Here is a 72089-nt window from a genome sequence, read left to right as displayed (position 1 = left end):
CCAATTAGTTGATGGAACAATGGTGGACAAAGACAGCTCCTGAACCAGGTGTGTGGGGAGGCGGGGGGGTGGCCACTCGCTACAAGGAATACGGCCTGCCCATGGGAAAAAGCAACAAAGAGGCTTTAGTATGGGACCTTGTGGTATGAGGGATGAACCCAAGCGGGCCCAGCAGAAGAGGTAGCGAATAAGATAGATGTCCCTGTTGCACCCTCTCCGGCGAAGTCCTGATCCTCAAGTGTGGAGACCACATAGAGTGAACCGGCCGCTGATGTCCCATAGTGGTCAGGCTCTAGACTGCAATTGCTGTGCTTAGGCTGGATGCCACAGAAGACCAGCGTTCCATGGCCCTCTTGCTGATGCTGTCCACAGCGCTCCAACCTATAGTACCCATGAACGGTCTCCCTTCAGCTGTCGGGACTCCCGGGTCAGCAAAACCAGAAGGATGACCTACAGCAGTTTTCTGAAGTTCGATGACGCCTCTGTGAAAATCAATGATTTCCTGCGGCTCTGAGAAACAGTGCCACCTTTACTCTGTCCGAGGGGAAGATTGGGTGATGTACCTTGCCCCCACTTTTCCACTGGGAAAGTTGCAGTGGTCTACTGGGAAGTGGAACTAGAGGATGCCGGAGATTACCCAGTGGTAAAGCGCATTCTGCTGGCGTGATATGCCATCACACCAGAAACCCATTGAGCCTTGCAGTAGGGTACCCAGGATACCTATGTGGAGTTTCTGTTCTAACAATAAGTGCTGGGTGTAAGGATGCAAGGCCATCACTTTCAAAGGACTCCTGGTCATCCTTGACCTCATAAATCGAGGACCAATTTCTCCTGTAGTGTCTGTGGGAGGATTGGGATTGGGTAATGGTCAAAATCCAGCCACCGCACAGAGGACCGCAAGATGATTTCCTGGCAGCACGTACCTAGTTCTTCCCCCGAACCCCAGCAGGAGCCCCCGAAGCACGTAGCTCTCGACAGCCATAGGCACATAGGCCAGATCCGCTAAGCTGTAGAAGTTCCCTCCAGGACCTGGGGGTCCTGCCGACAAAGTTTGAGTGCAAGTGCTATCTGTGCGACTGGATAGGACATATGCAGGCTGATAGCCCCAATCCAGCCCAGGCAGCAAATCCCAACTGAGAGCCATGATCCCAAGCCCCAAGACCGATTATCTGCATCAATCCACAGGTTCAGATGGTGAACAGCACCCCGAAACAGCTTCTTTGCCACCCACCATCAATCCAGCGGGGCACCGAGTAACAGAAATCAAGCTCGAGCCCAATGATCTGTCAGAGGCATCTCTGCCCAGTGACCATAGGTGCCAGGATGGCAGCCAACTTTCTAATCACCGGGGCAACCATAACCCCAGTCCAACCTGATTTCAGGCTGTTGGCTGTCAGGAGGCTCAGGCAATTCGGGAGGATAAGCCCGAACCCATCTCTGCTGTAACTTGCGAGCCTATGCCTTAGATTTCACGGCGGAAACCAGAGAGTACCCAACATGACTGACCCCCTTCTTCATGACGGTGTGAGAATGTATAATAGCACAAAGCAGAGCCGTGCATTACGGGAAGCCTTGTGGTCAGATTTGAGTTTAGAGGGCATGAGGCAGCAAATGGCCAATACTGCCTCTCGCCCTTCACTTCCATACCCCATTTTATGCAAGAGAATATCTTTGCCTTTGCAGCAACTGCCAGACATTGAGCACTATTGCTTTGCTCTCTATGTCAACCTCAAGGTCATTAATAAACAAATTTAAAGCAGTGGTCCCAGTACCGGACCTCGATGTACTGTATTCCACTTACAACTTTAGCCCCACCTGAAAAGGTTCAATTTATGATAACTTGTTGAAGGAACAAAAGCAGAGAGTTTTCAATCCAGATAAATATAACATCATATATCTGTCATATACACATATGTTAAATGTATTAAATGTGCCTATTGGGCATGCAAGGCATTTGATTAGCACTGTAGCAGCCAAGGGTATAATAAATGTTTATATTTAAAAAAATGTGCATGTGTTCACCTAGTCAATTCTGGTATTATAAGCAACTTGGCTATCTATATAACAGCCATTACATAGATGCTTATGTTGCCAACATTGACTAGTTGTCAGGAAAACTGAGAAATTGTCCTGTGTGATTCAGTTATTACTGGACTTTATAATTTATTAAATAGCAGAGTAGTTTGGTGAAAATTACATTGACATAATAATTTCCATTCTACTAGAAGGTATTTTTACTGGCATTATCTATGGAGCTTTGCTGACATTTTCCAAATGAAAAAAGACTTTACTGAAAATCCAAAGCATTTTTGGGAGAGGAAAAATAAACACTTATGCATGTGAGAAAAAAACCACTTTAGTCCCTACTAAATCAGGGCCATTGATGTTAGAATTAAAGCCCCCTGTTTACCTAAAAAAAATATAACTGAAAGAAATGGTAATTTTTCATGTAATAAATATGTTTTTTGCATCTTTATTGCCACAAATAGCCTGGATAATATACCCACAGTATATTCATGCTCCCAAGCTGTGGGAAACAACAGCTCCACAGTTTTCTCTTCATAAATCTGGTGTTCAATTTTGCCATGAGAAATTCATTTATAAAACAACCTTTATCAAATCCCCAGCTGCAAAACTGGTGCAAAATTGGGGCACCAGATGTAGCCGGGACTATACATTTAATTTCAAAGCAATGGGGAATTTTTCTTTGATAAATCTGGTGTGGTAACTTTGTATAAGATGTGATCCAGATGTTAGCCAGGAGCTCTATAAAATGAATAGAATGGCATGGATACAAATATTATATTTGTGCCACAAAACCAAATAACAGGTTGGCCATTTTTTATGAAAATAATATATTCTTTTCTCATATAAGTCAAACAATGTATGCTTTGCTCTACATTGAACTCTGTATGAGTTCTGATGCCTTCTGCACCCCACCCCCAAAACTTCATTAAATCAGGGCTTATAACATGACAGAAACAGACTTTATGTATCCTGAGTTAACTTGATGTCGTCACAAATAATTATATGTAAAATCAATGTCCTATATATATTTAACTGGCATAGGCTCAGCGTCATGGTATTGTAGCATTACTTTGTGTTATCTTACAGCAACATGACATTAAGTACGTCTTGGTGTTACACTGAGTGGAGAGAGAGAGGAGAGGGAAATAACGCTGTTACAGTATTTAACTCATGCCTAACTGTGGCGTTATAACCAACCAGACACGGCAAAAGCCCTATTTCAGGGTCTGGATGGGAGTAACGCCAAGTTTAGCTATGACGTTGAGTACCCATTAAACTAAACAGATTTTAGTGGATAGGCGATGCCTCATTTGCATTTCCTTATCACAAACTTCTGGTATAGTTAACGCTATGCTCTTTGCAGGAGAAAATATGGCTTAACATTACGTTATTCTCCTTTGAGGATACAGTGCTGTTATTAACATGGGAGAAAGGGTATTAGGGTGCTCAAGAAATTGGATCTTATTCAATATTTCATTTGTATATAAACACAGAACTCCATAGAGGGAAAATGGATAATATAAATTCACAATCCTGAGATGATAACTTGATTGCAGTCTGACAAATATCCCCTGAAGGTTGAGATAGAGTGAGGTACTCCACACTCATCTAAAACCTCATTGGGGGTGTCTTCAATATAATCATCAATCTGGAAGGTACTCACATATGTCATGAAATAGATGACCCACTTCAGGAGCCCTGTCTGTAGCAGGCCAGCCGCTGTAGTAACTTCAATGAAGAAAAAAAGTGAAAAAGCAGCGCACAACCAAGGGAGTAGGGTTCAAAACAAAAAAAGTTGTATTGAATCATGTTAAAAAAAAAATACAAATGTGTGTACTTCTTTTTTTTTTAACTTACTGTGTGATTCAATAAAACTTTTTTTGTTTGGACCCTACTCCCCTGGTCGTGTACTGCTTTTCCCCTGTTATTAACATGACATTAACTTACTGTAGTTTGGCATCACATTAAATAGGCTAACGGAGCTTTGAACATCTGACCCTATGTCATATGTAGGGAGAAGTTACAGAGAAAGTAGGAAGATGTTATTGTAAATGTGTAAACAAGGGCAGTTTGTTATTTTATGAAAACCTTGTCTTGTGCATTTAATCAAATCAAATTGTTGTTACTACCTGTGAATGAATTTCCATCTTTTTTACGCATTTGTATAACATTCATTAATTTGAAAGCATCAAATCATAGAAATACAGATTTTCACGTATTTTTAATTGGAAAAAAATGAAACACAATGTAATAGATAATTTTGCTCACTCCTGTTTACTTAATTAAAATGTAAATGATGGTGTATACAGCTGCATCGGACTTTTTATAACATTTACCCGGGTACATTTTTGTGATCCCGCATGGTGGACCCGAGATGTTCAGGGGCAGGCTATGAGGCGCATCGGAGTAACACCGCAGGGCTCCCTGCTGTGTGAATACTACCGTAGTCTGCTTTTCTGTAATAGATGCGCAGCAAGAGGCTGAATCAGTCACTCTAACTGCACGCCTCTCACAGGCGATCGCGGGGGTTTTATTAAAATTCTAACATTACAGTAATGTAGCAGAGGGTCTCCGGAGCTGAACCGCATTGATTTCAGGTCCGGGGACCCCCTACTTTCCCCTATATTAATACTGACTGCAATTTTTTCTCCCTCCCCCATTTTCTCCTTTATCCTCTCTCTCATCCTCCCTCTTCATCATCCCTCATCATCTCTCCCCCTCCTCATTATCTCTCTGTAAGGAATCCGCTCCTGGGTTTTGCTGAAACCTTGTCCTTACAGAACCTTGCAGTTTGTAGGAAAACCTTCCCTTGTACCTGCAATCAGAATCACCTGCTTCTGCTCTTGAACTGCAGCCTGCTTCATGCTGCCTCCTGTGCAGCTCTCTCTCATTGGCTGTCTGTTCTACTTAACTCCTGCCCCGCCCACCAGGAAGTTGCTGGTCATAGACTTTCTAGTAACTGTGTTTGCCACAGCCTGTGTTGAGCCTGCCTGGCCTTCTGTCTTAGTTCTCAGTTACTGGCAGACTCCACCGCGCGGCCGTGGTTACACTGAAGCCTCAGTGTTTCTGTCCTGTCTGCAGTACCTGTTCTGTTTTCTCTCCTGCAGAGGCCTACATCGGTGCTTCCAGATACCTGCTGCATATTCTCCTTGTAGAGGCCTGCATCGTTGTTACCTGCTGCTATCTCCTGCTCCCAGTGGTCTCCACTACTCTCAGCTGTACCCGGCTAGGGGGTGCTGTTATGTGCTGACGCACTGGATCCCCTATTCTCTCCTGCAGAGGCCTGCATCGGTGCTTCCGGATACCTGCTGCATTTCTCCTTGTAGAGGCCTGCATCGTTGTTACCTGCTGCAAATCTGCTCCCTGCTGCAAATCTGCTCCCTAGCGTCCTGTTGCCAAACCCCAGCATGGATATTGTTTACCCAGCCTTCTCCTATCCTGACCCCGGCTTGTCCACGGATTATCCTGCCTTCTCCAGTCCCGACCCTGCTACGTACGACCACGGAATTCGCAACCCGGATCAGGCTTCGTGGTCTCAGGTCGGTGTATATCTTTCCCCACCTCAGCCCCGCGGTCCGGTCCAGGTTTGTGGTGAGCACGTCCGTTACAGTATGACCAGCCACACAAACTCGGACCCCGCTGAGGTGGGGTTAGGCCGGTTCCCCTCTGAGAACCTGGTCCTCTGTGAAAACCGGTCCCAGTCTGAAAACCTGTCCCAGTCTGAAAAACTTCCCCTTTCTGAGAACTGGTCCCTGTCTAAAGATCAGTATATTTTTGAGAGACTACCTCTGTCTGAAAACCCGTCCCTGTTTGAAAACCCGTCCCTGTCTGAAAACCCGTCCCTGTCTGAAAACCCGTCCCTGTCTGAAAGACTGCCCTTGCCTGGAAACCTGACCCTCTGGAATAAAACTACCCAGTCTGGAAGATGGTTCACACTCTCTCCCCAGAGCATGAGACAGAGGGATCGCCCTGAGGCCAGTCTCGCAGCTCTCTCGCAGTCCCTCTGCGCTGAGAAGCCTCCTACTAAACCTTTTTTTTCTTGGGAACCCCTAGCTAATGTTGCGTATCTGCAGCTTAAAGAAGAAATTTTCATGACCCCTGTCTCGGACCCAATTCCTTCTTTCCCTGACTCTCCTGCCATGTCTAAGTCTAGTACAAGTTTTCCTGATTTTTCTTCTGTGTCGGGGATTCCCAGTTCTAACCCTGAGACTTTTGTTCCTAAGCCAGGTGTATCACTCAATTTGCTAGGGACAATGGGCCTGGACATTAAGAAGAGAACTGTTTCAGTATCTTTTAGTGAACCCTCCCGCCCTCTACCCTCGCTAACCAGTGACCGGATTACTTTTGGAGCAAAAGATTCTCACAAACCTCTATGTGCTTATTTCTGCAGTATCATTGCTTTTCCAGGATGTTCCTCTACCACATCCGACCAACTATCAGTCTGCCTTGTCTTGTTCTCGGGGGACCGGGCATCTGGCTTGTGCCCTTCTGACGTCCCTGTTCTGGACTCTCCTGTCTTTCCATTTCTCTGGATTTCCAAATATTTTTGTGATTCTCTCTGCGTGTCAAGAATTGCAGTACCACCGTACTCATGTGTAAAGGTGGCACTCGCCAATGAACTGTTGGATTACGGCCCTACTTCCCGCCTAAAACAGTTCAGGAACAATTCAAAGTCCCCCAAGTCTATTATGGATCGCCCGGAGTTCGATCCTGAAGAGGGGGGTACTGTAAGGAATCCGCTCCTGGGTTTTGCTGAAACCTTGTCCTTACAGAACCTTGTAGCTTGTAGGAAAACCTTCCCTTGTACCTGCAATCAGAATCACCTGCTTCTGCTCTTGAACTGCAGCCTGCTTCATGCTGCCTCCTGTGCAGCTCTCTCTCATTGGCTGTCTGTTCTACTTAACTCCTGCCCCGCCCACCAGGAAGTTGCTGGTCATAGACTTTCTAGTAACTGTGTTTGCCACAGCCTGTGTTGAGCCTGCCTGGCCTTCTGTCTTAGTTCTCAGTTACTGGCAGACTCCACCGCGCGGCCGTGGTTACACTGAAGCCTCAGTGTTTCTGTCCTGTCTGCAGTACCTGTTCTGTTTTCTCTCCTGCAGAGGCCTACATCGGTGCTTCCAGATACCTGCTGCATATTCTCCTTGTAGAGGCCTGCATCGTTGTTACCTGCTGCTATCTCCTGCTCCCAGTGGTCTCCACTACTCTCAGCTGTACCCGGCTAGGGGGTGCTGTTATGTGCTGACGCACTGGATCCCCTATTCTCTCTTGTAGAGGCCTACATCGGTGCTTCCGGATACCTGCTGCATATTCTCCTTGTAGAGGCCTGCATCGTTGTTACCTGCTGCAAATCTGCTCCCTGCTGCAAATCTGCTCCCTAGCGTCCTGTTGCCAAACCCCAGCATGGATATTGTTTACCCAGCCTTCTCCTATCCTGACCCCGGCTTGTCCACGGATTATCCTGCCTTCTCCAGTCCCGACCCTGCTACGTACGACCACGGAATTCGCAACCCGGATCAGGCTTCGTGGTCTCAGGTCGGTGTATATCTTTCCCCACCTCAGCCCCGCGGTCCGGTCCAGGTTTGTGGTGAGCACGTTCGTTACACTCTCCCCCTCCTCATCATAATCATCTCTCCCTCTCCTCATCATCCTTATCATCTCTCCTCCTCCCCTCATCTCCCCCTCCCCATCATAATCATCTCTCCCTCTCCTCATCATTCTTATCTCTCCCCCTCATCTCTCTCATCATCATCATCATCATCATCATCATCATCATCATCATCATCATCATCACCACCACCACCACCACCACCACCACCACCACCACCACCACCACCTCATCTCCCCCACCATTACCATTAACTTACTCTTCTAGAGTCAATAATGGACTGTTTCTCGTACTCCTCTTGGCCTTGTACGATCACCGGCTTAGGAGTAGGATCACCGGCTTAGGAGTAGAAGAAGTGTTAGGAAATTGAGAACTTTGAAACACAGGCTTAAGGAGAGAAACATGAAAGACTGAAGGTATTTTCATAGAAGGAAGCCGTTGTAACTGGTACGCGACCGGATTGATTTGCTCCAAAATGGAAAATGGGCCCAGGAACCCAGTGGGAGTCAGTTTGAGGGTTGGTGTCTTCAGTCTGATATTTTTTGAAGAGAGCCTCACCCTGTCTCCTGGTTTGAAGTTGGGCACCTTGCGCCAATGACGGTCCGCTTGAATTTTTTGTCTGCGAGTTGCCTCCACAAGAGTCCTCTGAATCCTTTTCCAAGATTCTTGTAAAAAATGATTCTGTTGTCTGCTGCTGGGACCCCGGAGGGAGAAGAAGAAATGGGAAGCCATGCCGGGTGAAATCCATAATTGATAAAGAATGGTGATTCCTGTGTAGATTAGTTCCTTAAAGAATTGTGAGCAAACTCTGCCCATGGGAGAAGATCCACCCTGTCATCTTGGTCGTTGGAAATGAAGCATCGTAAATATTGTTCCAAAGACTGGTTAGTTCTTTCAGTCTGTCCGTTGGTCTGGGGATGATACCCTGAAGAAAAATGAAGAACAATGTCCATTCTTTGGGCGAATGCAAGCTAAGATTTAGAGACAAATTGAGAACCACGGTCGGATACTATGGTCAGAGGTACCCCGTGGACATGAAAAATTTCTTTGAGAAAGATATCTGCTAAGGAAGCAGAATTGGATAGGCCCTTAAGAGGGATGAAGTGAGATTGTTTAGCAAATCTCTCAATGACGACCAAAATAGTATTCATTACTTTGGAATTAGGAAGCTCGACGATAAAATCCATAGAGACCTTCAGGAACTGGCAATGGGCATAGGAAAACCGGTGGTTTGTTGCGTGTAGCTTTAACCTGGGCGCAGATAGAGCAGGACTTAACGAACTCCTCAATGTCTTTAAGCATAGTAGGCCACCAGAAGGTTCGTCTGATGAGATCAGAAGTTTTTCTGAAACCAGGGTGACCGGCAGACTTAGATGAATGATCCCAGTCTAGAATCTTTTTACAAAATTGAGGAGCAGCATAATGTATAGACAACCATCCGGCACCTCAATACCACCGGGAATGTGTGTTTGAGTAGCCAAAATGTCATCCAGGACGTCAAAAAAATTGGCAGAAATAACGTATTTGGAAGGGAGGATAATCTTCGATAAATCTTCAGACTTGTCTTAACCATGAACTGGGTGGACAGTGCATCAGCTTTCAGTTTTATTGACCCGGGAATATAAGAAATCAGATAATTGAATCTGGAGAAGAAGAGAGACCAAAGGGCCTGACGAGCTCCAAGACGATGGGCGTTTTCAATGTACAGTACAGCAAGTTTTTATGATCTGTGAGAATTGAAATGGGATTTTCAGTACCTTCCAAGAGGTGTCTCCACTGTTGTAGTGCCAGTTTGATAGCGAGGAGCTCCCTGTTGCCAACGTCATAATTCTGTTCTGCCGAGGAAAACTTCTTAGAAAAGAAACCGCAGGGGTGAAGCTTGGCCTGAGGGGATTGCCTTTGAGAAAGAATGGCGCCTGCGCCAATGTCAGATGCGTCCACCTCCAGAGTAAAAAGTAGTTTGGGATCTGGGTGACACAGGAAAGGTGAAGAGCCAAAAGCTTCTTTGAAAGATTTGAAGGCTTGAAGTGCCGCAGGTGGCTAGGAAGAGGTGTTAACTCCTTTCTTAGTCAAGGCCATGATAGGAGCTACTGTAGACGAAAAATTCTTGATGAATTTACGATAATAATTGGCAAATCCTAGTTATCGTTTAATTGCTTTCAAGGAGGTCGGCTGTGGCCATTCTAGCACTGCCTTGAGTTTAGCAGAGTCCATGGAGAATCAGGAGTCTGAAATAATATAGCCCAGTAAAGAAATTGATTTCTGGTGAAATAGGCACTTCTCTAGTTTGGCATACATAAGATTCTCCCGAAGGCGAGACAAGACCAGTTTGTGTGATGGATGTGTTCTGAGAGAGATTTAGAAAAGATGAGAATGTCGTCAAGATCGACTATGAAAAAAAAAATAGAGAAGATCTCGAAAAATCTAATTTACGAATTCTTGGAATACTGCTGGAGCATTACAAAGACCAAAGGGCATGACTAGATATTCGTAATGTCCATCATGAGTATTGAAGGCCGTCTTCCATTCATCGCCTTGGCGTATATGGACAAGATTATATGATCCTCGAAGGTCCAATTTGGAAAAGATAGTGGACCCTTGTAAGCGATCAAAAAGCTCAGAAATGAGCGGTAGGGGGTAGCGGTTCTTCACAGTGATCTTATTGAGCTCTGTAGTCAATACAAGGGTGGAGAGACCCGTCTTTCTATTTAACACAGAAAAAGCCAGCCCCAGCTGGGGGACGAAGAATTCTGAATAAATCCCCTCTTCAGGTTCTCTTGAATATATTCAGACATAGCTTTGGTCTCAGGAAGAGAAAGAGGGTAAGATCTGGCTTTGGGAAGAACAGAGCATGGCAATAGATCAATCTGGCAATCAAAGGCCGACGTGGGGGAAGAACCTCGGAGCATACCTTGTCGAAGACATCTTTAAACTCAGCATAAACTTCAGGAAGAGTAGGTTTGTCTTCATTAGGGACGCTAAAACCACAAATTTGTCGTCTCTAAGAAAAACAAGACTTGGTAAATTGGGGACTCCACAGTATGGGTCCTTTGTTGGTCCAATCCAACTGTGGGTTGTGTCGTTGAAGCCAGAGAAGGCCTAAGATTACCTCAACGGATGGTGTATGAATAACGTCCAGGACGATCTCCTCCTTATGGCCGTCTTTAGTGATGAGAGAAAGTTCACAAGTCTTCAGAGAGATGAAGGCTGGCTGGAGGGAACATCCGTCGATGGCTTCCAACCGATAGGCACAGATTTATGAAGAAGCTGGATTCTGTTCCTTAAAGCAAAGTCTTGATCAATAAAATTACCTCCTGAACCAGAGTCAATGAAGGCGGATATAGAGACCTGGAAGTTGTCACCCTTGAGGAGAATGGGCAGCATGATCCGGCTCAGCAAAGTTTTCTGGGAAGAAGGGGAAGAAGAAATAGTGTCCAATGTGATCCCCTTATACCTCATTGAGCTTTGGCGTTTCCCGGTTTGAGTGGGCAGCGAGATAGTTGATGGCCAGGATGAACGCAACAGTGACAGAGTCTGCTGTCCCGCCGGCGTTGTTTCCCAGTGAAAAATAATCAGTAGCTTCCCAGTTGCTTAGGTTCAGGATCGTCAGAAAGTGAAGAATCTATTGGAACAAGATTATGGATAGAGGGTCTGGCCGGGAGAGGCCGAGAGCAAGAGCGTTCGACCTTCCTCTCCTGGAGATGCTGGTTGACACGGAGATCCTCTAAATTAGTAGGTCTTTTCTGAGCAGCTAGTTGATCCTTGAGGGGCTTGACTAACCCCTGCCAGAAGGCCGCAGTCAGTGCTTCATTATTCCAGGCTGTCTCTGCTGCGATGGTCCGGAATTCAAGAGCATACTTAGCGACTGGCCGGAGACCTTGAGAGATATGAAAGAGAGACGATGCTGCCGTGATCTTGCGACCCTGGGTGTCAAAAGACTGCTTAAATTCCTTTATAAAGTGAGAGTAGTCCTGGGTAATCTCTGGGTTTTGTTCACAAATGGGGGATGCCCAGGCAAGAGCGTCACCGGTTAGCAGGGCGATGACATAGGCTACTTTCGACCTTGCAGAGGGAAAACGATAAGGGGTTAATTCGAATTGAATACCACATTGGTTAAGAAAACCTCTGCATTCGTGGGGGTCACCAGCGTAGCGGTTAGGAGTAGGGGGACGCGTTTCAGCAGACATAGTTAGATCCGAAGAGGGTGAGAAAGTCACTGCTGGTCTCATAGGTCTATTTTACTGCAGCTGCTGAGAAAGGTTTGCAAAATCCTGGTTTAAAGAGTCAAACTACGTCTCTAACCGATAGAGACGTTCAAGAGGACTTGCTTTACCACCTCAGTGGTGTCCACGTTAGTTGGGCTGAGCATTCTGTAATGCTTGCGCTCACCACGAACAAGGCGGGACACCAGTACTGAGGTAGGAAAGTATAGAACTGCGCACCCATAGCAGCAGAGGCACGCATGGAGAGTGGATAGTCAAGATCGCCTGGTCTGGGTTGGAGAGAGTGGGTTAATCGTGGTACTTGCCAAGGTCGTGGGTAGGTGCCAGGAGAGAAGTAGATAGTCTATTTGCCGTGGTCAGGAATGGAGAAGGTCGGATGGTCTGAGGCAAGCCAGGATCGATAATCCAGAGCAGGGTCCAAAGTCTAGCCGGGTCGGTACACAGGGAGGCAAGCAGCAACAGGAAAAGAAAAGTAGAAGGCACAAGGCAGAGACAGAGACGTGGGAACAAAAGGCTACCAATAACTATGCTCAGCCAAAGAGGAAGTGACAGAGCTGAGCATATTTGGAGGCAGGAGTCCAAGGTGAGAAGGGGGTGGAGTGGAGGATCGGCCTCTGCGGAGGCAGGGATAGGCTGTGAGATGCAGGAGACAGGTGAGGGTGATATTAGAGTTGACGCGCAGCTGGGGAGCGGTGCACGTGCATCACGTGTGCGCGCCACGAGGGCCGGCCGTGTGGCAAAACCGGAGGTGCGGAGCCAAGCTCCATAGGAACTGTGAAAGCCCTGCATGGGCGCGCGCACTCTGTAAGGTGCGTGGGAGGCTGTACAGCAGGAAGCAAGGAGGAAGCACGCCGCAGGGGATGCACTCTCAGATCACTTGCAGCGGGATGCTGTGCAGCAGGAGATAAGGAGGGAACACGCCGCAAGGGACGTGTTCCCCGATTCCTTACACCTCATACCCAAACCTACTTTACCCCTTCGAGGCCTATGCCTACTCCCCCACCTACTCCCTATAAGGGATCTGTCCAAATATCCAGGATGAGTGCTGACAGGAAGTGGCATCATCTTCTCTGAAGCTGCCACTGTCATCTTACTTCCTGGCAAATCCTGCCCTTACCCTCCTGACAGGATGCAAGTCTCGCTTTGGACCTCCTTGCCAGCAGCTGCCTCTGGCCTGTAAGTAGCAGGCAGTTGCTATCTAACTTTGCTCGTGCAAAGTACTTGTACCTTGTCCCGTCTGAGCTCTTGTCTTTGTTTTGTCTGCCACCTGTCTCGATCTTGGAACTGAATCTGACTACCCCTTGCCTGCCTCGACCTCTGACCCGGACCAGGCACATACCTATTCCACCCTCTTCCCAGGCAAACACCTACTCCCCCTCTAAAGGTCCATACCTACTCCCCCCTCCCATGCTCATATCTACTTCCCCCTCCTCCCAGGCCCATACATGCTTCACCAGGCAAAAACCTACTCCCCCCCTCCAGGCCCATACCTACTCCCCCTCTTCCCAGACCCTACACCCCCTCCTACTAAGCAAATACTTACTCCCCCTACCAGGCCCATACCTATCCCCTCAGGCAAATACCTACTTCCCCACCCAGGCCCATACCTACTCCCCCCCATACCTACTCCAGACCCATGCCCACTGTTGCCCCCCTTCCAGACCATTACCTATTTCCCCCCCCTGGCCCATATCTACCTCCCCAGGCTCATATCTACACCTCAAGGCCATATCTATCCCCCGCCCAAGGCCCATACCTACCTCCCCTTCCAGCCCCATACCTACTCCTACTCCCCTTTCCTCCCAGGAAAACACCTAATCCCCCACCTCTCAGGCTCATACTTAACCCCCCTCCAGGCCAATACCTACTCCCCCCCCCTTCCCAGGCCCATACCTACATCCCCCTTTCCAGGCACATACTTACTCTACACCCTCCTTCCCAAGGCCAAACCTACCCCACCTTCGCAGGCCCATTCCTACTCCCCCCATTCCAAGGCCCATACCTACCCCACCCTTACCAGGCCCATACCTACTGTACCCCTTTCCACCCTAGGCCCATACACACACACCCTCCTCCCACGCAAATACATACTCTTCATTCCAGGCCCATACCTAACCCCCCAGGAATATATATACTCCCCCTCCCGGGTCAATACCTACTCCTCCACATACCTACTCCCAGGCCCATACCTACTTCCACTCCCCTTCCAGACCCATAGCTATTCTCTCCTCTGGCCGTATAACTCCTCCCCCCAAGGCCATACCTACCCCCAGCACATATCTACTCCCCCCTCCAGTCCAAAACATACTCCCCCAAGGCCCATACTATCCCTCCATTACCTCATCCCCTCACATATCTCCTTCTCCTCCCTCATAGATCCTTCTCCCCCCCCTTATCTCCTCCCCCTCCCCATAACTTCTGCTCCCACCCCCTCCCATGGCTCCTTCTCCCCTCCCCCCATATAGCTCCTTCTCCCCCCATAGATGCTTCTTCCCCCTCCCTCATAGCTGCTTCCCCCCATAGCTGTTTCTTGCCTCCCATAGCTCCTTCTCCCCCCCATAGCTCCATCTCCCTCCACATAGCTCCTTCTACCCCACATAGCCCCATCTCCCCCCCATAGTGCCTCCCCCCTTAGCTCCTTCTCCTCCACACCCACAACTCCTACCTCCCATAGCCCCTTCTCCCCCCATAGCTCCTTCTACTCCCCATAGCTCCTTCTTCCCCCAAAGCTCACCTTCCCACCCCCCATAACTCCTCCCCCACATAGCTCCTTCTCCCCCCATAGCTACTTCTCCCTCTAATAGCTCCTTTGCCCCCCTTCCATAGCTTCTACTCTCCCCATAGCTCTTTCTCCCCTCCAATAGCCTCTTCTTCCCACCTATAGCTCCTTCTCCCACATATCTCCGTCTCCCACCATAGCTCCCTCTTAGGGTTTCTTAGGGTTAGGAACTGGTTGTTCCTCTCTGTTTCCCAGGGTTACTTCCTGGTTGTACCCTATATAAGGTAGAAGTTACTTCTCTTCCTCTCCTGTGCAACTAGGTTATCCTGCTTGGATGCTCGTGCCTTGCCTGATACATTCCAAACCTGGACACTAGCTCCTTACCAGGACACTTGCTTTTTACTTGGACACTTGCTCCTTACCTGGAGACTTATCGTTACATGAACTCTTTTCCGCTACTGGACTTTTCTTTTTGCTGGACCCTGACTCTCGCAATTTCTTCCCGTTGTTGTAGCTTTTCCCGCTCCTGGATCCTCCCTTCCTTCCCGTAACTATCCATGGGTCGGTCCCTCTACATTTATCCTCGCAGTGGGAGGTGGTCTCCACCCCCTTGTGTATACCTTACAGGAGGTAGGACCTTGCCTCTGGTTGACTACGTGTGATCTCCTCAGCTTCTGCGTGTGTTGCTCTGTCCGTCTGTCACATTTTTAGGTTAAGGGATAAGGTTAGGGGGTTATTATCTTGGTGGCAAAACGGCCGGTGGCTAATGTTCCGGCGGCTAAACAGTGGTGGGCTAAACGGCAGCAGGGAAAGGTCCTAGACACTTCTTGCTGTGCCACAGGGCACTTATGTAATGGCTGCGGACTCACACAGGGCACTTATGTAATGGCTGCAGACTCACACAGGGCACTTATGTAATCGCTGCAGACTAATGTTTTATTTAATTGATGTGTTGTATGTACAATAAACATCATGGTTTCAGAAACACCAGGTTCCTGGTATGCTGTGTTCCTGTGAATCGCCCAGAAAGATCAGAAATATAAAAATTAAATAGTACACAACTACCCCCTCCCTCCCCCCCTTAGGACCCGGGGGGAACCCTGGACCCTGCCCAGCGCAGGAGGGCGGCCCATTCAGGTGGTCTATAGAGGAAGTTAGGCCCGATTTCTGTCAGGGCCTAACTTCTGGATTCAGACCGATGGGGCAAGCCCCGGTCCACTGCCGGAACAGGTGTCCTGTGGTCTACATGAAGTGTGTCACTAGTCCACTGCGATCAATGTCCTGAGCCCCCCTGATGTACAGTATCAGTTTCTTGTATCGGCTAGAAAAGTTTCTACTTATTTAGTTATGCTTATCCAGGCAACAAAGGGGTTATTCTGTTAGTAGAGAGAAACATACTGTAGGTCCGAAATCAGTGCTACAGAGTCTAGAAGGATATAAATGTGACCCTTCCTTGTCCGACTCAAAAAGGAAAGAGTTGCAATTAGGTAGTGTGTGTAAAGTGCAGAAATGCACGGTCTGGCTGGGTGTGTAAGCTTTGCAGGGTGGTAATAAAGAGCGCCAGGAACTTGGTTCACAAACAGGACAGGTTTTATGGTCATACATACAGGAGTCTTCTCTGGGATCCATACAGCTCCACAGGGAGGCACACAAGGCTTCTGTCACATCTTAAGGTTTCTAAAAGTGGTAGGAATATGCCCTCCATTATTCTCAATGCCGGGAGTTAATTCCAGACCCCAATAAAGGGGGATCTGGAATGCATAAATGTAGGATTGTGGGTACAGCAAATCCCAATGTGGTGCTCCCCCCAGTGGGTCCCTGAACAAGGGCCTCCAGGCCATGATACCACCACATCACTTTCCTCCTATAGCAAAGGGTGAGAACTGGTTCTCCCACACAGCAGTGGTCCTTCTAATATAAGGGGCACTGTTTCCTCACTATGAAAATAAGAAAGATGACTATACAACTAAACGTAAAGTTACACACTAAGAAAACTAACATACTGTATAACAATGTGAGACGCCCTCCTCTTGCTCCTTCTGATGTTACTTGGGATCCTCCTGAGGTCTAGGGACCAGCCTCCTCTATTCCCATATTTATAATCAATAGTGACATATTAGATCACCATAGCTTTGTACAAGGGGAGTGGTTGGGTTCCTTAGCACATCACCCCACCAACCCCATGTAACAGGGTGACTCCTTCTAGAATACGGGCGGAGCTAAAGTTTTGTTACATTATTAGCAACAAATATAGAAAGGTCACTACTTTGCAACCATCCCACAACAATTAACCCTTTACACATGTAAGGATGTGGTAGGAACCTCATATGTGTTTTCAGTGTGTGTTCAGTTGGTGTTTGACTCTGTTCAGTGAGAGTATCTGCAACAGTGTTGCAGTGTGTTAGAGCAGAGTAAGACAGGCAGTGGCTGATGAAATAGCTGAGCTGTGTGTCTGTGCAGATTAGGCAGAGAGGCTCCGTGGAGAAACTACAATTCCCATGAGCTCCTGGGCAGTCACCTGATGTGAAGAACCGATCAGGAGGCTAGGATGACAGGGGCAGGAAAGGGAAGCGTGGGGGAGAGGCCACGCTAGTCAGAGGGGTTCTGGAAGGTAAAGGAGGAGGGTGTATGCGTGCAGGGGGTCCGTGACCCGCCTGCATAGGCTAGCTTTACCCCGCAGGCCCTTAGTAGAAACCCCTGAGCCACAGTAGGTTGCTGTGCTGCAGGGACGCCCATAGTGGTAGCGATCAGTCACCTTACTGTGTAGACAGTTAGGGACAAGCGTGCGGAGCAGGTTTGTTGGTGAGCTGCTTGGGACCAGACAGCTGCACTGCAGACATCAAAGACAAGCAAGGATTCGGCTGATCCTTTTCGAAGCATTACCGGTCACCGCCGTGACCGGAAGGTATTTACGTTAAGTGCACCAACACCGGTCAACAGGCGCTGATCCCGCCTTAGGCGTAACTCTTTGAGGACACCAGTGAGTGACCAAAGGCCTAATACACTGAGTTATTCTAGCTACTAGCGCAAGGACACGGTGTGTGGGGCACGCGGTGGCGGGACCCGGACATACTCATTAAGAGCGTGGCTGAGCCACTACTGTACAGGACAATACTCATTAAGAGCGTGGCCGAGCCACTCACGTTATAAGGACATTATCATTTAGCTGCGTTAAGGTTATATTGCATTATAGGTTATGTGTTGGGTTATATGCTGCGTGTGTATTAATATGATAGAGTGCTAAGGTTATTGTGCATATAGTAAAGTTGGTTGCATCATACATGTGTGTGTATATGTTTCTTGCCCAGGGGAATCTCACATCACGGGGATCCTGGGTAAGTGGAGGCGCTGCGCTATAAGTGTTACCCCAGGCTCCCAGCTAGCGGAGGCTCAGATCTCCTGGAGCCGCAGGTGCGTGCAGTTACCCGTAGTCGCTTTAGCGTGTCAGAAAAAGCGCTACATTTGGAGGCGCTGCTGAGATCTCAGACCTGGGGTGCCCTATATTTTTTTATTACTGTGCAACCATTTTTTTTCTCCCGCCATGTTTGTGCCCTCGCAGCCTGAGGTGCGCAAGTGGGCCCAACGGGATGACATTCCCCTGACACGTGCCTTCGGCCTGGGACACGTGCCTGCTACCCTCTCCCTGGGCACTGTGACCGATCTTGTCAGGAAACTCCCGCTCATGGACACTGCCCGAGTGCAAGATCACTATTACGACCGGGAACAGGACTGGCGCAAAATACTATTTGTCACTGACCAGGACATATGCCCCAAAGCCCTGCCCTTAGTATTACTTCTGCCCGAGTCTCCCGGCATCCACTGTCCGATAGTACAGGTGGATTCCACCGAACCACTGGCTGCGTCCACACCCCAGAGGGGATACCCCGGCTCGTTAGGTACCGTCACAACCAGCTCTGATCGCACCCCTGAGAACAGTTTGAACCCCCGGTGGCCCGCCGCAATGGGCCTAGGCACTTCATTCACTCCCTCGGCCTTTAGGCCCGCGCTGAGCAGAACCAGCCTGTCAAGGCTAGACGCCTATTCACATGCTGGGAGTAGCCTGCCGGATAACGCCTCCATCCCTGCGCTAGCAGAAGCCATTCACCACACTACACAGTCCCTCCAATATCGAAACTGAAGGCGTTTTCTGGGGCCAAACCCACTACACTGGGAGAAGTCGGGTTCGAGGAATGGCTGGACCACACGGAACAGGTACTACCTGAATGGTCATGCACAGATGCCGTCCGGAGGCAGCGCATAATTGAATGCCTGAGGGCCCCAGCATCCCACATGGTGCACTGCTATCGGGTCGACCACCCGGATGCTGACGCGGCTGGCATCATCCACTGCCTGACCAAAGTGTATGGGGTTCCTGTGGATGCCTTTGCGCTAATGGCCCGGTTCCACGCTCTGGCCCAGAAAGAAGGAGATATGGTGTCTGACTTCCTTCGACGGTTGCATCTGGACCTGTGGACCCTGGTGAGGAAGGGGGTGGTGCAGAAGATGGATGCCGATGGACTACGCACCACCCAGCTACTGAGGGGACTCCTCCCCTTGCACCCGGTGTCTGTACGCGTCAGCGGCTGTCTCACGCCGGGGCAAGCACTGGTGTTCGATGACTTGATGGATCGGGTTCAGGCCCGTGAGACTGTGCTACTGGGGCGTGAGCTGACCCCGGGAAAGAAGGCGGTGGTTGCGGCTAAAGACACCAGGAAGTCGGATGCTAATTCTGAGGCGCCCGGGGATGCGAACCCGAAGAAGGAGGACCTGGAAGCGCCTGCAGCCGCCAGGGAGACGCCCCGCGTCGGGGCGAGCATCGCCGACCTTCCGAGACAACTCCTACCGCAGTCATCTCTAGTGCTATGCTTGAAGAAAAATGGGGCACATTCGAGCGCACTGCCCCTCCCTACGGAAAACGGGGTCCCGACCGGCCAAGTCTATGCTGTGTACTCCGCAGACTGACGAAGCATTGGCCCCGTCCTCGACGAGTAGTCGAATAGGGCCAGCGGCCATCGTCAAGGTGGTGATTGAAGGCATCTACGCCTCGGCGCTGATGGATACTGGGTCCCAGGTGACCATCGTGTATCGGCCCTTCTACGATCAACACTTGCACCGGCTGCCGCTGCTATCTGCTGACTCCTTGCGGTTGAGAGGGTTGAGCCATGAAGACTACCCTATTGACGGTGTGGTGAAGGTACATCTGGACATTCCCCAGTTGAACACAGGCAAGCATCACCCCATGGAGGTGGAGGCCTTAGTATGTCCAGAACCCCAGGATCATCCCAGCACCCCGATAATCATGGGGACCAACACAGACATCGTACAGGATGTGCTCCGCAAGTATCTACAGGAAACGGGTGAATCACCGTTGCTGGCTCTAGCTGCTTGCCCGGTGTTGCAAGAGGTTTGCGGTAAGATTGCGACCGAAGAGGAACATGAGATGCTGTATAGTCAAGAGCGGGGGCTAACCGAGATCCTGCCCGAGGAAGGAAGAATGATGATCGCCGCCTGTCGTTATCCGGCCAGACGTCCGGAGGATCAACTGTTCTCCCTGGAAAGCTCGATCCGCGATGACCAGCGACTTGGCTACGAAGTATTGGCCTCGATTAAGAAGTGGTCGGGAAAAATTCCGGCTCGAACCCAGGTGTACGTACGGAACCTTTCTCCCTACACCATGTGCATTGATCGCCGGCAACCATTGGGTCGAATCTATCCAGTAACCCCGGTGGAGAATAGTGTAGGTGAGCGCCTGGTGGTCACCACTCATGCCGTGACCCCAAGGTTGGCCTTCGACTTCGGAGATTCACCCTTGACGGAGGGCTGGAAAGGAAGACTGCAGACCAAACTGGAAGAACGACGGGGGGTATTCTCCATTAGTGATATGGATGTAGGGTGCAGTCGCAGCGCCCGCCATACCATTCGACTGAGCGACCATGCCCCGTTCCGGGAACGTTCTCGCCGCCTAGCACCCCAATACGTGAAAGAGGTGAGGAGATTACTAGCCGAAATGGAGGAAGCTGGTATCGTTCAAGGATCACGCAGTCCCTATGCCTCACCCATCGTAGTGGTTCGCAAAAAGAATGGGACCGTACGCCTCTGCGTGGACTATAGGACCTTGAACAGCCGTACGGTGCCTGATCAGTATACCCTCCCACGCATCGAGGACCTCTTGAACGCCCTGACGGGAAGTAAATGGTTCAGTGTACTAGATTTGAGGTCGGAGTATTATCAAGTACCCATGGATCTGGAAGATCAGGAGAGAACGGCCTTCATCTGCCCGCTAGGGTTCTACCAGTTCACCCGCATGCCGCAAGGGATATGCGGGGCTCCTGCCACCTTTCAGAGGCTAAAGGAAAAGACCCTGGGGGACCTGAACCCGCAAGAATGCTTGGTGTACCTGGACGACATTATAGTGTTCGGAAAGACGATAGAGGTGCATGAGGAGTGCCTGATGAAGGTGTTGGATCGACTTCAAAAGGAGGGGTTGAAACTGTCCCTGGATAAGTGCAAATTCTGCCACACGTCCGTGACATACGTGGGTCACATTGTATCAGCTGAAGGGATATCAACCGACCCAGGGAAGATAGAGGCAGTGGTGAATTGGCCCCGGCCTAACAACGTTCAAGAACTTCGATCCTTCCTGGGGTTCTGCGGCTACTACCGGCGATTCGTGGACGGCTACTCCAGCAAAGCTAAACTCCTGAATAATCTCTTAAAAATCTGTCCTGAGGACACCGGCAGGAAAACCACCACAGCACAAACGCCATTTGGAAAGAAATGGACCTCTGCTTGTGAGCAAGCGTTCTTGAAATTGAAAGCCAGCCTAACGCAGGCCCCAGTGCTGGCCTATGCCGACCCCGACCGAGAATACGTTCTACACGTGGATGCCAGCTTCAGTGGCCTGGGAGCAGTGTTGCACCAGAAACATGACACAGGGCTCCGCCCAGTGGCGTATGCGAGTCGAAGCTTAACTCCAAGCGAACAGAACTATCCTGTCCACAAGCTGGAGTTTCTAGCCCTCAAATGGGCTGTAGTGGATAAGCTACATGATTACTTGTATGGGGTACAGTTTGAAGTCAGGACAGATAATAAACCAATGACTTACATCAACACGTCCGCCAAATTGGATGCGACAGGTCACCGGTGGTTGGCGGCACTGCCAACTATCGGTTCAACCTGCTCTGTCACGGAGGCCGGGGCTTCAACCCACTATGGATGAGGAAGTATGGGAGGAAATTCCGGGGCCTGGCATACGTGCTCTATGTTCGCTAGCAGCAGTGGTCAACGATCAGGTGGCGTTCTCAGAGCTAAGAGTAGCTGATTCATTAGGGTGTCAATCCCGAGCCATTCCCCGGGCCTACCGAGGTCGGGAAGGAATGAACATTACCGAAGATAAAATCATTTCCTGGAAAGAATTGGTGCAACAACAGATCCAAGATCCAGTGGTGGAACTAGCTCGCCAAGCTCTGCAGCAAGAGAACCCCTCTATTCTTAAGCAAGCCCCTAGAGAACTGGTGAAGCTATTGTTGAATGAGTTCGGGAAGTTCGAACTGGACAATTGCCTATTGTACCGGGTCATTCCATACCACAATCATCCCGATCGGCAACAACTATTCTTGCCTGAAAGTCTGAGAAATATGGTCCTCCGGGCCCTTCACGATGATCATGGCCATCTGGGCGTTGACAAGACATTCGGGTTACTTCGGGACCGGTTCTATTGGCCAAAAATGAGAGAATCAGTGGAAATGCATTGCCGAAGGTGTACCCGCTGTATACAGAGGAAAACACTCCCCACACGGGCGGCCCCCATGGCCCATCTGAAATTCTCTGGTCCTATGGATTTGGTGTGCATGGATTTCTTGTGTATCGAGCCAGACACCCGGGGCATCGGTAACGTACTAGTGATTACAGACCACTATACAAGGTACGTCCAAGCGTTCCCCACCAAAGATCAACGGGCGGTGACAGTGGCTAGAGTATTGTGGGAGAAATACTTCATTTATTATGGATTACCAAACCGACTCCACTCTGATCAAGGCAGGGATTTCGAGAGTACTCTCATTAGAGAACTGCTGAAGTTGTTACACATAGCTAAGTCACGGACTACCCCGTACCACCCAGAAGGCGATGCTATGCCCGAACGGTTCAACCGAACACTGCTGGACATGCTGGGGACATTAAAAGGCTCTCAGAAGACGGAGTGGAGCAAGCATCTGGAGACGTTGGTGCATGCCTATAACTGTACTCGACACGAGTCTACAGGGTATACTCCGTACTTCTTAATGTTTGGGAGAGAAGCCCGACTACCTGTGGATGTGCGACTGCGGATATCTACCAGAACGCATTTCCGTTATGTACAGAGGTTACAGGACAGTCTGCAGCAGGCCTATAAATTGGCTGAAAAGGCGGCGGCGCAATTAAATGCAGGTAACAAAAGGCGCTATGACCACAAGGTGCGACATAAGGAGATTCGCCCAGGGGATGCTGTTCTCCTTCGTAATTTAGGCATTCCCGGAAAGCAATAGCATACAGACAGAAAACAAAACAAACAATAAACAAAAATAGTCTTTGGCGCACTATCCGGTTTCTCAGTCTGTCCAACCAATCAGTCTGTAGGATTCACCATTAATGTATTGTTGTATCCTTTAAAGAAGATTCAACATTTAGAGCACTTATATATCACTATCATGTATTGTTAAGCTAGGCTAATAGGTTGAGCGCTTAGTATATGTTTTAGTTTAATTTTTCACCCCCGGAAAGCACAAACTGGCTGATCGGTGGAGAGATGGGGTGTATGAGGTAGAATCACAGATGCCTGGCCTCCTGGTATACCGCATAAAGGACTCCGAAGGCCGGGTAAAGGTGTGGCATAGGAATCACCTACGCCCCATACCTCAAGTAGGGGACAACGAATTGGAGGTACCCACTGTTTCAATTGATGGAGAAACTGAAAGTACAGAGGATGGCCTAGAGACTGTAATAAATGCCCCCTCTGAGAATCCTATGGAGGGAACCTCTCAAAGGGGCCTTCCGGCCACGGGGGCATCTCCCGAAGGAGCTACGGGTAAAGAGCCCCTTGGTCCAACGACAGATACGCTGACTCCCGTGAGCCAGCCACTAGACCCACAGAGCCCGTGCTTTGTACCACAAAGAGACTTTGCAGACTTATCAAGCCCCTCAAGGGCAGAGTTGGAACTGCCAAATGGGAATTGCTACTCTCCAGAGGAGGTAGCTGAAGAGCAAATTCGCAGAAGCCAAAGAGCTAGTCAACCTCCAATGAGGATGGCTTATGATCAGTTTGGGGCACCCCATTATGAGGCTCAGCAGTGTTCTCGGAGCAAAATCCAATCTGTGATTGTGATGCTCACAGAATTGTGCAATATCGTATAAAGTCAATGCGAATGTGCTAAGTTATATAATTGAACTGCATTTTTATTATATAACATTCTGTGTATAGTTATATAGCTGTAGCCCAAGCGAGGGCGTTGGATTCTGCAAGGGGGATAATGTAAGGATGTGGTAGGAATCTCATATGTGTGTTCAGTGTGTGTTCAGTTGGTGTTTGACTCTGTTCAGTGAGAGGCTTGTGGAGTATCTGCAACAGTGTTGCAGTGTGTTAGAGTCAGACAGGCAGTGGCTGATGAAATAGCTGAGCTGTGTGTCTGTGCAGATTAGGCAGAGAGGCTCCGTGGAGAAACTACAATTCCCATGAGCTCCTGGGCAGTCACCTGATGTGAAGAACCAATCAGGAGGCTAGGATGACAGGGGCAGGAAAGGGAAGCGTGGGGGAGAGGCCACGCTAGTCAGAGGGGTTCTGGAAGGTAAAGGAGGAGGGTGTATGCGTGCAGGGGGTCCGTGACCCGCCTGCATAGGCTAGCTTTACCCCGCAGGCCCTTAGTAGAAACCCCTGAGCCACAGTAGGTTGCTGTGCTGCAGGGACGCCCATAGTGGTAGCGATCAGTCACCTTACTGTGTAGACAGTTAGGGACAAGCGTGCGGAGCAGGTTTGCTGGTGAGCTGCTTGGGACCAGACAGCTGCACTGCAGACATCAAAGACAAGCAAGGATTCGGCTGATCCTTTTCGAAGCATTACCGGTCACCGCCGTGACCGGAAGGTATTTACGTTAAGTGCACCAACACCGGTCAACAGGCGCTGATCCCGCCTTAGGCGTAACTCTTTGAGGACACCAGTGAGTGACCAAAGGCCTAATACACTGAGTTATTCTAGCTACTAGCGCAAGGACACGGTGTGTGGGGCACGCGGTGGCGGGACCCGGACATACTCATTAAGAGCGTGGCTGAGCCACTACTGTACAGGACAATACTCATTAAGAGCGTGGCCGAGCCACTCACGTTATAAGGACATTATCATTTAGCTGCGTTAAGGTTATATTGCATTATAGGTTATGTGTTGGGTTATATGCTGCGTGTGTATTAATATGATAGAGTGCTAAGGTTATTGTGCATATAGTAAAGTTGGTTGCATCATACATGTGTGTGTATATGTTTCTTGCCCAGGGGAATCTCACATCACGGGGATCCTGGGTAAGTGGAGGCGCTGTGCTATAAGTGTTACCCCAGGCTCCCAGCTAGCGGAGGCTCGGATCTCCTGGAGCCGCAGGTGCGTGCAGTTACCCGTAGTGGCTTTAGCGTTTCAGAAAAAGGGCTACACACACAAAATAGTAATCCCAAACGGGGGGTTACATAAATATTATACAAATCAACCAATAAAGACTGTTGAGATAATGTTGATTTCAATTGGGGATCTGTTATTGGATAAGCAATGGGTCAGAGTACAGAGTTCATTCGCTTAACATGTCCCGGTATGTTGGATACATATTGCTGCTTCGAGTTCAAAACATGCAGTGTTTGATTAGGTACGGATGGGGGGAGGGGATATGCAAGAGAGCAGATGTATAAATCCCGGAGTGTCCGCTCTGCCACCCTTCCATCTTGTACCACTTGTGTATCGTGTTTAGAGCACAAAAACGTCAACGTCCTCTATATATGAGAGTATATTTCTCAGTCCAATATACCCAAAATTGTGAAAATGGTGGTTAGTCACAAGACCCGTCGCCTCCAAACTCCATGGGAAATTGCAGAGAAGATCCGGCTGAACGGCTGGAAATAGATGGTGCACAGCTCTGCGATGAAAAATGGGCTAAAAAGCACAGCTGGTTAAAAGAGATTTATTAGCAACTACAAAATGTGCATGGCAACAAACAATAGACATTCTAACGCATTTTGCACCCCATGTGCTTTGACAAAGCGCTGGGGAGTGCGAAACGCATTAGCTTGAGCTTATACTGTGTGCGATGGCGCTTGCACACGTGTGTGCAAGCGCCAAGCACAAATTGGAGGAACTCTTAGAGGGCGCTGCAGGAGAGCAGGAGGTTATGCGCGCGGTCACAAGCGGGCACGCAGGCTGTATAATCTCATTCTTAGAGTATCTGTATTGTTTGCTGCAATGCACACCTTCTAGGTGCTAATAAATCTATTTAACCAGCTTTGCTTTTTAGCCCTTTTTTCATCTCGGAGCCGTGCCGCATCTATTTCCAGTGGTTCAGCCGGATCTTCTCTGGGATATTCTGGTACTTCATTACTTACGTACAGTGATTCAAAGTTCTAGTAGTAGGAATTATTCCTGGAGAAATGTAGATTTTTCAGTAGGTTGTTATACCCTCTAGCCGCCTAGCGGACCAATATTAGAGTTCTTCATAGATGAAATGATAGTTTATAGAGCTTTCAAACCCTTTCATACAATTGAAGAAATCTATGAGGTTTCTAAAGCTCTGTACCCTACAATTTAATCTATGAAGAACCTCTAATGTTGGTATGCTCAAAAAGTATCACCCTACTTCAAACCTACATTACTTTATTCTGTAGAGGTCAAAGTGTAATGTACAGAGTGCCACTACTTTTTCAGTTACAAATTCAGAGTACCGTACCACTTTTTTATTTACAAATGTACAGCTCTACTTACTCTTCAATTAAAAGATGTTTAAAAATATGCTTTTCATTGTTTTTTTTTTTTTTTTTTTTTTTAAAGCATTCAAATTATATAGTATACCTTTCCAAATTCAAGTCTGACTAGCTTTTCCCCATTATGTGGCAGGAGTAGAATTGATTGAAATCAGACACAGTAAATATATGCCATTTTTGTTATCAAAGTCACAAACAGCACAAGATTTATTCAACAAAAAAATTGCATTGAAAAAATGCCATTTATTTATTTTTTTGCTTTAATAAATCGTGGGGGGCACATTTTGCAGCAGCTTTATAATGAAATAAAACAACGATGAAGGAAATACCCTTCTTTGGTGTGAGTTATTGAGCATGTGTCCTTAGAATGTAAATAAAAATGCACTATAACCAGTGATGTATAAACAACGCCTAGCATTGCTGTGCAAGCTTTCTTTTCGGTCACACATGCCCATCATATAGAGTAGTACACGTGTTGTTCCATTGCTGATGAAACACATATGTATATACAGAGACATGTATATACAGTCAGAACAATGTGACTGTGCGGCCAGGCCCGTGATACACATCTCTCTCAGGACTGAGCCCCACAGGTGAGCCGCTCTCTACTCTCACTGTAAACCCAGCAGCTCCACGCCCTCCAGCTACTCTGCTGCCGACACGCAACCAATCGGCGCTGGTCACACGCTACAAGGGCTCCGCCCCCCGTCACTACTCGCCTTTCGATTGGTGTGCGTAAACTACGTCTCACCACGCCCCCTTCGCTTCGCCGCTGCCTTGCACCGAGAGTCTGGGACCGTCACCGACCATTCGGGGGCCGAGGAGGAGGAGCTGGTGAGAGGAGCTGCGTCACTGGCCAGCGAGTGACAGCGCGCAGGAAGAGGGCTATTAAACTGCGTATGGGATTAGTTACCCGGGAGGCGCTTGTAGTACACTGCGCGAGGAGAGGCCGGGAGAGCCCCCCTGTGTATATATGTCCCCTGCGAGCTGAGGTCCTTGCCCTCGCGGACGGTTGCCAGTGATGCGGTGACCGCGCGCACGGCACGGTTGCGGGGGGTGGAGCTGAAGTGGAGGCGGATCATGTAGCGGGGTTGTCCTCGCGCCGGCCCTTCGAGGCCTCACTCGTGTGTTTCGCAGCACGCGAGGGCACTTCGCCTCTGTCGGACCCGCGGAGCGGTCACAGGGGGTGGTTGGTTGGTGCGTGCGGGGGTCCTCTGGTGCTCGTTAGGTGACGTCGTTAATTGCCTGTCTCCGGGTGACCCGGTGAGAGCGCCACGCTCAGTTGCTGTCATAGACTTTCCCTCCCGTCGCTGTCATGTCTTCCACTCACCCCCGAGTGAAGCTCAACGCTGGTTCCCCTCCAAGTGGTCTCCCGGGGTCAGGCGGATCGGGGGGCAGCCGCCTCCTGCAGCCAATCCGGGCAACGGTGCCCTACCAGCTGCTGCACAGCCCCAGCCGCTCCCCGTCTGCCTCTGTGGGGAGCAACACCGAGACGGGGCCCCCGAGCCCCCCCACTGGCACCCCGCCTCCCATTCTCCAGCAGCCGGGGGGGCCCGAGGCGGCTGGGGGGAGAGTCCGCAGGAGGAGGAGCAGCTCTCCGGACAGACGGAGCCCGAGGTCCCCCGGGGGCAGAGGTGAGACCGAGCCTCCGCTAACCCCCCCACACCTCCACCCCCCACACCTCCACCCCCTCTAACCCCCCACATCTCCACCCTCCACATCTCCACCCTCCCTTCCTCCACATCTCCACCCTCCCTTCCTCCACATCTCCACCCTCCCTTCCTCCACATCTCCACCCTCCCCTCCTCCACATCTCCACCCTCCCCTCCTCCACATCTCCGCACCCTCCCCTCCTCCACATCTCCGCACCCTCCCCTCCTCCACATCTCCGCACCCCCCCCCCTCCTCCACATCTCCGCACCCCCTCTCTCCACATCTCCGCACCCCCCCTCTCCACATCTCCGCACCCCCTCCTCCTCCACATCTCCGCACCCCCCCCTCCTCCACATCTCCGCACCCCCCCCTCCTCCACATCTCCGCACCCCACCCTCCTCCACATCTCCGCACCCCCCCCATCTCCACATCTCCACCCTCCCTTCCTCCACATCTCCACCCTCCCCTCCTCCACATCTCCACCCTCCCCTCCTCCACATCTCCGCACCCTCCCCTCCTCCACATCTCCGCACCCTCCCCTCCTCCACATCTCCGCACCCCCCCCCCTCCTCCACATCTCCGCACCCCCTCTCTCCACATCTCCGCACCCCCCCTCTCCACATCTCCGCACCCCCCCTCTCCACATCTCCGCACCCCCCCATCCTCCACATCTCCGCACCCCCCCCTCCTCCACATCTCCGCACCCCCCCCCCTCCTCCACATCTCCACCCTCCCCTCCTCCACATCTCCACCCTCCCCTCCTCCACATCTCCGCACCCTCCCCTCCTCCACATCTCCGCACCCTCCCCTCCTCCACATCTCCGCACCCCCCCCCCTCCTCCACATCTCCGCACCCCCTCTCTCCACATCTCCGCACCCCCCCTCTCCACATCTCCGCACCCCCCCTCTCCACATCTCCGCACCCCCCCCTCCTCCACATCTCCGCACCCCCCCCTCCTCCACATCTCCGCACCCCCCCCTCCTCCACATCTCCGCACCCCCCCCTCCTCCACATCTCCGCACCCCCCCCTCCTCCACATCTCCGCACCCCCCCCTCCTCCACATCTCCGCACCCCCCCCTCCTCCACATCTCCGCACCCCCCCCCCTCCTCCACATCTCCGCACCCCCCCCTCCTCCACATCTCCGCACCCTCCCCTCCTCCACATCTCCGCACCCCCCCCTCCTCCACATCTCCGCACCCCCCCCTCCTCCACATCTCCGCACCCTCCCCTCCTCCACATCTCCGCACCCCCCCCCCTCCTCCACATCTCCGCACCCCCTCTCTCCACATCTCCGCACCCCCCCTCTCCACATCTCCGCACCCCCCCCTCCTCCACATCTCCGCACCCCTCCTCCTCCACATCTCCGCACCCCCCCCTCCTCCACATCTCCGCACCCCCCCTCCTCCACATCTCCGCACCCCCCCCTCCTCCACATCTCCGCACCCCCCCTCCTCCACATCTCCGCACCCCCCCCTCCTCCACATCTCCGCACCCCCCCCTCCTCCACATCTCCGCACCCCCCCCTCCTCCACATCTCCGCACCCCCCCCTCCTCCACATCTCCGCACCCCCTCCTCCTCCACATCTCCGCACCCCCCCCTCCTCCACATCTCCGCACCCCCCCCTCCTCCACATCTCCGCACCCCCTCCTCCTCCACATCTCCGCACCCCCCCTCCTCCACATCTCCGCACCCCCCCCTCCTCCACATCTCCGCACCCCCCCCTCCTCCACATCTCCGCACCCCCTCCTCCTCCACATCTCCGCACCCCCTCCTCCTCCACATCTCCGCACCCCCTCCTCCTCCACATCTCCGCACCCCCTCCTCCTCCACATCTCCGCACCCCCCCTCCTCCACATCTCCGCACCCCTCCTCCTCCACATCTCCGCACCCCCTCCTCCTCCACATCTCCGCACCCCCCCCTCCTCCACATCTCCGCACCCCCTCCTCCTCCACATCTCCGCACCCCCTCCTCCTCCACATCTCCGCACCCCCTCCTCCTCCACATCTCCGCACCCCCTCCTCCTCCACATCTCCGCACCCCCTCCTCCTCCACATCTCCGCACCCCCTCCTCCTCCACATCTCCGCACCCCCCCCTCCTCCTCCTCCTCCTCCTCCTGCGGTGTAGTCTCTTGTGTTTGGTATGTGTAGATTATCAACACTTGTCACACTGATTTGTTGGGAATTAAAAGAGCACAGTACTTTGTACCACTCTATTATTGCTTGTAAAGCGCCAACATATTCTGCAGCGCGGTACAAAGATTTGATCATTGCATAAACGGTTGCATACAAATATGGCCAAACATGCACAGATACACACTGGGGTTATGAACGCTCTGCTCGTGAGCGTTTACTATCTACAGAGACAATGCTGAAACAAAAGGCAAGGTGGCTGCTGATTGTGGGATGTCATGAGGCTGTAACTAGGTCATATACAGTACTATGTTCTCTTGGGGTATGCTCCAGCTATTGGGTGTATGGTTTTCTAATTAAGACCAGAACACCCACATGCTGGTGGGAAGAAAAGAAGAAAAAAAAGTGTACATGTAAGTTGGACACATCTATACACTCAAATGTAAGTGTACGTCTTGGACAGATGTACAGTTTGTTTTGAATAAAAAAAATCAGGACACTCCTAGCACAGAGAACTGCCATATCTGTCCCAGAGGAGCTAAATTCAGTGACTTAATCTCTTTAAGTAGTTCAGTATCTCGTATGGTCACCTGTTATCTAAAGCGCTTGTTATGGTTTTTTTTGTTGCTGTGGCATTGCTCTAAAACAACGAACACTAATAAGGGGTTGGGACCTGCTAATAATTCAGCACCTAAATGCTTGTTCCGAAATGAACTTGTTTCCTGCCTTAAAACCGACGTGTTCATTCATACTAGCATAGCCCCCTATTAAAATACTTGCTAGTTTTGGTGGAGCATTGGTTCCCTTTAAAGCTGCAGTTCAGTCAATATCCTGCATGTGTGTTATTTTTAATAAATCAGTTCTGTAGTAAGAAAAAAAACTTTTAGCATTTTCTGTTTTAAAAAAAACAACTTTGAAAGACCAATTTTCTTGTATTCTATTTTAATAGCCATTTGCTAAGGCACTGCCCCTTCATGTCCTGTCACAAGCCCTGGCACACCCCTTTGTCAGCCCTGCCCTCCCTCTAGCACATGTCAGTGCAGGAGTGCTCATGAATATTCATGAGCTTCCACTGACAGACAAGCAGAATATAAACAGATCCCTTCACTAATTATGTCACCAAATTTCGACCTATCAATACATGGAGAATGAATTGACCTGCAGCTATGCAGTTCTTTAGGTAATTAGAGATTGCACACATAAAACTATTAAAGTAAAAAAATAAATTAAAAAAAAAAAAGACTGAACTGCAGCTTTAATACTGGTGTAATGTGGTTTTGACTGTCTACTTTAAGACCCCCCCTTCCCCCCATTAGAGGGTATATTGGAGGGTAACCTCACTCAGCAGCGGCATTCGCTACTTTTTAAGTAACGAAGTAGCGAGTAATGAAAGTGGAGTTAAGTATGAAATTGTGGTTGCAGAAAATGCTGTTTTTTTTATTTGTATGAATTGGTGGGATGAGTGAATGACTGTCCTGTGCCCTCCTATTGTGTGTGGTATGTATGTATATCCAACCTTCCCTTCCAGTCAGTTGATTTATTTAGACGAACAGGATATAGCAATGCTGGTGTGGCACCGGCTGTTGTATTAATTAGTATAACTTTATCTTTACGTGTTAATAGAAGTCAGAATCTCAATGCGATTAAAATCAAGACTTCTAAGCAGTGGCACCCACTTCCCAAAACCAAACACATTCTAATTGTGAGGGCTCAATATAAACTCTTCCCCCTTCCCTCCCCAGGTAAGGGAAGTTAGAGGCCTCACGCGATCTCACGGCATTTCATTTAAATGACTTAGGGAAGCGCAGGACCTCATCGCTGTGCCCCCCCCCCCCAATCTGCGCACCCCTGTCCCAGAATATACTGACTTGCGCAACAGTTTAAAGGCTTTCTGTGCGTATCTATTTTTATATGAATGCCTTTTCCTTCCTCCCTTTCTGCATGTTGTTCTTCAAGCCGTTACTATGATACAGTTGATGTTTATCGTGGGAGGTGTAACCACTGTGAATGGCTGCATAGTGATATTGAACCTTGAATATCCAGCCGTCTGTGTATTAGAGCAGTTATATTTGTATTTATTGCTTTCATTCAAGAGATGAAACCCGAATCCTGGAAATACAGTGCAGGCCTCCCATACTGTAGGTGTTGAAGATTGCTAGCTGGTCACAGGGATGTAAAATGGGCAACAGTTGCATTGTATCCCATTGTACAGGTTGACCTTCGACCATTGTCTTTTCATTGAATTCTTTAGCAAAGCACTGCCTGCCCCATATGTAGTGGCAGCTAAATAAGAGTTGCTAAGTAAGCAGGAATAGGGTAATAACATCCGTTTCCACCAACTAACACCATTAGCACAGAAAGCTTTAAAAAGCAATAGGGGCCTTGTTTTCATTGAATTAAATATTTTTGTGTGTATTTAGTTGATAACTCTTTCAGTGAAAGAAGCCTCTGCATTTATTTTTATATTCTGAGAACTGAATGCCAAAATGCTGCAAATTCTGCTTGAGATACGGGGCGCTCTGTATAAAAGAAAAATCCTATAAGTGACAGGTGGAAATCTAAAGGCGATAAAGCAGCTTCCTCCCCCTGCCAAACTTGTAAACGATCTGAGTTGTAATTAACATCTTCAATTGCTTTGCATTGTAAGCCCAGCGCTGAAAGGGGTTAAGAATAGTCTTTAAACTATTTGAGATTAGTTCATTGCGCCCCCCCCATGATTTCCAAAACCAGATATCCCATAGACTGCACTAATGAGTTGCATTATTATTTTTTAAGGTACAGTGTTGGACTTTAAACATTCTCTCCCACTGTTATTTAAAATATGAGACCGATTTGCAATAGAAAACTACTGCTGTGCCCATGACCGTTGAGCAGATGGGGAAGGACCATGAGGTAAAACACAGATACCATTAATCAGCCATACATAGTCCTGAAGTAGTACATGGCTCGCCCTGTGAAATGCTGCTGCCTGTAGATTGTGGCTGGTTTTAGGCTGTTTGGTACATGGTTTTGTTACAGTCACTGCTAGCACAAAACACAACCAATCTAGGGGAAAAATCGTGTCCTTTATTCTGTTTGTTAATCCAGGGATAATTTCAGTGTCTTGTCAAGGTTTCAAAAAGACCAATGGTGTCTGATTTGTTTGGAAGTCCTGTGCTTAATGGTAAACGTATACATTCAGTTAAAAAAAAAATAATAATTCTTAACTTTCTTATAACTTGTTCATATAGTGGGCATTTGGCTGTTTCCTAGTTACATGCTTTTCTCTAGACTATATAGTTTTATGTAATATCATTTTTGAAGCCTGAGGTGAATTCCTTCTCTCCCCCCCCCTCCTCACCAGTCCTACTTCTTTTTTTTAAACTGAATTTATTAAATACATTTTGCCCTCTACCTGTGTGTCGCTAAGTAACGTACTAAAGAGTTCAGATAAATATATTGAGTTGGGGATGCTTGACTGTAAGGTCTAAATGTGCAACACTGTTAACTACTACTTAAATTAGAAATAGATGTGTGTTTACTGCAATTTTATCCAGGGATTTTAAGATGAGTTTAGTATTACAGTTGAATGCTGCTGACAGAACAGCTGGCCTAGCTTGATATTTGCAGGATCACTAAAGTCAATGAATATGGATGTTTATTGTCCTGAAAGTACCCCAATTTTTCGTATGTTTCATAGCAGTTTTGATGACTGATAATGTAAAGCACAATCAATAATTTAATGTAAAAGCAAGAAACTTATTGTACAACTCCCATTTCCCTCCCCCCACCACCCCCAATACTGGGCTTTCCTCTGGATTTTCTCCCAAAATATTGCTTTGAATAGACCGACCACTCCTGTTGTGTATGTACAAAAAATAAATTGCTCCTTCATAATGCAGCATACACCTACTGAAGGGCTGTTTTGGTGGCTTATAATATTATCCTAGGGCGGCACTGGTCAGTATTTTGAATTGGATGAATGAGAAGTGGAGCTTGTGACTGCGCTTCACGGGTCCTTTTCGTGTTTGCGCTCTCCTGTAGTATTTTGTAGGCTGTGGGCTGTTTTTAGAGCTGCTGGACATATCCCTCCATTTGCTTCTAATATAAGTTGACCCTTTTCATACCAATATTGTCTAAATTGTAGAGCCTTTTAGTATTGTGGTGACCACAAACTGGATGCCCTTATGTAATAACCTTTTGCTTCGTGCGTGTGTGTTTGCGTGTTAAAACCCATGCTCTGAGGCAAAATGGCAAACACGGGCATGCAAGTAATAATACTACTTGTGCAACTGAAATATTTAAAGGGTTGAGTGTCCCATCTCTAAGTTTTTTGTTTCAGTCTTTGTGTGCTGGTAACCCTAAGGTTTTGTTACCAATACTTGTCTCGGCCGTCCCATCTTAAGTGTGGAGGGGTAAGTTGTAATACGACTTGGTGAAAATAGTATCCCATTGGTGTTATTTGTGTTTGAAGGGAGGACAGGGGAGAGCACTATTGTATGTGTGTTTTTCTCTGTTGGTTGATTGGCATATTTCTCCTTGCTGCTCCATCTATGCTCCATGGCTGGGCAGCTGCAGCCACACAAGCTGCTGTGCCCCCGCCAAGCCTGAATGAATGCAGAGCGACGTGATTGCCCTGACAAACACCACAGCAGCAATGACTGCACGGCCATCTGCTTTGCAAACACACAAACCATTTTCCTCACTACGGATAGCCGTATCTCTCCATTGTTACGGTATTGGGGTCCAAAAATGAGGTGCTGACCTATATGTTGACATCTCTTACAAGTGCAAGCCCCATTTATTCCTAGAAAACAAAAACAAAGTGATGTGCATAGTAGATGTCATCCCCTGAAACAACCTATCCAATGCTGCTTTATAAAATCACTCAAGCCTTTTTCTAAGTGGTAAATACATTGGGTCCTTTACCCTTTTGTCCCAAATCTACAAATCTACTGCCTTTCTCCTTCAACACCTATGCTGGCAGAAGGACCTACTGTAAATACACTTGTCAAAGTAAAACCAGTTTTCTGAGCAAGTGGCGCTGACCCTTTTAATTGTTTTTACAACACAACAAATAGTAAATTGACGTGTTCTTTCTCTCCTGTGTTGTTTAGAACAGCAGTAATATTTCCAGCTTTTCTTGATGGCCAGCATTGCACAGGACACATGCAGGCACTCACACTGATAAATACATTCATTAGGAGGTCACCATTTCATTCCCTCACTGACTATTTATCCAGCAGAGATGGGACTGCGACTTAAATTCTCTTGTAATTGTTGTTTTCTAATCTGTGAGTTCTTGTTTGCTTTTTTTTTTGTCTCTGGTTGGATTGTAACTAGTGCATTTGATGCCAGTTATGCGTTATTTAGGTGATTAACATATGTAGCTTTACCAGGCTCCCAACTCCTCAGTTCTACCGTACACCGCTTTATTCCGCCCTTGTTTTCTCCTCGACGTCTCTTTCTCTAGCTCTTGTAACTGCAGACATTTTCATTAGTGCAGTTGCCCCTGTGTGATTAAGATAGTGGGTTTATTCATTAAACTGCGATAGTGCACTCACTATACAGTATCTGATTAATGAGAGAACCTGCAGTATGCTCCATTTCTCAGCAACTTGTACAGGATGCTAATCACATGCTGTATTTCCAAGCAAACTTGCCTACTAAGAGTTATCTATGCAACCAGAAATACCGCGCAAACCACCCATAACTTTGCAAGTACAGTATTAGGACTTCAACCAGTCTGTCTCTAAATGAAGACCATGTTCAGAGTTCAATGCCACAGATCTCTGGGGTCACAAAACACGTACGGCACGATCATTTCTGATTTGTAAAGCTATACATGCTTGAAAATACGGACCTGAGACCTCCTGGGCGTGCCGTCTGTAAACCAGAAGTAGTGAATACGGCCCCAGAAATTGCAATAACTGTCATTAAAGATGCAGTTCCCCATATAACTTGTTTCTTATTTGTGTTTTTTGAAAGTGAGCTCTGTGATGCAGCAGGAGTGGCCAAATCCAGTCCTCAAGGGCCACCAACACGGGTTTAAAGGATTCCTGCTTCAGCACAGCTGGCTCGGTCATTGACGGCTTACCTGTGCTGAAGCAGGGATCTGTTCAACCTGACCTTGAGGACTGAGTTGGCCACCGCTGCGTTAGAGCATCACATGGAGCTCAACCGAGCTGTAATTTAATTTTTTTTTTTTTTTTTTAATTTGTTTTTATTTACATCTTCTATTTTAAGAATGCCTGCAGTAGAGTTTACGTAGCCATGCCTGCTGTTTATTTTCTTTATCCACTCCCACCAGGCAGCACTGCTGTTTTTTCCATGCAGGCTACAAAGGGATGAATCAGAAGGATTTTTTTTTTCCCCTGCAAGTTTTTCTGATCTGCACTTGGTACTAAATGAGAGGGAATTAGCGGGTTTATGGTCCGACTATGGTTTTTTTTTTTTTTTTTTTTCCGGAATATAGTACACCTCATTTTGTGAGGGAAAACTTAAGAAACCACTTTTTTCCCCTCCCCCTAATTCCTCCAAAATGGCAATATAGTGGGTATACTCGTAGTACTGTATGTGTTGAGTGCTACTGATGTAGACAATAAGGCATTAATGGAGACACAACCAGAACTATAAAATGTAAAAGAAATTCCCAACGATGGGCAAAAGACACACACTTTTTTTTTTTTTTACTGTAAGCCATGGTTGGCTTTACAAGTCAAATGCTGTCGTGTTTTCTCAAGCGTGCGTTCTGAATACATATCGCTACTGTATTCTGGTAGATTCCTCTTGTGGGCAAAACATGTTTTTTTTTTTTTTTGTTTTGTTATTTTGAAGACCCCAAAAAAAGGCAAATTGGTCATTATATGTATTCCTGCCAAACTGAATTAATCTCATTCTGGCTGCAGTCCCACTGACAGACTGTATATAGATATTCATTCCACTATGCTGTCTTCAACATTTTTAAACCGCGGCTTAATTCAAAGTATGCATAATGGTTATATCTATGTATGTAGCTTAAAACACTGGTGGATTGGAGACAACAGCAGATTCCAACATTAACGCTGGTACAAAAGATGAGGAGGATTCCATGCCAAGGAGCTTACAATGCCACAGGCAGGTAGAATGGAAACGAGGTACAGTGGGAGACCGAGGTTTGCGTTTTAAAAGGTGCTTGGTAGTTGCAATGCAAAGACTTCCATTTTGAGTTAGTTTAAGTTAATATTAGAAAAATATCAATATTTTTGATTGCATAGATGTGCAGTGCATATGACGCCATATAATACCTCTCCCTACTCTCACTGTGTTATGACTTGCACATCTTTTCACGTGGTGTTTTTAAGGGCATTAAGTTTTGTATCCCTAATAAGTTCCAACCACCATTGATTCATGTTTACGCTTATTCCTTTTAGCTAGTGAGCTAGTGTAGCCGGTATGTGGATATGTATGTTCTAACGGCCTTCTGAATTTACAACCAATTTATGTAGTGCTGCACCAGTGCTAGGTCAGCCCAGGAAAACTGTTATGTAACGTACACATTCTAGCCTTTCCTTCCTTTTCAACCACATTTTGAGTTTAATGGAGACTAGGAAGTGATTTGCTCTTGCTCAGTCAACATTGAATAGTTTCTAGCTTCACAATTTCTGTTGCTTACCCGTATTATGTGGTTTTCAGGGTGGCATGATAAAGTAAAATGCAGTGTTCATCAGTTACGGTTGTTCCCCCTCTCCCCCCTCACCGTGAAGTGAAATGCATAACGAGGAACTTATGCCAGTGACAGGACAGACAGATCCTGCTGAATGTGGTAATATCACTCACAAGGGAGTAGCTCTTTCTGCTTCTCAAGGTGTCGTTGCATTTCTATATTCCCAATTGAAAGCTTTGCAGAGAGCCTTAGAAGTGGAAATGAATGTTATTGAGATCTGAAGGTAGAGTAGGTCACAACTAGCGGTGCAAAGGGCTTCAGGTAGCCTTAGGTTGTATTAAGAGCGGTATTTGTAGTTAATGTGAAGACACAAGAATATAAACTGATTAGAGAGCTGATCTTTCAATAGATGGTTAATTCCAATGCACTGTAAATTAAAGTTTTGTCCAGTTTAGCATATTTCAAGATATTGTAAGATATCCATCTTGTGGTTCCTTTAGTCTAAGTTTGTAATCTGTTGAGTAGCTTAACTGTTTACAGGGGCGCTCAACTCCAGGGTTTCAGGATATTCCAGCTTCAGCACAGGTGGTTCAACCAGGGGCTCAGTCAGTCTGAGAGCCACCTGTGCTGAAGCGGGGATATCCTCAAAACCTTCCTTTTTTTTTGGGTGGGGGGGGAGGAAGTTGAGCACCCCTTGCCTAATGCACGCTACATCTGTCATATATCTAAAAACGCACCCGAGTGTTTCTCTGAACAACGTTGTCTTCTCCAAAGAGAAAGGGATTACAGGTGAGGGAATTGGTGATTTTGTTATCTGATGATTCAAGGGTAGAGAGAGTTTGTTTTTTTTCCTTCAGGTCAATACAGTTATGCTGAGTCCATGGTGTGGGATACCGCACGGAGGCGTCTGCACGGGATGCGATCAGACTGTCTTAAGGCAGTGATCGCACGGTCTATGGGTGCGGGTGGAGGCAGGAGGGGTGCGTGTTGCGCAAGAAATCAGTTGAATCTGATTTCTTGGCGCGACACGCGGGTTACGTGAGCGGTTTGCGTAATGAAGATGAACCAGCTCTGTGATGCCCCTAGGAACGGCCCGTCTACCATGGCCATGGGAAGCACCTGCTTTCCCACAGCCTCTGCACTCCTCAGAGCGGATGGAGGCACCAGGTCCCGGACCTAAGTGTTTGCAAAATTCTTGGCTCTGAAAAATGAAAAATGTCAAATTAAATTGGTGCAGCTGAATCATTGTCAAAACTATTGTATTAGATGTTTAATTGGTCCTGGAAATGTGATGAGAAGCAGATACATCAATGCCTTTTATGTTGGTTAAGGCTAATTAAGCATTTTACTCTAGTTAATGTCGGGTCTTAACGCTGTATTTCATTACTTCTGTGCAGAAGTAGACTTTCGAGTGCTCGAAACTGGTCTTGAGACCACGTGAAAACAGTTCTCACTATGTGCTCGGACAAAAACATAATGGTTAGCAGCCAATTAGACTACACATGCTCAAGCAGAGATTTACTTTCAGTGGGACTTCAGAGATCATGGATGACCCATGTCTGGTACGTGTGACCTATACAAACTGAACTGGTATGTTTGCAGTTATGTCCATAATGTGGTTTATAAGCTCAACAGAGCAGGGTTCTCCTTTGTGCTGTACCAGTGTTTGTTGTACTTGTATTAGTGTTTTGATGGCCCTATCCAGAATTGTGCTGTGGAATGTGTTGGTGCGGTAAAAAGAAATGCAAATAGTATTGGAGATATTTTCAAGTATTCCAAGTGGAACGTTTGAAGGTGCAGTTTCATTTGGCCTTTTACTTGGGCAAAGTTCAACTAAATACATATCACTATGGGGGGGGGGGGGGTGCAATTTGTATGTAGTGGTCGCAGTATATAAAGTGTACATGTCTTTAGAGATTGACATGTATAGCTGTTCATTTATAGTGCAACACAGTTATTTTCCTGAAATGTGTAACTTTGTAAGTGAAAATAATTGTATATGTAGTAATTTTAAATATGTGAAAATATGAAATTGGGTAATCCTGGTCAAATTGCACAACTGAACAAAGGCAATTAGTGCCACATACTTAACAGAGCAGATGTTTTGGTTTTTGTATCAAATTCCCTGCACACTAGTTTAGTTCTAACATATCTCCTAGTTTAGTGAACATTTCCATTACACAAAGGAGTTGTGGGTCCCAGAGAGGCGCATGCCACAGATTGAGGTCACTGTTTCTTTCAGCAGTCATTGCACTTTTTGTGTCCATTAGGCATCTTCCCCATGTGTTTAATTTTCCAGCAAATTCTGTAAATGATCGTAGGAGATAATTAATGGGAAATGTAAGTTTGCACAAGTCAAAAACAAGTATTAAAAAAAACAAAAAAACAAAAAAAAAAAAAACATACAAGTAGAAAAACAGGGAAGGGAAAACATTTGCCACAAACAAATTCTTGACTTTGTAACCAACAAAATACACTTAGGCCTCGGGCATGGTGCTGAGGCGCACTGGTGCTTACCAGTGAGCCCCTGCAGCCGCAATGAGAGCGGCTTTAGTAGGGGCTCGCCTATGCTTCCGCAAGCGCGAGGAAGCGTAGGTCTTATCAAAATTTTAGATTTTGCACTCATGGGAGTGTAGGTCCGGTCACGTGAGCACTTCACCCAATGAGGGCGAACTTGCTCCGTGACGTCACTGGCCCGCCCCCGGACGGCGCGCTAACCAAGGCTAGGGAAAGCACCCGCTTTCCCTCAGCCTCAGCGCGCCTCTGTACGGCTGCTGCAACCCTGGACGCAGCCTTAGTCTTCTAGTGAAATTGTGCTCAGTGATTGTTGAGTTTGCACCTTCTCTCAAAGTATCATGAATAACTGAGGTTGGTATTCAACCAACAACTTCGTGAATGCAAAACCTCTTAACCCAAAGCACCATTAACTAGATTGAAAGTAATAGACATATTAACACTTTGAATGTCTGCTGACATGAAGGCTTTGTGCAAATGGTGCCAGAAAAGTTCAGTTTCCTATTTATTGCTCTTGGTTTTGTCATTTAATCTGCTATGCATTAAAGATAATTGTTACCAGACACCGACAATGTAAAGGATTATGCATGCAGCAGCACCTAAAGTTTTGCATCTGCATGATGTTGTACTTTAGGCCTCAAACCTATTGGTACAAACACAGATGATTTTTAAATAAGTTGTACAGACTGTAAAATGTATTTCCATTTATTGAATCAACAGGCATTTTTCCCAGCCAGATTGCCCTGATGCTCCTCTAAAAAAAAATTAAAAAAAAATCATACCAGTATCCCCTGAGAATGTATAACTAAGTGACCAAATCTCATCTCGCGTCAATCTAGTTTTTATTTTATTATTATCCTGTCTGTACTTTGTTAAACTGTTACTGTTAATTTTTAGTTGTGACCATGTCTGAAGCACCATATACTGTATGCAATCTGAACCATAGCACTCTAATCACTAGTATCAAGGGCCCATAAACATACTGGGTGTCATTTACACACCTGGTACATTTTGCAAGGACTAGGGCAGCACATTGACCTGATCAGATCATGAAACAGATAGGACAGCGTCTATTCAAACGGGCTTTTCAAAGAGCAATCCAAACATTTTTATTTTTTTTCCCCCTAAACCCAGGATTGTACACGGGGTCCCTGGAGCTGAACCCCATTCATTTTAGCCTCAGGCACACCCTGCTTCCAGATGTATTGGCGGTAGCTGCTCTGCTTTGTTATTAGGTCTTTAACGTTTTCAAGCTCCTGTGTCACGCCTGCCAGTAGGAACTGGACGCTGTCACGGTTTCTATTGGTGCGTGGGAGCTTTAAAATGCCACCATAACAAGAACTCTGGTAGTCGAGCAGAGCGGCTACCGGCACCTCCTACAGAGGCAAGTATCTCCAGAAGCAGGGGGTCCCCAAAGATTAAATTAATACGGTCCAGCTCCAGAGACCCCCTGCTTCAATCCAGGGTAAAAAAAGGAAAGTTGATTGCTGCGTTCATCTAGGCTACGAAAAAATGAAGAGTTGGTACTTTGACTGACAACAGCTTGAGCAACTAGATATTCAATATTAAACCATTTAGTCTCCAGCATATTGGCTAAAAATCTTCTATATTTTTAGAATAAATGTTTTGTGTGGGTGGAATAAAGGCCTTTGTTTGAAAGGTGTGTGTGTGTGTGTCTGTCCCCCCCTCCCCCCCAAGCAGTGCAAGATTTTTGCAACACTTTCCTGTTTGGAATAATTTGTTGCAAATGTTCTCTGAACTTTCTGAGCTGTAAACTGTAACAATAAATAATATTACCTTTAGTAATGCAAGGATACATTGTAGCTGCTGAGTTTCTGACTGAAACAGCCATTGTTGGCCACAGGATTTTGACATGTTTATAATGGGACCACCAAACGATTGTCAGTTTAGGTAAGAATGTAGCATTATACATTGGAAGCTGGGAAGTAGAATTGTTGCTCTATATTACTAAAACAAGTATGTGTTGAATATATTACTCTTGAACATTTGGCCTTTTCCCTACATTTGCTACATTGTCTTGTTGCCCAATATCAAAAAGCCTCTGTTTTCGACTAATTACTTTTCCCTTCTGTTCCTTGCAGTAGAAAGATCAAAATCACAACACCTAAGAACATCCAATACGATAAGACGGACTTCTTCCTTGGACACCATAACTGGACCTTACCTGACAGGACAGTGGCCTCGGGATCCTCATGTGCATTACCCTTCATGTATGAAAGATAAATCTACCCAGGTAATGTTTCTAATCCTGTGTCTCTTGGTTGGACTTGTCCAACTGCATCCTGTATTCTATTAGATTTATTGATCATCTTGGCACTGTATTGGCATACATTGTTTTAATCATCTTATGGGTTTGCGATATTGTGACCTGTATTAAGATACATTGGGAGTCTAAAGTAAAGAAAGTTTCAAAGATGGGGAAGGTAGTTCTTAGAGTTGTCTTGAAAATGTGTTTTATATAATGAATTTTTGGATTATAGATGTTCACCCTAATGAACAAACATCATCTTTTTTTAACTTTATTTTTATATTTTGCAAAATAAAATACGAGGTGGGGGGGGGGGGGGGGAGAAGAGGGTGGGCGGTTGCACTCCATGCAGAGAGCGTTGTCATTTGTATACATACATGCATCCATATTAGTAATTTTTTCAGTCTGTGCGGGTAATGGTTAGGTCTCCTAGTAGAGGTCAGGTTGGGTTTTGCCATTCATAGGTCTACCAGGGGTCCCAAATTATTAGGAATCTGTTGTACCTGTCATGCACTAGGCTAGTGAGTCTCTCCATGGTCATTATATGGTTCAGATTGTGATTTACTGCTGTAATCGGTGGGGGATCGTTTGTTTCCAATATTTTGCGATCATTACTTTTAACTGCCGAGAGAATTTGTGTTAAATAATCCATATTCCTCTCCAAGACCTCTGTTGGTTTTAAGAGGAGCATGATTTTCATGTCCCATGGCAGATCTAATCCTAATATCCCTTATTAATTTTCTAATCTTTCCCCGGAAATTAGTTATCTTGGGGCAGGACCACCATATATGTTTGTACGTGTCCAGCTGACCACAGTTGCACCAGCACATGGTGGAGGCTAGTGGGGAAAAATGAATGTAAGCGTGCAGGTGTGTAGTACAACCAGAGAAGGATTTTCACATTCGTTTCTCTAACTGAGCAGCGAGAGACTCTCTGGATACTCATCATATATATCCTCCCAGTCCTCGTCTTCTAGGGGACTCCATATATCCTTTTCCTAGACCACACTTAATACTTCAATGTAAACTCTGATTATACAAATAACAATCGGCCTCTTCGATCTGCTGCTGGATGAAGGCCTCCCCAATGATCATCCAGGTACTGTGGATACAAGACCATTCTCTCCATGTTGCTCCATCAGATTTTCTGATTTCATCCCCCATGTTACTTTTGGTTGTCATCTTGGTCTTTTTGATCTCTTGGAATCCAGTTGAGTGCCATCTTTGCGAGATGTACGGCTGGTGCTGTTTTTTTTTTTTTTTTTTTTTCCCCTCTCCCTTTAACCCTTCTAATGTCAGACTTGTTTGGTTTTAAACCCATCATTATTTTCCCTGTCTCTGCAGGTAATAGCCAGCATACATCTGTCTGCTTTGCATTGTCTGATGCTGCTACATTATCTTTGTATTTGAGGTCCAAGTTTTGCACACATGAGGCAGACTACACTTTCCTTTGAGGCACAATGGAAGGTTCCCTTGCAAGATTGTCTTGTTTCTTCCAAATGTGCTCCATCTCCTTCATTCTCCTATTGATTTTTAATTAGAAATGTTTTCAACCATTGATACTTGCTGGCCAAGGTAGACCAAGTTTTCAACTTCTCGTTCTATTTAATTTATTTCCATCTTTGTAGTATTGGTGTGTGGCCAGAGTAGCCTGCCATAGTAATTGTACTCCATTTCACGCTCTCTTCCCCCCCCCATCCTATTAAAATGGGACATTGGAATATTTTATATGTGAAAAGTCCCCAGTGTCATGCAGGGGTGGACACAAAATATAGAATACTTTTTTGTTATGTGCCAATGGAGGGGGTGGAAGGAGTTGTTTGGCGGTGGTGTTCTGGCTAGCCCTCCTACCCATTTGGCGTGTCACTTTCACACAGAGACCCCACCCTGGCCATAGTGTGCCTTGAGGAGTAGGCATAGTACTGGAATGCTCTGAATAGCTCCGCCCCTAGCGTTCACTTCTGCTGCCTCCTCACCCGCATTACTCACTGTGACGGTAGGGGGTAGCCAGGCTATCAAAGGTTTAAGCCCGTTTGGTTACCCCTGATCTCTTTTGGGTTTATACTGGCAGCTCTTGAGCCCAGTAACTGTTTTTTCATCATGTATAATTATGCAGAAATAAAGTGGTGTTTTTTTTTTTTTTTTTTTTTTTTTTTAAATAACTTTCCAGGAGTACCAGCAAGCAGAGATTGCTGTGATATGAGTTTCAAGGGGGGTTTTGCGGAGAAAGTGTTGTCAGAATGTGCCTAGGTAGCCGGGGTCCAGAGTTGGTGAATACCCCAAAAATGTACCCAGAATCATGAAAGATTCCTGGATACATGTAGGCACATGGTTCTAGCAATACCTCCCTTTAAACACTTTTGCAACTCGCCACTAGGGGTTCCTTGCTTCAGCACAGACCAGAAAGGTAAATGGGGCATAGGGATGTGAGGTGTCCCTTAAACAGTCAATGGGTCTTTAGGTTAATTGGGATACTCGTTTAATGCCCAGGTCACCCAGAACCTGTATAGGGATTGAGGTGCTCCAACCATACTTATAAGGTTGTGAGGGGATTCTTAGAATCCATTCCAAGTCTATGCAATAGTGTATGGGGAATATAGGCTGGTAGGAAAAAGTACACTTTTCTATTTTATTCCCCATACTCAGGGTTTAGGTATGTATTAAAGGTGTATTTTATTAATACGTGTAATGCTATGCACTGTAAAGTTAGTGGGGTTCAGCACCATTATCCCAGAGACTACCAAACTTGGTGACGGTGAGTCTGCCAGGACATCAGGAGATGAAAACCACAGAGGATGTTTGAGGTGTCGGGTTGCAAAGTGGACAGGGCAGGGCACAGTACAGGGTCTGGAGAACAGACACCCCCCCCCTCTGTTGCGGGGGGGGAGGTGAGAGAGACTCAGTGGGGCCTGCTCAGTGGGAGGCAATGGGCTGGTAAGGGTAAAGATGGTGAAAGTGGGCGCTTTCCCTATTGGCCAGAACATGTCCTGCCCACAGGCTGTCCTGAGCCAGCTCAACCTGCCAGATGACCCCTGCTCTGATTGGCTGCTGAGAATGTTCTCATGCTTCTAATAGGGGGGTAGTATTCTGTGAATGAAACTCAGAGGTATTTTATACCCCTGCGCCAATCAGATTTTCAGTTCTCTGAAGTTCTCTAAGATTCCAAGCAGTGTCCAGCAAGTAAAATCCAGACCTCCTGGAGAGGGGGGAGGGGGTGACGCCTGGAACTGCACGCTGACGTGGCCGTCACCTGAAGATAAATTCTCAAATCTGCTCTCCTGTCTGCTGCCCTGCAGTTCCATGCAGTGTGTGCTGCGCGCAAGGTATGTTTACACTTGACTTGGATTGCAGCAACTTGTTTTTCAGCGGCGCGCGCTGCCGCCACTGTACAATTTTTGGTATAATGGCCTAACCATTAAGTCATCACTGCGCACAACTTCAGGTGACGGCACCCAGGGTTTTTCCATGGTTGTGTTCTGTTTTATTGGAACCTGTAAAGTAAATTGCATTAGTACCCTTTTTATGGCTTTATGAACTGACGTGTCACAATGCTTACTACATACTGGAAATAGAGGTGTTGTGCGCATCATGATTGCAGAGGTCTTGCCTCCAACTCAACTACTAATATAAGATCCTTCTTAAAACCACTGATAAAGCTTCAGTTCCACTTCTTACCAAGCAGTGGATTTGCAATCAACTGTCAGCATTTAGACCTAACCCATTTTGTACCACTTAAATGTTCTGCTTCCTCTCTCTCAAATCATTATATATGTACACAAAGTGCTGCTTAAAAAGAAAATGTAAAAAAATATATTTTTTTTTTTTTAAAATATAAAGAAAATGAAGGGTGCACCTATTTTTGGGTCCTTGCAAATAAAAATTACATGCTGGTGATTGACAGTGGAGTAAAAGATTAGGATAACAAAGGAGAACTTTTGTTGGGGGTGGTGGGAGGTTTAAGTGGAACTGATGTGTTTATAATCAAGTCATAAGACTCTATTCTACCAATAATGCCACCAAAGGGAAATTACTCATAAGTAAATGTTTGATAGGTCGCCAAGATAAATTCTCTCATGAATTCAGATAATGTGGTTTTGTGGGCACATTCCGCTTCAAATTTGTTTGCACAGAAGCTTGACGTTACCAGAAACTCATTTGTGAAGGCGTTTTATAAGGCTGTTATGAATGCCCATGCATAGAGATGCACTTTCAGTAGTTTGGGGCCAATCTCTGACCCTAAAATGAACACCCTCAAGTATACATAAGGCTTTCTCCTCATACTACTGAAGCTGTATACTACGTATTCAGACTAATTTATGGTCCCTGACACATTTTTACATGCCCGAATGACTCTGTAAAACAAATTATGCATTGTTCATGAACACAAAAAAACATGTGCCGATGGATGTTTGCTAGCACTGTTTTGAGAATTCATGTTTGCTGCTTTAGTGTGCTAGTTTATTTCAATACACGCTGAGTAGAACTTATAGGAGAGGTAGCGGTTCCACTTGTATTCCCTTAACTTCCTACTATTCAAGTAGTAAATATTGTTTAGTATGTTTACACTTCAAATTATAGTTTGGACTGAATTACAGCAGCAAATAAGCTTGAACCCATACTATAGTATAGTCTATCTTTTAAAACATTCTGATCGACTAGAGGTTCTCCACTCTCAAACTCAAGCTGCCCCTCCAACAGGTTTTCAGGATATTCCAGCCTCGGCGCAGGTGGCTGAGGCCTGTCTTAGGCTAAGGCTCCGCTAACGCCGCTGTAACGCGCGCCCGCGAGATTGGCGGCGCGTTCAGCCGATTCCCCGGTCTGCAGCTCACTGCAGGAAGAGAGACCATGGGGGCGTGGTGGGGGAGTGACGGGGGCGCGGCCATGACGTCACCCGGCAGGTTCGCCCTCATTGGCTGAACCGCCGGGGGGGGCGTGTTTAATCGCTCGACGCGAGTCCTGCTCTCAATTCTATTGAGAGCAGGAGCAACTCTCGCCCGAGCGCTGCGGCCCCCCCTCGCAGCGGGTCCGGCGCCATTGAGGGGAGGGCTCTCGTCCGTGTTTCAGACGCTGTAGTACGCAGCGGGGGCAAGGCCTAAGACTGAGCCACCTGTGCTGAAGCAGGGATATTTTGAAAACCTGGCCTGTTGGAAGGGGCTTGAACACTGAAGTTGAGCATCCCTGCAATAGAACAGAATCCGGCAGCTAACTATGTCTCACGTTTCGTGACTGTAAACCCCTTCCTCAGAAATGTTGTCGAGCTGTACTATTTGGTATCCATTGGCTGATTCACGATGGCAGAGGCACATTTTTCTTAGGATCAATTGGGCAAGATTAGGCTGGAAAGAGATTTGCATCTGTTGGTTATAACTCGGTATAACATTTAAAAACATATGAAGGAATTCAGTAATAGGATCAACAAAAAGAAGTGATTTTATTTATCAAAAGCTTTTTTTTTTTTCCCCCCTCTCTTCCCAGGAGAAATTGGGTTAAACCATCGTGCTGGTGGGAGTCTCCCTATGCATAACACCAAATTATTAGGGTGGTTTATGGCATACAATAGGCCCAGTGTACTTTATTTCAGATGTAAATGCTATTCAGTATATTTGGATGCCTTAAACAAATCACTTGATGGATTGCCATATTTCTTTTAGATTAGGAAATTGATCAAAAAGGTATTTCAACCCTTTATTTGTATTGAATGCGCACAGCCTTGGGACTTGGGTTCACCAATTTAGTTGGAATGCAGTCCATGAAATAATTTGTTTTAACCTCAAACACTTAACGCGCCTGCACATACCTGTCTCTGTAGAAACCACCTCACAAAATGCAGCCCTATTTCAACATGTCCTGCAATCATCTACAGTGTGTTGGTATCTAGTATAATTTCTGTTCCAATCAAACTCTTGCATGTACCAAATGCTCTGTTCCTTTAATTCCTGTGTGCTGCTTTCCCTCTTCACCAATGTGTCACTAGTTGGTCAGAAACACACAAACTTCTGGAGATTGGAGGAGGTGGGAAGCTTGGTAATGAGAATTCATATAGACCATTTTCATCTCAAACCTTTTAAAGTATTCATATGCAGAGCATAATTTGGTTTGAAAGGCCACTGTCCATGCACACATTATGTAATATAAATAGAGGAATCCATTATTTTGCATATTACAGCGGTCACAGGGCCTTTATTTTGCATGGTCACCGTGATGAGTGGAGGAAATGAAGCCATTTTGCAAAGGAAGCCATTTCTAAAAGAGAATGGGGGTTGAAAGCACCTGTGTTAAATATTTTGCTGTGGTAATCCACATTGAAGATTACGTTTGGTTGTACAAAATGAAATAGATTATTAAATACAGAATGTATCCATGTTTATAGTTCTACTTAGTGGCTGTTTGTTTTTAAACCCTTTCTATAAGTTCCAGGATCATAAAGGTAACTTAAAAAAAAATAATGCATAAATTGTGGGAAAAAGTTGGTAATTGGTGTATGGAATAAAGCTGCAGCGCTCCAAATAACCTCAATTGTATTTATACACTTTTTTTTATGTATTTAAAAGATCAAGGGGCCTATGCAGAGAGCAGCGCTATTTCAAAACTCGCCATTTTTTGGAGAAAATCGCGCAGAAAATGGCGAGTTACGAAAAACGCGCCAATTTTTTTTTTCTATTTCTAAAACTCGCCTCGCGGCTGGCGAGAACCTCCATCTCGCCAGTTTTAAAAATATCCTTATGCAGAGAGGCGCGAACGGCATCTAGCGGCTGTTCGCGCCAATAAAATGGCGCGATTGTCTCCTTTTTGCCTCGCCAGAAAAAGTTGGCAAGAAGCTGCCGCTCGCGGCCATAGCAAAGGGAAAAAAAAGGCGCGAATTTTTTTTAACACATTTCTGCAGCGCGCATCTCGCCAATTTAAACTCGCCACACGCATTCATGTTAAACATAGCAGAATTCGCACATTTCTGCATATGGAGAATAAAACTCTCCAAAAAAGCTACTTTTTATTAAACTCGCCAATTTTAAAATTCGCTGCTCTCTGCATAGGCCCCCAAGACCAGGAAGTAGCTAGCTATGATGAAGACCAATAGAGAGGGTGGAAACATTGGATTATTACTGAGTAGTAAACGGTCTTTATTGTATCCTTCGAGTGCTGCTGCTAGATTCCATCCATACCTTTTTTATGCTTATAATGTTTTGTGTTCTAACTCTGATTACTGCTAATTCTTCCCTGTATTTTCAGTGAAGTGATGTGCTCAGCATGGCTGAAACTCCCCTCATCCACGGGGAGCTCAAACAGTGGGACAGCTGGGGGCCGTAGTGTTCATTTTAGCACTGGGGACCCCCTGGTTTCCGAGATACTTGGTTTTAGGTGCCCCTGTTTCTTCTCCCTCACAGATGGCTGCCAAATCACGGGTCCATAGGAAGCCGCAACCTATGTAGTTGAGGCTCCCTGCTGAATAGAAAATACACCAGCACCGAAAACTGGAAGTATCTAAGGGACTGGGGGAACCCAGAGCTGAAAATAGCAGTTCAATTCCGGGGCGCGCTTCCCCACCCACACAGGTTGTAGTTGCGTCAACCAAGGTGGATGACAATACGTCTGTAGTTATGTAATTTGTGATTTCAGAAAGAAAACAAAGCATGAGTTACAGGAGTCTGATACATTAACTAGTTACTTGCTATATTTGTAACAATTCTAATGAAATAGAAGTACATTTGTCTTAAATTTAAATATGTATTTATGGAAGATTACATTTATTTTCAATGAGACTAGTCCAGGAATATTAGTATACAGTAAACAGATACAGCCAGTCATTCAGCCCTCTCAGTATTTATACAGCTGGGTATATTTTGCTTCTGTTTATATTGTACAGTATGTAATTCAGATTTCCATGATGGTAGTAAAGGGGACATTTTATATAGTGTATCCTTTGAGAGATGCCTCTTCCAGAAGGGATTTTTCCTTAAGCTGGAGGGGTTCACTTCTGTCAATTTGTACTATTGAAATGTGTTCTTGTAGAAAAAAAGGCAAGAATATTTGCATTTGACAAATGTCAGTGTGGAAAATTTGTTTCCATTTTGTAGTACAAGTTTCGTGTACAGCTGTCTGCAACTTGGCATTTCACACAGTTCATTAGCTTAATTGTACTTTTTTCACATGGACTTTTTTTTTTAAACACTTACACACTTGTCTTCTAAGGCTGCGTCCATGGTCGCAAAGCCGCGCCCCGTTGCGCGATCAATTATATGTGCCTCTATGAGGCTGTCTTTAGAGTGTGCTACCGCGTGCCCATCGGAGCACGCAAAATGAGAAAATGAACTGATTTCTGCACGACAGCTGGGTCACGTGAGCGGTTCGCACAATGAGGACGAACCTGCTCCGTGATTTTACAGCCACACGCAACGTCACGTCTACCCAGGCCACAAATCGCTGCAGCTAAAACGTGGGTGACGTTGTGCACTGCCGCGAGTGCTGGCTCACCATGGACCCGGCATAAGAACCTTTTTTTTTTTTAATGGTGCAATCCTACATGAGGCCAAATGTAACTAGTGGCATTTGTATTTTTAATAGGTTAACTTGAGGTCTCGTTGAAGGACATCTTGGTGAATATTTAGTCCAGCACGCAGGAGAAAACGACTAATATACCAATACTGCTTATTTGTGTGTTTTCAAATAAAGCCTGTAATTTTTTTAATAACGTACATACACACTTTCTGCGGCGGTAGCGGCGCAAATTCTTTCTTTTCATCCCTCTCTCCTCTCCCTCCCCCCCCCCCGTCGATCGGTTCCACTCTTTGCCGTGCGCGCGCAACGCCATTTATAGAAAGGCTGACTAACGTCAGCCAGCTATATAAATGCCGCGCGCGCAGGCACCATATAGAACGGGCCTAATTCATGCACGTCTACTGGTCAGGTGACTTACAGCTATTGGCAGATGGGGAAGAGCTATGTTTGATACTACTGATTTCCTAGTTTTGACACATCAGAACATCTACTTTTCTGTTCTAAAAAGTAATTTGATGTCTGGAACGTGTGTATTCTGTGCCATTGACACGTACTTTACTGCACATGCTCTTTTCACAGTGATTAAAATTGCACAAATGCAGCAGACGGAGAACCCTAGGTTGTCGAGGTAATTATAATGCCGGTTTCTTTCTGTATTTGTTCTTGCTAAAGAAAATGATCGGTGCTGGGTGACTCTTGGTGGAGCATTAATTCCATAGTTGTTTCCTAAAGTGTCATCATAAAAACATGCAGTCTCCCCTGAAGCTATTTCTGGGCAAGGCTTTTGGAAACTTCTTTCAACCTAAGTAGGCAGCAGTTGAAAGGGCAATTTACCATTCAAATATACTGGCAAACTGTAGGTTCCCAACTTCTGCAATCCTGGACATTTTGTATTTAATTTAGATTTTCTAGAAACACAATTTTCTTTTCAATTTTGCATTACTTGGTGCCTTTAGTATTACCACAGTTATGTTTTGCATGACCTTTTTATTATGTGTATATGGTATTAGTGGGGGGTGTCCAAAGTAGGGAGAGTTCAATGTAATTCTTGATGCTCTGGCAACACAACTTTGTGATCTCTACATACCTCCCCCCAACCTGTCTGCACCCTGCTCTTGGCCTCCCTCTCCCCCCACCCTCCCTATAGCAACCACCCTCTCCTTCGCTGCCCTGGATCTGCCGTCGCCTCCTATCTGCCATTCACAATTTCTCTAAGCAAGTCAGCCACTGAGTCTATATGGTTGTTTGTTGCCCAGTGCAATCAAACCCCCAGGCCCTCATTAAACAATATTAGTTAAGACAAATCAGAGTCATCTTGTGCGTCATGGGAAACTGCTATAATACTAGTGTATCTAGTAGTAAGCCTAAGGCTGAGCGTATAGTGCCCGCGACGTCGCCGCTAGCGAAAGTTGTATTTCGCTTTGCGGCAGCGTCGTGGGCGACCAGGCCATTGATTGGTTCAGGGGCTGTCACATGAGGCGACAGCCGCTGAAAAATCAGATATTGCCGGCTTAAAAAAATCCCGTCGCTTTTTCTCCGTCGCGCTTACGAGAAACGCACGTGGCGGCGACGCATTTGTTTTCGGGCGATATCGTGTTTCCGGCACTATAAGCGCAGTCTAATGGTGATGAGTCTCACACTCTACTTGTTTGCGAAGTGTACAGTGCTAAAGATATTATTCTCATAAAGCACTATACCCACTACACGTGTGTGGCAATATACAGTTCCCATCACTTTAGACTGTTGCATGTGTATGTATGTGCTCAAGTGGTAGGAGGATCACATCACAGTGAAGATAATACAAGCCAAATACTGTACATAGCGCCACTCACTCCTCCATTATCCGCATACCCTGATTCAGTCTACTTACTGCGCGTCTCTTAGACTGATGTAGCCCGGTAGGATTCACACAGTGGGAGTCCCATTAAGAAGCAGGCACTCCTGCTGTGTTAATCCTGATGAGCCTTACCCCCTGCCAAGCACTGTGCCGCAGATGGCCAACTCTTGCCAGAGAGTGCACCATTACATGCCGTGTGTTTCCTTTCTGATGCCATAAAAATAATACTCTCATATCTGTGAGAAACAAACTAGCTGCTCAGAAAACAAGGTTCTATATATATATATATATATATATATATATATATATATATATATATATATATATATATATATATATATATATATATATATATATATATATATATATATATATATATATATATATATATATATATATATATATACACGGCATGAAGAGTGGCCATGGTCATTTCTCTTGTTTGTACCATGGGTGACCACTACCCAATTTCAAATGGCTTCTTATGGTTAAATCGACTCTGATGCTACAACCACATCTCCTACTTTTGCTAATTGTATTGGGTGCTCTGTTCTTGCCCCCCCCCCCCCTTTTTTTTTTTTTTTTTTTTTTTTTTTTTAAATGTACAGCTTAATTTGGGATTATGGTGTACAGTACTAATAGCAATGATTTTTATTTGGTGTTTTGATACCCTTTATCTAAAGTGTGTGGTGTGTGTACAAATCATATAAAATATTAACGAGGTTACAGGACTGAAGACCTGCTTTTGTGAGCTACAAGTATACCTTAGTTTTTCTAGGCTTAAATGCAATTTAATTATGTGAAGTAGGGCATCTTCTTTAGGAGTGATCCTTTATAATGCATTTATAAGTGATTATTCATTAAACCATGGCAATTCATTCTGTACCTTGGTGAATAACCTGATTTTTAGAAATGGGTTTTGTCATGTAGCATAACGGAGACATTTGCTCTGACCAGACTGCTTTCAGCCACATACCATATACAGCAGATTTCATCAGTGTCCTTCCTATTCAACTCTGCCACAGAAGGCTACATAAATAATTTGAATGGAAACCCTGAAGGATTCAATGTAATAAATGAGCAGCAAAGGAAATCCAAGTAGATTATTTTATCTCTGGTAGTGCTGAGTTTGAAAGCCTTGACCTAAAAGTCAATAGCTGGGCTAAGAAAATTCACAAGATGTTTTGTAACTTTGAAATCAATCCAGGAACTGTGCCAAGATGTTTTGGGGTCATTATAAGAATGTAACATTAAATAGATTTTGCAAAATGGCACCAAAACGGCATATATTTTTGGCCTCATTTTGCTGCTGAGACATTGGATCACACTTAAGTAGAGATTGTTGGGAAAGAACCTTCGTATGAACATTCGGGTGTTAAAAAAAAAAATATATATCTATCTATATCATAGCATTGTCTGCAGGGTCTAAGGAGGGTGGGTTTAAATGTGAAAGTTTGACATGTATGCGTTTTTATGATGGAGTATAGATTAGAATATTTTGAATGTGTTAAAGTGCTTCATTTGACTACTCGACAGCATCACTGTTTAGACAACAGCCATTTCATTCTCTGCGGCTACAATGAATATGGTGCAGATTTGTGGTGTCCAAGCAATCTCCCACACAGGAACACTATGGCACGCGTACGCCTGAATTATTTCAATGTATTGCATTAACATTTTCCCTTGCAGTAGGATTCCATACATGTTGTGTATGGATGTAGCTTTTTATTTTCTGTAGGCATGCAATGAGCTTTCCCATATTGTAAAATGTGTACCACATATTCAATGCTGGGAAATGGTGTGTTTCCTCTTCAAATTTGTGTCCTCAATCTTATTTGGTTTCTCCCTTTCCTCATCAATGTTAAAAGTCCACCTTTTTTCCCCTGTGATGCCAGTAGTGGTTTGTAAGCTGAGTTGATGTGCTGTTACTACAATACTGTCATAGGCTATTTACGAATGGAGCACTAACAATACTTATTTGGTAATGCATCATTGATATATAGAGGATGAATGACTGGAGTCTTGTGCTGACTAAACCCTGGGCCTATTCCGTGCCCCTTTCCATAATTACTTAAAATAGAGCAGGAAGAACCAGCAATGTGCTTGTCCTTGGCTATAAAGTCACTACTGTAGTAGAGAATTCCTTCTGTACAATGTGGTTTGCCCTAGATTCTGAAATTGGGACATCTGGCATCTTTGTAGGACTAATGTATGTTTGGACTACAATATGACATGACACAAATATCCTACGCACTGAGAAATTAATCCATATTAAAAATGGCAACAAGTCGCTCCTGAATATCATCACATTTTATTTATTTTTATACAGTAGGCTGTTAGAATTGATGGTTCTGCTATGCTGCACTTGGGATTTAGGGGAGCTATTTCAACACAGGTTGGGACTGAACATTTAAATGAATGTCAAAATTGACACTGTACATCCTGAGGAAACCATGTTGAAATGTACTGTATTTTACCAGGTTCATCTATATAAGGGTTAAAGAAAAGGCAAAAATGTAAACTTTTTGTTAACCCCTTCACTCCTAATTGATCCAGCAAAGTGTTGAGTCCATCTGGCTTTGAGGGGGGGTCCGTTCTAATGTGTCCTACATAGAAACCTAGAGTGTTTTGAATGATAAAGTATTACACTTTACAATCAGTATTCTTTGCTGAGACCTTAAAACAGCAGTGGTTTTTATTTTCTTGGGGATGACAGTTCTGTTTCAATTTAAATCTAGCATCCTCACCATGACCTTGCTTTGACACAACCTTATTACATAGTTAAGTAGTAGATGAAGTTGAAAAAGAGGTTCAACATGTTACATTCAGATGACAGTTCCTACATTTGGATTTACAGTATTTTGATTCAGAGGAAGGCAAACAACCCCATTGACACATTTAATGTCTGAGAAGCGAAAAAAATATTTTCTTCCCGACTCCAATAATGGTAATCAGATTTCCCATGTTTATTTGTCTGATATATCCCTGCATACCTTTCCTTTCTAAATATGTCCAACTTTTTTTTTAATATACAGTATGTCTATTGTATCTGCCATCAGTCTCCATGGGTAATGAATGCAAAACTTTTTTAGCTACCCTTACTGTAAAACAAACAAACACTTTCCATTGTTGCTGGTGCTGTATGTATGTATGTATGTATGTATGTTTCCTCCAACCTTACGGGGTGACCTCCATGTTATTTGTATTGTCCGATTCTTGAGGTACTACTCCACTTAACCTTAGACTAACCTGAAAAGGTTTCATTTATGGCAACTACCTATTCTTCAACTAGTCTTCAATCAAAATATTTTTACCAAGTCCAAATTGCTTTCTTTTGTATACTAACTGTGTGTGTCCGTGTCAAAAGCCTTTGCAAAATCCAAGTAGACCACATCAACTTCATTACCATGCTCTAAATTCCTACTTGCCCCCTCAAAGAAACTAATAATATTAGTTTGGCACGACTTATCCTTCATCAATCCATGCTGACTATTACTAATAACTTTGTTATTGGGTATTCCTGAATATTATCTCGTACTAAACCTTCAAGTAACTTCCCCACTATTGATGCCTGGCTTACAGGTCTGTAATTCCCCTGTTGCTGAAAATGGAGTTCTGAATATGAAATATAATTGTCGCTATTGATGAACTTGGAACTTGCCATCAAGGTCAGGTGTTTTATTTACTTTAATTTTATCAAGCCACCTATGTACTTCCTTGGTTCACCAATTGCTTGTTCATAATAGAGGTTGTGGCTTTATCGTTTTTTGCAACATTTTGGGATGGATTCCTCCCTGGTAAATACAAAGGCAAATAATGTATTTAATGTTTGTCTTTTCCTTCTCTCCAATCTGCCTAACCATCTCACACTAAAAGGGTCCTATATTTTCTTTACTAATCTTTGTTAGGGTACTTTAATAACTTTTTAGGGTTGATCTTAATTTCTATTGCAATCCTCCTTTCATTTTCAATTTGTGATAATCTGATTACCCTTTTGTAACTTCTTGCGTTCCTTATAGTTCTGATGTCTCCATCCCTTCTGATTTTTAAGAATCTAAATGTCCGCCTCTTCATTTCCATTTCCTCCCCCACCCTTTTTATTTTTATTTAGTCACACTGGTTTCTTTTACATTTATTACCCAAGGGTATAAACTGAAGTATCTGAACCCATATGGTTTTTGATTAAAAAATATAAAAAATATATATTTTGTAAATGAGACCATTATAACAGTTTCCCAAGTGGTTCCTGCCTTGAATATTTGTTATTACTTCTACGTCTACATTGTTGGGCATTACCTATTTTTTTTATTTTATTTTTTAATCCTACCAATCTCCTGATTGATTCCTCAATTTGGGTCATGTAATTCTTTCATCTCCCCCCCCCAAAACCTGTTTAGTTGTAAGACTAGTTTCATTGGTCCCAGTCTGTCTGGAGAATTAAAATAATCGGTTATGCAACTATAGCCTTGTTTTGATGCCTTCTCAATCGTACAGATATTTGGTGGTTTATAGCCTATCCCTACAAATATTTTCTTTGTACCATTGTTACAAGGTAATGACTACTTGGCATTTCAGAATTTTTGATCCAGGGTGGATTTAATCATCCACCCGTGTTACACTGCTGGATGAAGGCCTCCACAATGATCACCCAGGCACTGCGGTTGCAAGCCTCTTCAGGTTGCAAAAAGTTTTCTGATTTTCATCTTACTTTTTGGTCTTGGCCTCTTAACTTTGGAATGCAATAGAGTACCATATTGGTCTCTTTGGGTAATACCCAGCATACATCTTTCCATACTTCAAGTTCTTAAGCTTCTGAATTATCTTCACCTCTAGGGTCCAGTTTCACATACAGATGTGAGCACGGGCAAAATTCATTGTTCAAAACTTTCCTTCCTTTTTTTTTTTTTTAATTTTAATATTTTTTTTTTTTTTTAGGCACAGTGGAAGATTTCGATCTCTGCAAAGCCAGTATATTTGTTGAACATCACGAGGGGCGTCGGGGGGGGGGGGGGGGGCGCTGGTGGGAGGAACTGCTTTAAACTTTTGTCGGAATTTATTAGCTGCCAATTTGTATTAACTTTTTTTTTCCTGAAAGCGTATGTACAGGTATGTATTTATCACAGAGCGAGGAATCAAATATTTTGCATGCACCAGCATACTGATAGCAGGTGAAATATATCGTGGTGATATTTTAAAAGTTGGTGAAGGACATTTACAAAGCCTAATAACTGCATATGGATGCATCCCCCCTTTTTTTAAATTTTTTAAAATTTTTTTTGGTATCTGAAGACCTGTGATCTGAATAGAAATGTCTTATGTAGAATTGGTGTATATTTTATATAGTGTGTGTGTGTCTCTTTCTCTTTATCAGTTGAGACAATGGTATTTTCCATTACAATATGTGAAAACTCTATAAATCTTTGCCGTTTGGTCAAGCAAGTAATGATCTGAACAGTGAGCACAGTATCCTTGCATAACCTTGGCAAAACAAATCCTGCTCAGTACAGGGACAGTTCATAACATGGCCTGTTTAAGGGGTTAAAGCTGGGTGATGGCTTGTTTTTATATCTATATCACCCATAAGTATTAAAGTTTGTAAACACGGAGCTGTGGGAGACTTGATTTTCCTCCAGCACCTCCATATTTTTTTGTGTGTGATCACTTGTGCTGATCACGAGTTGCACAAAGACTCGCGCTTTCCCTCCCTCCTTATCTATATTGGGCCACTAACAGTGACAGGGTGGGGTAGAGACTAGGTCAATATATAACCAACAAACAGCCCCCCTTTAAGAGGCCCTAATGGATGTCTTAATTTTAAAAAACAAACCTAAACGCCCAAATATTTTGCTTTGCGTATGATTGCCATACATACCACCTGAACAGTGTAATCTCTTTACTGCTGTGGAGGCCTGGAATGTGTTGCAAGCAGAGGTAGCAGTGGTGAAGAAGACGTATCCAGTTATTCCAAAAGTGGTGGTTTATTTTTCATTAAAAGCAAATTAACAGTTAAAATTTGTAAGCCATTACTTGTAGACCTTCCACATTAAGAACCATAAGTGTTAGATGTTTTGACAACTGTTTCACCTGTTCTGGTGCGCGGCATACTGTCAGATTCCCAGCACGTTTCCCCTCGATCATTTAAAGCTGCAGTTCAGTCTTTTTATTTTTTTTACTTCAATAGTTTTATGTGTGCAATCTCTAATTACCTAAAGAACTGCATAGCTGCAGGTCAATTCGTTCTCCATGTATTGATAGGTCGAAATTTGGTGACGTAATTAGTGAAGGGATCTGTTTATATTCTGCTTGTCTGTCAGTGGAAGCTCATGAATATTCATGAGCAATTCTGCACTGACATGTGCTAGAGGGAGGGCAGGGCTGACAAAGGGGTGTGCCAGGGCTTGTGACAGGACATGAAGGGGCAGTGCCTTAGCAAATGGCTGTTAAAATAGAATACAAAAAAATTGGTCTTTAAAAGTTGTTTTTTTAAAAACAGAAAATGCTAAAAGTATTTTTTCTTACTACAGAACTGATTTATTAAAAAAAAACGCACATGCAGGATATTGACTGAACTGCAGCTTTAAGGAGTGCCTTTGCTGAGGGTTTGTTTGGAGCCATGTCTGATCTGAGAGCGCACAATTTTTATATGTACAGTATAAGCAGTGTGTATTTGCTACGATTTCCTATTTTTCGGCCATAGAAAAGATACATACGTTTTGCTGTGCTAGTACTAAGAATGGTGTTAAATGTATCTATAGTTGTGGGTTTAACAGAGATGCAGGATAAAAGGTGCATATTACTCATTTGTATTGTTTTTACATTGAGAGAATATCACTATGAACATTGGCTAGTATTAAAATGTACAGTATCTGATTGTTTATCAATTTGCCTTAATGGCCTATTGTCGTTGCCGACGTTCAGCAATGTAAGGGTTAAAAAGCAATGCAAGTCGGGACCCTTCTGTAGTTTGGTTGTCTTAGGAAATCCCATTTTCTACTTTCTCTTGGAAAACCTCAAAAGGGAAAAAGAAAAAGGTGCATCCAAAATTCAGCTCTACACACAGAATTTGACAAGCAAAATGAGACCAACTATAAAACCTGTTCTCATGTATGCTACCTCCTTACAAGTTTCCTTTTTTCCCAGTTTGCTGAATGGATACATTAGCATTTCATCTAGGGCAGGGGTCTCCAAACTACAGCCCGGGAGCCACGTCCAGCCCACCACAAGATTTTATCTGGTCCGCAGCAACTTGATATATGAGCAAAAAATATATACTGTATATTTTATTTCCCAGTGTAAGCACGGCATCCTTTCTTTGTAATTGTCACATTTCTCTTTTGTTCTGAATCATATCATGCTGATTACCCCAAAAAGAGCCAAATAAAATTTATTCATTCATTTATTAAATACATAAATTTATATATTTTAAAACATTTCCTTTTGGCCCGCGACAATGTGTAGAATAAACGGTGTCCCTCGTACTGAAAAGTTTGGAGACCACTGATCTAGGGCTACGTTAATGTTGTAGTCTATTATATATTGCAAAGCCATATTTTGATGTCCCCTGCACTTGTTGGTGTGGTCAAGGCCAGTTAATAAATTGTAAATCTTATCTAATTTATAAGGGCTGTCTGTGCATGTCAGAAGTGTCATTGATCATTCCTGCAAAATAAGCATTCATAAAGTATATTGAGGTATTTTTACGTCAAATGTGGTTGGTAATAATTACCGTGGGGGAGTAACTTTCAACCTGTCTTTACTTCAGACACCTAACTGCTGGGGAGAAGAAGGCACAGAGAAGAGGAGCGGCCATCAGCGCTCTGCATCTTGGGGTAGTGCAGATCAACTCAAAGAGGTATTTTAAGTGTGATACCCCAATTCTCCTTACAACTGCTTCTGTCTGTAATGTGTTCATTACCATGAATCATTTTGATTGATGAGTGCTTGTCTAGGCTCTTTGAGCCTGTACACATTGCTGGGGCCCCAGTGTTCTTTTTGCATATTACGTTATTATAGTGAATCTGATGAGAACATGCGTTTGAATGGACAACTAACCTAATGCTTGATATTTACAGAAATTAGGTTCTATTGAAGCTCCTTTTTTGTGGCATCCAGGTGATAAGAACATTAGGTCCTATTTGTGAACCCAATTATTGAGGTCCATATTTACTATAGCACCACTTGGTAAATATGGGCCATAATCATTCTTGTATAACTTTATTTTTCATATGTTCAAGCTGGTTAAATGGACTATATGAAAGGCTGCATAAGATAAATAAGGTTTAGCTTAAGGGATGAGTTAAAAAAAATAATATATTTTATTTTTCCTTATATGAAGCGCTTTGCATTCTAAAGACATTTTGGAACACTTACTAGCTTCATTATGCAGTTTAAAGCCAAAGTATCAACGAAAAAGCAGCGCACTGCCCAGGGAGCCAGGTGATATAAAAATGAAAATTTTTACTGAATAATAAACACCCAGAGGAGGTGTAGGACCTCCTACACGTTTCGCACAAAAGTGCTTTATCAAGGAGTATGGTGCTGTGCATCAGGGACTCTCTTTACATAACTGAGGAAAGATCTTTTCAATCAAAGTTTCGTGCCAAAATCGGGTGCATGACTTCACCGTGGGCAAGCATGTACGCCCGCGCACGCCCCCGCTCAGTGGTGTTCTCATGGTTTTCTTTTTTTTTTTTTTTTTTTCTCCAATGAGGTAACAGGAAGGTGATGTATCATTTTTTTTTTTTTTTTTTTTACTGTTCCCTTCATGAGAGCTTATCATTATACCCACTCAATGCAAGAGTTATACTCGTATGATTCATTTATTGACGATTTATATTATGTTCCGGAACTATTGGAGCACCCATTATCTTCCTACTTTGAACTGTTCATTGCATATGTTGGGTCTGCTCATGGAAGAAGGAATTCATCTATAATAAAGTTTCATATTTTCAAGGGAGCAGGTGTTCGTGTCCCTAATTCCATAGCTTTTGGGTGTGGATGGGAAATAAGTTCATTGTTTTGATTACTAATCAGTTTTGTCTATTGGATTAATTTTTCACAAGTATTTGTATTAATGTCGGATATAGAAGAAACTGATCTTTTGCAGGATGGACCGGCTATGTATGCTTTTAACTGTTTTGACGATTCTTCAAGGAAAAAGAGCGTTGCAGGTCTTTGAACATTTTGTTGACATTGATTCAAAGGATATTTCAGATTTTAAAAGACACACTTTCAGAGGTTAGAAAAGTTGTTAATTCAGAATACAAGAGCTTGGTGGGACATAGTTACCCTGGAAAATTTATCTAAAAGAATTCCAAGGGGACTACGAATTAAAGCTCCCACAATGGTTTCAAGATCCAATTTTTGAGCAACAATGGATCGCAACTTTAGACCATTGTTCTTTCAAATTAATGTAGTTAATTGTAGAACAAAAAAATGGAAGGAAGGTTTTGGAGACACGTGAAAGAATTACAATCGGTTACAACAGTTCCAAAGGCTGGAAGGCTTAAAGAATGTTGATTTAACATTATCTACTACCATTGACAAAATTGAGAAGGAAATTATGGCTAAAACGCAAAGTAAATACGATAGAGATCGCATTGACTAGGAAAAAAAGCAGATCTACAATTGGCAGATGGTTCTTCCTAATAGAGATCGTTCATATCAGAGTCCCCAAAAAAGCCCAGGAAGAGAAAATACATTCAGATCAACACCACGTAAATCTATGCTGAAAACAAGAAGTAATGAACAGTCTAGTGGGGATTCAGACATCTCTGATGTGGAGAATTTGTCCCACACTTTCATTTTCCCAAACAGATCGGTCAGGGTATCATTCTTATGTCCCTCCAGAATCTACAAGACAAGAAGGTACTACGACAGGGGGATATAGATCTTACCAAGATACCTCTTCAAAAAATCAAAAATTCTCAAAACGGCAACAACAAAAAACTTCCCTCTTTCAAAAAAAAAAAATCAAAGAACCAGGAGAGGAAAGAGATGGAAGCCGGGTGCCAATGAAGAGGAAGAAACAATCTTAAATGACCATGCAAACGTTAACATTTCTGGTAAAATTCGTTTTCAGAAACATCTCTATTGAGTAAAGGGCTACAATATTGGATTTTGATTAGTTCAATACAGCTATTGACGTTCAGAAATTTGTCCACAAACTAACGCTAAAAGTCTTTCTTTTCAGAGACAAGTCATACCAATAGATGATGGTGACAGGGCTAAATAGATCAACACTACATTATTGAATTGTGAAGAGGGTTCCTTATCAATGAGAATCTTGATACTAGGGGAGATATTGAAGTTAATGGGGAGAAAGAGGGAGATTCCACCTTTAGGAATACTTGTTATATACAAGATTTAAATGACTTACTGGGTGAACATGACGATAATTCACAAACTATTCATGTACCAAATAAGACGAGCATCAACATTTTCTAAAATTAAGTTACAGCGATCACCATACACTTTCCAATCATTCAATCATCATAACTTGGTATGAAGTGATCCAATTGCCATCTCGCACAATCTATCCTGTTTTATCATATTTCCTCAAGGATGGCGTTATCTATGGCCTTCCACAATTAGTCTGGGGAGGCCTCAAGAGGTGTGTTCGAATGTCTGTGTAATTGAATTCCTATCTTGTGACATGGTATCAATAAACGTTTCCCATTTTGTAAAAAAAAGTCTCTGCTTAAGTTTTTGTCTCTACTGCCAACTTGTCCAGCAGCATCAATGTATTCAGATTGTCCTTTTTAAGGTGTCCATTGTGGGAGACCTGGGCTTAATCCATTTTACCATCACTGTTTCCTGCTGCAAGCAACACATTCTCTGCTAGCCTTGGGACATTTTTCCCTACATTTCCCTCTTTCCAACTTTTCTACATTTCCAAACAGTAAGGCTAATGGTTCTTTTATTGTAATTGCCCCAGTGACTTTTTGTATGTACTGCAAGATCTTCTTCCAGAAGTCAGACGCAACCAAACAATCCCATTATCTGACTAGTTCCCCAAGAACTCGACAAGGCACCAGGAAGAGGGTTTGCTTATACTTGTTCACTGATTGATATCTGATATCTGATATCTGCATATGTTCTGTGTCTTTCACAATATTCTTGTATCTACATTCTTTGCTTATACTTGTTCACTGATTGATATCTGATATCTGCATATGTTCTGTGTCTTTCACAATATTCTTGTATCTACATTCAGTGGTTGATATTTGATATCTGCTTATGTGATTTGCCCTCTTTAGACTTTAGATTTATATCATTGGCTGAGTGTGGGATCATTTGACAGTGGGGAGGGAAGGCTTAGGGAAGTACCTCTGGGACCCTTTGGGACCAGGGGGAATGGGCCAGATGAAGAGGTCACCCCTCGAAACGTCGCCCCCCCTAGTTTGCTTTCCTTTTTCCATTTTTGTGATTTTTTGCTTTTCTTCTGTGTTTTTTTCCCCTTCTCCTTCTTTCCCCTCTACCCCCTATATTTTCATTTCCTCTATGGTGATATTTATTCTTGCATTGGCGTATTGGCTATTGTTGCTATATTTTCAGTTTATTATTAGTGTCATTAAATTATTCATTTTCCCTACACTGGTATTCGCTTATATCTGTAGCTGTGAGACAGAGTGCTGGTACTATTTTTTGGATTGTTAGTACTTCTGAAGGATATTAGGGTCCCTTCCTGTTCCGTGCACCCTGCAACCTTGCTGGGTCATTGTGTCAGAGTGCTGCCTATCTCCCCCCCCTTTCTACCATAGTATCAATAAACGTTTCCCATTTTGTAAAAAAAAGTCTCTGCTTAAGTTTTTGTCTCTACTGCCAACTTGTCCAGCAGCATCAATGTATTCAGATTGTCCTTTTTAAGGTGTCCATTGTGGGAGACCTGGGCTTAATCCATTTTAGCATCACTGTTTCCTGCTGCACAAGCAACACATTCTCTGCTAGCCTTGGGACATTTTTCCCTACATTTCCCTCTTTCCAACTTTTCTATATTTCCAAACAGTAAGGTTAATGGTTCTTTTATTGTAATTGCCCCAGTGACTTTTTGTATGTACTGCAAGATCTTATTCCAGAAGTCAGACGCAACCAAACAATCCCATTATCTGACTATTGGCAAAGATATCATCAATTCTGGAGAATGAGCTGTGGGTGTGAAAGTGTATTCTCTTTCCAGGGGGTTAAACATTCGCCAACAAACTTCCAGACCCAAAATAGCCTTAAACACCTGTGCACCCCCTTTGAGACCGTTATAGCCTTTATCCCTTGAGTCTCATGGGATTTATCCATAAACTGATCCATTACTCAGTTAAAGTTCCTTTGTACTATTAATTTACTATCCTTTGCAGTAAGTTTCGTGCTGGTCAGAGCTTGTACAAAATGTTGGTCATATTTGTTTGGTCCATAAAAATTATAGATTTTGAATTTCTCTATGTATCTTGACAAGGCATTGTACCACCCTACCCTCTGCGTCTCCTCTAGTAGAGATGACTTCATATGACAGATTTAAATTGAAATGAAATAACCAGTGGAGCGAAACTTCTAACCACTGATTTTAAAATGTATTTCTAATCACCATGCTATATCTGAAATAAACTATACCTCTATCGTTTCCCTTAACACAGTTCAGAAAACTTATCAATGAACTGATGAAAGTGACATGAAAGAACATATAACACAGACAACACACACTTAACCCAAAAAACACATCTTTTTATTGACTTTCCTTTTTCCCATAAGTACATCTATCTAGCTTTACGATCTTGAGCTCCCTTCAGCCCCCCTTTTACTTGCTGCACAATACACTGCGCTGGCCTCGGCCTACTTCTGAACTTCTGTCATAACTATTTACAGTTAGAATGATGGCGAGATGCTAAAATTAGGTCTCCTTGCATTTTTACCCCTACAAATATTCAAGAACAAACATAATTGTACGGTTAAAATCTATATGGAGTCTCAACCAAGAAGAAACAGTTGGAAATGTCAACCACCCGTATGTTCTCTTTATAAGTCATATAATTAAGTCTTGATACATAAGCCAAGTATCTTCTGCTACGATCAGCTCCGCACCGCTCTCACTGCGGTTTCTTTCTACAGTTGGGGAATAACGATCCTGCGTACGCCTCTGGTCCCGCTCAGCACGCCTCTCCTGAATGTCTTTGTGGTGATCAAGAATGTACTTTTCAGCCTTTCCCACCTCCCATGAAGATTTTTACTCCATTTTGCCATGAAGAGTCGGAGAGTAGCTAGATATCCCAGTGTAAATCTCTTGTTTTGTTGAAACAAGGAACTGCAATGCTTAAACTTTCCTTTTTGTTATACTGCCACTGGATAATCCTGGAAAATTAATATCTTGCATCCCTTGTATGTAATTCCTCCTGCATCCAGGTATGTTCACAGAAGTCTTTTTTTTTTTGTTTTGTTTTTTCCCTCTTTTCTTTCCTTTCGGTCGAAGTCTGTATGCTTTCCACTTTGGTAGCCAGATCCGAAAGTAACCCCAGAGTCTCGCTAAGCCATTTGTAGCAGAAATCCATGCGCTGATAGTTTTACAGACTCTGGAATTCCAATCATTCTTATATTGCTTCTTCTGGATCTATTTTCAAGATCTAGCTTTTCCTCCAAGGCGTAGTTTTTCTTTTTTAGATCCTGGACTCCGGACTGAATTTCTCCCAGATCATCTTTCAGGTCTCCCACTCTGGTCTCCACCTCTCCCAATCTTGCATTTCGCAGGGTAAGCTTCTCTTTAAAATCTTCAGGGAATTTTGCAGGGAGTCAAACTTCTTATTTAATGCAGGCATTAGCTCTTTTGCAACTGCTTTGGCCAAAGCAACGTACGCACAGCCTGTCTCTGTAAGAGCTGCCTCCTGCGGCTCCTCGGTCTCCCTGCCTAGCGACTCTCCCATTCAGGTGCCATTTTGAAATACTTTTTTCTTTTCTTCTTCTTTCTCCCCCCTTTAGCCGCCATGGCCAGTTTGCTACTCTGGACTGCGCGGTGAATCGCGGTTTTATTTTTTTTACCACGGCAATCTCGTTTTGCAGAGTGGGGCCACTCTGGAGCTTAGCTGCTGAGTCCGTCCTCGCTAGCGCTATGCCGTAAGGCCAACAAACCCTTTCCTAAGGACCATATTTTTACAAATCTATATAAATGCAGTGCATTCTTACAGTATTTGTTGGCATTCTTGCCTAAATTAAGACTGCATTTGCTCATCGTATTAAGGATATAAAATGCCAACACATTAGTTTTTGCCACTTACCTGTTTCATGTGAGGTGGGTTTATATGCTTTGTATATGTACCCTGATGTACGACTTTAGTATTTTTATATATTTATGTACTGTAGCTGTTATGCTTTTGTGCAAATTTATTTGAGATCAGGGTTACTAATAAAGTCTTGCGTAACACCAGTTGGGGAAAATGCACTTGTTTTCAATACAATCACAGCTGGCAAATAACCATACAATGCTTACCATTATAGATTTACACTTCTCTAGTAACTCTGCACACACTCCTGCTAACCTAGTTGTTGTTATTGTTCTTAGTTGGCAAGATTACCAATGCACATCTGGACGCTGCCATAAGCATTGCTGTAAGCAGTGCATTACAACTACGTTGACCCTTTTTTTGTTTGTTAATTTGTCGATTTTATTTTTTTTTTTTTTTTATAGCTAGGTTTTGGGACTGCAAATATTTGTACCATTGAAGTCCTGCCATTATTAGTGTACATTTAACGTGGGTTTCCCCCCCCCCCCCACAGTACATAGTAATACTTTATCACTCCTGCAATGGGACACCAGAAGAATTACACCAGGGATCAGTACACTAGACAGCACTGCAGCGTTTAACAAGTGACATTTGATTGGATAAAGTTTCCACCATCTTCCAGTGCATAACACCCCCCCCCCCCTGCCCTGCGAATGACCTAAAGTCCTAGGTGTGGGGACCTCCGTCCGGAAGCTTGTCACGATACACGTTCCCAACCTGCACCGCTGTCCTCGGTAGTATGGGCAGCACTGCCTTACGCTCCAATAGCTAGCAGTTTAAAATTTCCCCAGCTGTTGCTGAGCTCCAAACAGGTCAGGCTGAAGCTGCACACACAGGCTGGAGCATGCAGTAGAGCTGCGGGCTCCTGCTCTGGGTCTCCTCGCTTCCCTTCACACAGCATTCCCAAAGGCTGTCAGGTCTAGAATGACTCAGTTGAAGCTAGGGAGAAGGAGTGTTTATACCCCTGTCCCAATCAAGGAGCTGAGTTTAGGTGGGAACAATAGTCCTGGTCTCTGCACACTGCCCCAGACCTGGTTTATAAGATTACTGGGGTTGAAGGTGGGCCAGGAAGCCAAAAATGGCATGCCCAAATATCATCATTCCTATCCATAACATAGTCCACAGGATGTAGGCGGATACAGACCATGCCCACACAATTCACCTCCACAGTCATACAATACAGATATCGTCACAGGGCTACAGCTTTCTTGCAGAACAAATCCGCTCAGTACATGGTCTACCACTTCCTGGTTCCTCAACAATGTGCCTAATTCCATCAGTGGCCAGGCCTACAATACCAAACGCTGTGATTACAGCTCCTTTTTGCAAGGGTTAACCCCTGCGGGTCCTTCTTGAACAGAGCTATTCGTTACTGTTTTACATACTTTAAGAATAACATATATAGATGCAAATAAACTGTACATAAATACACCATATCATTGACGAGTAGGGGTAATAGTGCGCTTAACCTTTATTTAAGAGTAGCCAAATCTACCCCTACCATCACAACCCCCTTCTGTCCATATTATATTTATATATATTTTTTACATGGTAACCACAAGCTTAAACAGTGGCTTTACTAATGCAAATCTACCAGATAAGGGCAAACATGTCTTGGTAGTTCACTTTGCTACCTAGCGAAGTACACAATCTTTCTTAACATGTCATTGCTCTTTACAGCTCACAGGAGTCTGTTGGATTAGAAAATACTGTAGTAAATCCCTCTCCCATAAATATTCATTGAGTCTAGCTAAAATAACTTTCTGCCTACTTCATCATATGGCCATCTTATGTTTTTCTTTGTAACATATAGTATTTCCAAAAGTGTGTCAAGCAATGCGTCCACTGCAGCCAGCTAGAAAGACATGCAAATGAGCACAGTGAGTCGCACTTCTTATCCATTTTAACATGGATACCTAGAAGCTTATACCTGCCGTATTACACAGCTTTTCAGCACAGCCTGGGTTAAACAAGTGCATAGCCAGTAAACCTACTCAGACAGCTGGATCTCTTTGGGTCTCATCAGTGCAAGTTTGGTTACTGGCTGTGCAATGTGATGCTGTTACAGTACCTGGTTATAACCAGACAACGTTATGGTTGGTAAAAGACCAGGGGCCTCATGCAGAGAGCAGCGCTATGAACAATCTCGGCATTTTCCGGCGAAAATCGCGCTAAAAACAGCCGAAAATGGCGAGTTTAGAAAAAAGCGCCATTTTTTTTTCGTTTTCAAAATCTCGCCGCGCGGCTGGCGAGAGCCTACATCTCGCCAGTTTTAAAACTCTCCTAATGCAGAGAGCAGCGAACGGCATCTAGCGGCTGTTCGCGCCAAGAAAATGGCGCGATTTGCTAGTATTTGCCTCGCCAAGAAAAGTTGGCAATTACATGGAGCTCGCCGCCTATAGGAAAGGGAAAAAAAATGCGCGATTTTTTTTAAACATTTCTACAGCGCGCATCTCTCCAATTCTAACTCGCCACACGCATTAATGACAAACATTGCAGAATTCGCACATTTCTGCATATGGAGAATAAAACTCTCCAAAAAAGCTACTTTTTATTAAACTCTCCAATTTTAAAATTCGCTGCTCTCTGCATGAGGCCCCAGGTTGCAGATCTGAGACATAAAAATGTACCCACAAGTTGTATTTTTATTTGCTGTATGGGTTTTTTTTTTTTTTTGTGGGTCTCACGCCTATTCGCTTACATATCTGTATGAAAATATTCAGTTATTAAAAATGGATGTGACCCTAAATTGAGCCTTTAGAACCAGAGAATTTAGTGTATAAATTAACTTGAATTACGGTTTATGAAAAAGTATGTTAAACAATGACCACTATTCCATGATTAATTACTGTTTGGACTCCTTGAATTAAGGAACTGATGCATGCAAACCCATGAAATGAAAGTTAATATGAAATATGACTTGTAACGCTGCTTTTTGAAGCGGCAAGATGTTTTGATGAAACCTATTGGTTGCTGCTCCTGTTGATTTTCTTAAAAGCAAAAGGAATATTTATCAGCTCCTTTGGTTGTAGAAAAATATATATGATCTTGCTTGTTTTAGGTAATGTACGAGACTTCTCCCAAAGCTCACTCAAAGACCTCAAAACATTTACTTTTTCAAATGAGTGGTGTTTAGCCTCTGGATACTGTATATCTGTAACATGCAGCTCAATACACACGGGTGGGCAACTCCAGTCCTCAAGGTAGTGTGACTAGATGTCTCGTTTTTTCGCATTCCGTTGGCTGCGCATGCGAGATCGGCATTAGCCGGCTGCTTGTGTGCATGCATGACATTGGGACAAATATGGTCACCCTACCTCAACGGCCACCAACAGGTCAGGTGTGAAACTTATCCCTGCTTCGGCACAGATGGCCGTCTTCCCTGTGCTGATGCAGGGATATCCTTAACCTAACCTGATGGTGGCCCTTGAGGACTGGAGTGTCCCACCCCTGCCCTGCCCTACACACTTTCCCCTTGCTATTGTCTTTGAGCTATTCCTCTTTTATGAGCACCTGATAACATGTATTTGCTTGGTTTTATTTCTTAGTTATCACAATGTTGGAGGCAGCAAATTCCAGTGCCTGAAAGGGTTAATCCCATTGTACTGTACTGCAAAGTATTTTGGTGACTTAGAAAGAAAATGTAATGTGACTGTTTCGGACCCTAAATATGGGGGTGTTGGGGGAGGGATCATCTCTGATTTTAACATATATTATATTACACATGTTTATTTGCTTGGGTGAACCCTTTGGGTTGGGGTTATGTTCTTGCACAGAGTAGGCTTCCAAAGAATTTAATACTTTCGGTATAGCGTTATTACATGTGACCTGCTTCTGCACACAAGCCGTTTCCGTACTACATGTGGTTTTTCTCAGCTGTGTTTTTGCCTTTGTTTCTGCAGATTGCTAAGTTAAGACAGCAACTCCAACGCAGCAAGCACAGCAGTCGTCATAGCAAAGAGAAGGATGGTCAGGTGCCGCTCCAGGGAAACCATATAGCAATTGGTCACACTCAGGTGAGTGCATCGCTGCAGTTCAATGTGCACGGGCACAGCCCACTTTTATGGAGACAGGATTTATTGGGTAATTGTTTTCCTCGCTTGTGAGCTGATATTTTTAAATAATTGGGACACAGGTTAGCAGTGAAGGTGTCAGTAACCAAATGGCTTCCATGTACATTAAGAGGCACAGCAAGCAAGCTGCACTCTAATTGCAAATAACTTGGTTTTAAAGTGGTATGATGTCATAAATTGCCAAATTTACGATTGTCAAATCACATAATGAAGAACTAAGGCTTAAATTGTGAAGCAGAAGTGGTAAATGCCTCAGTTACATAATCAAAAACTGCACTTGGTAAGTTTTCATTAGCTCAGGGACCCCAAAATAACTTGTGCGGTAGAAAGTTGAACTTAAATAGTGAGCATTTTATTTGTCTTGCTACAACAGCCCACGGATCAGTCCTCCCTTTCCCTGGGTCTTCACGGACCCAGAACAGCCGTATATTGCCCTGTTTGGCGAGGGTTACATGGTTCTTGCAACCAAACTTTGTACACCAACATAAGAAAATGCCATGTGTCAGCTTGGTCCAATCTCTTGGTGGCTCTGTTTCAGCTTCCAGTCCTCTCTTCCGTAGCAGACTATAAAGCACTGCCCTTTTTCCTCCTTCACTGGTAGGTGAGCTGGCTCTCCTTTGAGTTCCCTCACAGGTCTTTTTCTCGCTGCTGCAACAGCACCTTCCCCATCTGTC

At 44.8% G+C, this 72089-nt stretch overlaps 1 protein-coding gene across 1 annotated transcript; it reads left to right on the top strand.

Annotated features, from left to right (window-relative positions):
* The first annotated feature begins 27317 nt into the window (after positions 1–27317).
* Positions 27318–71463, top strand: GLCCI1 (glucocorticoid induced 1). The gene is made up of 4 exons (XM_075587269.1): positions 27318–28191; positions 42586–42737; positions 60844–60933; positions 71245–71463. Exons 1-4 carry the CDS (start codon positions 27873–27875, stop codon positions 71446–71448), a joined length of 765 nt encoding a protein of 254 aa, XP_075443384.1. The 5' UTR covers positions 27318–27872; the 3' UTR covers positions 71449–71463.
* Positions 71464–72089: the final 626 nt, after the last annotated feature.

The sequence above is a fragment of the Ascaphus truei genome, chromosome 2 (genome assembly GCF_040206685.1).
Source record: "Ascaphus truei isolate aAscTru1 chromosome 2, aAscTru1.hap1, whole genome shotgun sequence".
NCBI classification, from domain to species: domain Eukaryota; kingdom Metazoa; phylum Chordata; class Amphibia; order Anura; family Ascaphidae; genus Ascaphus; species Ascaphus truei.
This window is presented reverse-complemented; position numbering and strand designations above follow the sequence as displayed.

Bases quoted from the DNA above. Each gene is read 5' to 3' on its own strand.
- GLCCI1 (XM_075587269.1), top strand. From the start codon at position 27,873: ATGTCTTCCACTCACCCCCGAGTGAAGCTCAACGCTGGTTCCCCTCCA. The intron at 28,192-42,585 runs GTGAGACCGAGC...TGTTCCTTGCAG, and splicing joins GAGGTCCCCCGGGGGCAGAG to TAGAAAGATCAAAATCACAA. The intron at 60,934-71,244 runs GTATTTTAAGTG...TTGTTTCTGCAG, and splicing joins GTGCAGATCAACTCAAAGAG to ATTGCTAAGTTAAGACAGCA.